The sequence below is a fragment of the Salarias fasciatus genome, chromosome 7, assembly GCF_902148845.1.
Source record: "Salarias fasciatus chromosome 7, fSalaFa1.1, whole genome shotgun sequence".
NCBI classification, from domain to species: domain Eukaryota; kingdom Metazoa; phylum Chordata; class Actinopteri; order Blenniiformes; family Blenniidae; genus Salarias; species Salarias fasciatus.
Window position 1 is genome coordinate 11,845,952 of NC_043751.1, and position 72,089 is coordinate 11,918,040.

General features: G+C 43.2%; 1 protein-coding gene across 2 annotated transcripts; it reads left to right on the forward strand.

Annotated features, from left to right (window-relative positions):
- Positions 1–14,168: 14,168 nt before the first annotated feature.
- wnt7bb (wingless-type MMTV integration site family, member 7Bb) lies at positions 14,169–46,944 on the forward strand. 2 transcript variants are annotated; one of them, XM_030096351.1, is made up of 4 exons: positions 14,169–14,504; positions 21,379–21,605; positions 38,217–38,488; positions 42,607–46,944. In XM_030096351.1, the coding sequence occupies exons 1-4, from the start codon at positions 14,434–14,436 to the stop codon at positions 43,084–43,086; spliced, it is 1,050 nt and encodes a 349-aa protein (XP_029952211.1). In that variant the 5' UTR covers positions 14,169–14,433; the 3' UTR covers positions 43,087–46,944. The 2 variants fall into 2 exon arrangements, with proteins under 2 accessions (XP_029952211.1, XP_029952210.1); XM_030096350.1 differs by lacking the exon at positions 14,169–14,504 and adding an exon at positions 16,680–16,946.
- The last annotated feature ends 25,145 nt before the right edge of the window (positions 46,945–72,089 follow it).

Consider the following 72,089-nt stretch of genomic DNA (forward strand, 5'->3'; position numbering starts at 1 on the left):
AGTGTTTGGACAGTTCACCTGTGATGGAGGTAACACGGGGATAAAACAGGCAAAGGTGAGGAGTGAAGCTGTGGGGCAGAAAAGGATCAGGCGAAAATAGAGCGAACGGGTCAAACCGGGACAAAACCACAGTAAATCTACAGTAGCTAGAACACATTAGATTAACTAACCAGGAATAACGTGGGCCAGCACAGACGCCGAGAGAGCAAATGAGGCATGAGGGAATCAGGTAACTGTGGGATGTTTGAAGAGGCCGGGGTCACTTCAGGACATGAAGTCAGGGGAGGTAATGAAAGACACAAAAGTAGAGAAACAAATGAATTTACTGTGATAGATGATGAAACCAGTGTGACTGGCAGGACTCTGCATCTCCTCATTGTGATTGGTGGGATTCAGAATAACACATTATAAAGCAGCGTATCGCTGTAAAGCCACCGCTTTTGGCAGCAACCGATCACGACTATTAAATTAATCACCCAGTTACAATCACTGCTTCTGTGAGTTCATTACTCATTACCATGTTTATCTCAGCTTTAATTTGCTGCTTCTTGTGGTTGTTATTTATTCATTACTTCTTTTTTAAAAGTGCTTTGTTAAGTTCTGACAGACTGTAGAAAAATGCATCTGGACTGCTGGAGCATGCACAATGGAGAACTTGCAGCTGAATGTAATGACTGATTAACTCAAACACAGCAAAATAGCACGTGTGCACCCACAACTAATTCACCTCATCTGACCAGTGAGGGAGACTTTAAACTGACCCCCAACCCTGCCTGCTTGGATAGTGTGTCACAGCTCCAGGACAAAAATACATTATCAAGTGACTAGTTACTTCTATTATCAGTAACTAGTACGTTTTTTTCACTACTTTTATAAACTAGACTGACTTATTTTTATGTGGGCTTAGGGGTACACACTCCTCAATTCATATTTATGTATTTTTTTAGTTTTTTTTCTCTTAAGTGTTATGAAAAAAAAAAAAGTCAGAATATTTTCTTTCAAGACAAAAAAAAAGTTATTGATGTATTTATTTATTTTTGGGGGGTAGATCTTAATCCTCTTCCTCCGGCACTATAACTTACGAGATCAATGGCAAGAGCTATGAAAATTAAACTGAAACCCAATGCTAAAGACAACTGAAACAGCAAAAATGGCAAAAAATGGCAAATCTTAAAAAAAACAAGCACAAGTATGACAAATAATGCTGTTTATGCACATTTTGCTTCTATTGAAAACTATATATCAGTACCACTGTGTCTGCCAGTTTTCTCAGTGGCACTCAGCCCAGTTGTAATCTTGATATTAAAAATTATCTAAAAAAAATTAATCAGAAATATATTACAATTTTTTTCAGTAAGATCCCCAACAATGTTTAACAAAGCTGAACAAGTATAATTCAAAGAGGACGTGAAGCTCTGAAAGTTCAGTGCATTATAGAGTACATGAACAGTGTGGCTGAAAGTAGCCAGGACACAAGCTACTCACAGCGAGGGAACTTATTTTCATTGAGTGTCAAAATGTGGCTTAATGATGTAATTTTAATTGATTTTTCATTACATTTGAGGTTTGTGGAATGAAAGAGTGATACAGTGCCAATAAGAGAAATACTAGCTCGTGCAGGGTCAGTTCATTGTTGGTTTTGGTCCTTTCATAAGGATAGTAAAGAATGAGAAAATATCACATTTAATATACAGTCACCCGTTTTGTCCATCAGCTGTGGCCGATGAAATATGAACAGGGTCGGTATAACACTCTTTTCTCCGAAGGTTGAAGAGCGCTTAGGCGCAATCCCAATAAATAGTATTTCAGAGGAGACCTGTAGTGATCAACCAGCTGCAGTTGTACCGCAGCACGGCCATAGAAGCCACGCTGCACTGCAAGGTTTTCAAACTTTACTCCATGCAATCACAGACCTGAGTGACACTTCCTCACAGGGGGATAATCACTTCATTGAACACATTTGTGATCACCATGCAGTTTGTGACGCTTGCATATACCAGGTTTTTCATGTCAGTCCACACACGACGACAGGAGACACCTCTGACCATTAATTCTGACCCGGATCTACCACAGATTGCACAATGATATTGAGCATTTACACGTTTAATTTTAAATTGCTTTGAGGCGCATGCTAAAACACAACCCAGCGCCATAATGCACTTTGACTTGAAGCAGTGGGCACAATGTCTATCCTTGATCAAGCTCTTTTGGAGCCTTAATAGGGGTACTGTTACTGTACACCGATACGCCTGGTGGGACTCGGAGTGTGGGGTATCCGAGTCAGACACTGTTTCAATCACACGGCGGGGCTGGAATTGGAGGAGATGTGTTCCTCTGAATCTAGAAAGTGGTATGCAATCAAGAGTGAAGGCCCAACCCCCAACACACACACACACACACACACACACACACACACACACACACACACACACACACACACACACACACACACACACACACACACACACAATCAAGCTGGCAATCTAATCCAGAGTAGTGTTGGCTGTAGTCAGGAAGTGCTAATGAAGTTATTAATGATATTCATGTGTGCAGTGGCGTGCGAGCAGGGACTGGGCCTCCATTAGGCAGCTGGTAGATCTGTCTCAACTTCAGCTCACAGCGATTAATACAGTGGGGAAGAAAAGAGTGAAAGAGAGCTTTACTATGAGCCGTATCAAGTTAAAGTGAGACAAACATAAGATATAGACAAAGAGAGAAAAGCGGTCAGGCGGCTTTAACAATAAAGGGATTTCTGCAGGTGATTAATATATCACTGTTAAATCTGATGGCACTCATGGCTGTTTGGACAGACAGTACATTTATTAGATCATGTTGTTCATCAGTTAAAAACTAACTTGAGTGAGTTTGAACAAAAATGATTAGGACAGACCGACTTTCTAATATACACGAGCGCCTTTTAGCTGACGACACGCCGTTCTCTTTCACTGCGTCAGGAGGGTCGACGAACAGGCCGCTGCGAACACAAAGACGGCCGCAATTAAGATGGCGATCGGATTCAGGGAAAATCAAACCTCTGCTCCATGTGGGCAGGATCCATTGGCTCCCACACTGGGGCTGTTTGAAGTGAAGGCCTCTTTTCTCCTGCTGCCTTAACGCCTGTCCAACACCTCCCTCTGCTGGGTGTCCACACAACTCTGAGCTCAACTCAGCTCAATGTGACCCCAGAAGATAAAGAGCAGACGTCCGTCATCAGTTAGTTCCCTTCCCAACTTCTTTTAATTTAAAATTTCACTTAGAGATTTTACTTGCAAGCTGGAATCATAATTATCTCATTCGCTCAGCGTAAGATGAGGTACGGATTACCTCCTGCAGGTTCTCGCTGCACTTTTAGACAGTGAACTAAAGGAGACTTAAAAAAGACTGACTCCAGTAGGACCAAGCTCATTGTATAAGATCGTGCTGCACACTTTGTCTCCATCTACTGGAAAGACGCAGCTGCCCCCCTTTCCAAGTTTACTTCAGTGTCTTTCAGTTGCAGCCCATCATGGTCACACAGGCATCCAGCTGTAAGAGGACACCAGTTCAAATCTGCTCCCCTTTAGGTTTCCTTGATAAGCTTGGCAACATTTAAGAATGTAGCACTATTCTGCTGTATATTTCTCATCGGGACAGAAAGAGTTCAGGCCGTGTGTGTCTCCGTTAGAAGACGTCTCACAGTTCACCTCACAAAAGCCCTGTTTTGAACAGTCAAGCAGATCACGTATACATTATAATTTCCTGAGCCGATTCTTTGACATATTACTCTAATTTACTGTACCACACACAGATGGGCAGCAATTCCCAAACACATCATCATTCGAATGGCTTCCTGATGACAGCGGTCAAGTCTGAGTTTCATATAGGAGTGCCAGGATCCAACCACCCATTAACCACCAATATATCCCTCAATATAGTTAATCGCTTGGTTATGAATGATTTATCTGTCCGACAGCATGCGGCGCCAGCACCATGCACGTTTGGGAGCCATTATTCTGTTCAAGCTAAATGAAGATAAAGGAAAGACAAATTTATTGTCCCCATGCACCAGTGATGGAATCGCAGAAATTGCATTGTCCGCATTTCGCGTTTTGCCGCTTTCTGTGAGCTTTATGTGCATCTGCCTTTCTGCCAGTGTGAGTTTTCTACAAATTCCACTGGATTCCAGTAAGTGGTGTCAGACAGCTTTCCTGGGCTTAACGGGAAATCTGTCTTTGGGGTGCAAGATTATAACCTCTGCAAACCGCTGGTCAATGGAAACGTTCTAATCCACTCATAGGCCAACCACTCCCGGGTGTAATATTGGCTCCGGGAGATACGGAGGTGGCCGATTTGACCAAAAACAAATAAATTCAGCGAGGAATAAAATAAACGCTCAGAAGCACTGCAGATGGAGAACGGAAGAACATTTCGGTCTCTGTTTTCTCATAGTCACTTCTCATTATGTTGTGACTCAATTCGTAGAGTAAAAAACGCTGCAGCTTCAGATTTTCCTGAAATCTGTTCTGTAGGTTTTGTCATTTTACCTTGATAATTAATAAGAAATTAAAATCGATTTCGTTTAGGAGAAGGAAGGTAAAGGGGGCCTTTACTGATGCCATTTCACAGATCCTGCTGATGATGACTCCTGCTCTGCCACTTGCCTCATTATCAAAAGACAGTCCAAATGAAGGAGAAATTCTTTTATTTCTTAAAGGGAATGCATGCAGTACAAAAGTGCTGCACCACAACAAAGTAAACCCAAGTGGGAGGCTTTTCATGTCCCTACAGCTTTACTTTACAAGCAGGTTGACGCTATGGCTGAAAATATCATTGTCATGCTGATGGGCGCTGAGGTAACTGGCTGCAGCCTTGGTGTGTGGGACAGTGTGTCAGTCGCCGCATTGTTAACACCAGACTGGAGGAAGACGCGAAGATGACGTAAAGAAGACTCACAGAAGAAGAGAGGAGGAAGCCTCAAATCGGCCACAGGCCAAGTCCGATGGAGCTTCGAGGTTGACCTTTGCCCCTCCGCCGTCTGACCACCCCGATTCCTCTCCGTTCCAGCAGAGCTGAGCCCCGTCGACAGGGAGGGAGCTCTGGGTTTGGCAAGACCGACTGTCACTCTTCTGTCTCTGCGGAAACGTCTTCTTCCTCTGTGCACCGAGGGGAAACTTGAGGGCAGACGCGCAGACCAGCAGACAGACAAACCGCAGGCAGCCCGGCTCTCCGGAGTTGAAATAGCAGTCACTTTTTTTTTTTTTTACAGGAAGTCGTTGCTCACTGTGTTGCTTCAGTGCTCAGACACAACAAAGCGGGCTCTTGCAGACACAAACACACAGGAAGAAAAGTGCAGGGTTACCCGGAGGCCAGGAGTACGTCGAGAGTTGAATCAGAGTGTGTGTTGACTGTACATGCAAATTGTGTGGGATTCATGTCCCGAAAGCAACTTGGAAAGGGATGAAACAGGAATAAACAATCTTAAGAGAAAAATGGCCTCAGATAGTGAAGGCATTCATTTCTCCTTTGGAAAAAAATAAGCATGTGGTCTACTTACTCTAAAACATGTGTTGGTATGCAAACTCATAGCTGGTGATCTGACAGCGTTTGGATCCGAGATGTCACCGGGACGACGTCTCTGACGTTCATTGTTCTTGACAATTGAAGCAGTTCCGAGTTTGACCCTCCCGACACAGAATGATCTTACTGTCTCGCTCACATTCCCCCGTCCGCTGGCCGTCTCCTCACTCCACGTCCAGACCCTCAGCAATACAAGAACCTCCCTGACCCAATTTAGATGTCAGATTACTGTTGTGGAGTCAAACAGGCAAACAAGCAGTGTGTGTGGCTGTGTAACGGATCCATCCCAACATTCCTTTGTGTATGTGAGGCCTCTGCAAGGTTGACTGTTCGGCTGACACAACAAAGAGAACCTGTGTCTGACAAGCAGCCCGATGCCAGGCCTGATCCAAGGATGCCAGAGGAGCCCTGGACACTGAACTCCTCTGAGTCTTCAACTTTGTGGGGCCACAAAGCATCCTGTCAATATGAAGAAATGTTTCATGTTAAGGAGTAAGAACTGAATGTTTTTATGTGATGTATATTTTATTAAAAGGTCTTAAATTGATCTATTACAGCTGGAAGGTCCTGTATCTAACATTTACTAATCAGTTAAGGGAAACTCACAGACCCTGTGGCTTCATGCAGCCCCAGTCACAATGATTTCAGACCCAGAGTCACCTCACCTAAATTAGTGAATTATTAGACTCTGGAATTCACAGGTAACAGCAGGATAATCCTCATTCTATGCACATTTTCATTTCTTTTCATTTCAAGGTACCACTATTAGTGAAGTAATATATTTTTGGCTTTGGTCATGAAGTTGCACTGCTGCTGCCTCTCACTGGTGGAGAGCAGCTGTGTTACTATCAGAGGAGAAAAACACTGCAGAAAGCTTCCACAAACTCCTAGAAGATACTCAAGTGCAAGTACAGAGAACTATTCTCAAAGCTACTGAGTTACTCTTCCACCATTGGATGTTATATTGAGTTGTCGATAGCTGATATTGGACTCAGTTGTGTTGTCGTTTTAATTGTTATCCACAAATTTCTATAATGAAATTAATTTTATCCGTTAAAAGAAACATATTGTTGAGAAAAAAAAAAGTAGAAGAAAGGTTTTAAACCTTAACAGATTCAGAGTGCATTAGATGACAGAGTGTAGACGCTACACCTGACAGTAAAGTGAGCATGATACTTTGTTGCTTCCACCCCTGACTGAACACACAACAACACGAACGCTACAAGTATGACAGGTTGGACTCGTATGCAGATTAAACTTCTTTTTTTGCAAAAAAAAACTTTTCACTCCAAGCAAACAGTCTGTTGTATTCATCTGCTGCTTTGATGTCTCTCATTTCATTTTCTTTATCATATAAAAACATTATGCTTACCGGCACCTACTTGAGAAATGTTCATCCATCAAACCCCTTTTGTTGAGAGAGACAGTGAGATACATTTGGAAAAGTTATCTTGTGTTTTGTGTGAAACTACTGAAACAATTGACTTGTTTTTATCTTTTTAAACTGATAAGATGATTATTTGTCTCTGTCTGGTAGCCTTGTCATGCAGTGATCTGCTGTATTTTAATATAACATGGGGCATCATGTTAGCTTGTATAAATCTGTAATATTATTGTGACCTCAGCCCAGATCATCTTGATTTTATTTCTTTTTCCCAATTCTTATTGTTTAATAAATCCGAATGAAATTAAACCCAGAGAAAACCATCCTCAGCTGCACGGTACAACCGAGAAACGTTAAAACAAAATAACAAAACGAACCAGCTATTCCACGTACTTCAAAACTACAGGGAGAAATATAAGCATTGCATAACATGAGATCTTGGCGTGCGGTACGATGCGATTTGAAGGATGATTGGTCAGGCTAATTGCTCCGTTATATCAACAAAACTCCAGCCTGAATATCATTTCGCATCGGCCCTCCTGAAAGAGGCTGTCCTGAAAGGAAACACTTCTGTGACATTTCTTTCTACCACAGTCCATCAGGCCAGCATTATTAGGCCTCATTAAAGCGCTGCCAAGCCATCAGCGAGCAGGAGTAAACACCGCAGATGGCCTTTACATGTTACACACACACACACACACAGTGTTTGGTGTCAGGATGCTATATGAAAAGACACTCGCTGTGCCAAAAACAGGGAAACCACATTTTTCTATCCAAACATATCAGGCCATTGGTATCGAAACCGCAATCTGCCAAATGCGATGCTGAAGATAAACAGCATGGGTGGATTGAGACGAACGGCATATGCAGAGATGGAGTGGCTTGAGAATAGCCAAGCAGTTTTTTTTTTTTTTTTTTAAATGATGTTTAGCCGGTGCACTCAAGCAGAGAGATTTATGCCGGGTTCATCAGTAGGATAATGAAACTTTAAAAACAAGCAGCTCTTTTTGAAGCTAAAGCGAATTCAATATAATTTCATAGTAAAAGCAGTATGTGATGTATTTTGAGACAATATAATAGACTGTTTCTTTTGAGAATGCCTTTTGTTCATTAGAGGAAGACAGTCTGGACTTCATTGTTTGTCCACTTTTTTATTAACCACTTTATAGACAAGCAGAAAGCAAACGTGAAGACTGAGAGCGTCCACAGAGACTTTTTAACGGAGGAGGGGGGCACAGGGTTAGCCAAGGGCACCATAGCAAAAATTACAAAGATGAAAGGTTACACTAATTTCTCACTATAATATTTAGATCAGCAAGAAGGAATACATTTTTCTGTCTTTATCTTGTGGCGCCCGGTACCACCGTGAAGCAGCTCCAGTGAGTTTCAGTGTGCTCTACGAACCTGGCCTTTCAGACGCGAGGTCTGTGTTTGTGGTTGCCATTGTTACAGAGCTGGAATGGAACACAGCTAATATCTCTGTGAACCTGACTATAATGCCAAAACGCTATCGAATGCTGCGGGAGAAAACACACAAGGATCAGGTGCATTTCTGAAATTCTGACCGATTTCTCAATGAACTTGGCCCCCGTGTTCTTTGTGCGAGCGGAGGCCAAGCCTTCCCTGATTCGCGCCGAGTCCTCACAAAGGCGAAGGCTCAGAGTGTGCTTGGATGGCGAGGGGACGGAAATTCACGCTGTTTGAGTTAGGTGCAGTGCAAACACAGACAGTGCACGGGTCATTGTGAGAGACAGAGAGAAGAACGAAAGACCCACACTGCAAACACTCCCAGCTGTTCACGGCCCAGTGTGTGTGTGTGTGTGTACACTTCCACACACACCGTCCATAGTTGTGGTCAGATACAAATATAGCGCCACACCTTAAGTCAATGCGCTGTGTTTAGCTTTCACAGGTATGTAAACTCCAACGCCAAGGCATGCATTTGATGTGTCCGCAAAGTTTACCCAAAAGGGGAGGAAAGTTAATACCTAATGCAGTCGGCAATGTTTCTCATTCATATCCTGGCCCGTTGAGGCAAAACATGTTCACAACAGTTGCTGATGGGGCTCGGTCATAAAGCTACATAGAGTCCTTTTCTGAATAAATTGTGACTTCAACAAAAAAAAAAAAAAAAAAACTAAAATTAGCCAATTACAATGTTGTTTCTGATTATACAGAGCATGTGAAATCAATATTTCAGAAGAAAGCCTGTTGAAAATGCCAGATTGACCGGGACTCGGCCTGTTCTCAGGCCTTTTCTCATATCCCAGGGATTATTACAGGGTAACAGAGAGCATTGCCTGAGTTCGCCTCACTGCACACAACGTCTGGGGTCGTTCCTAAAGGCACAGGCCATATGTCTGTCACATTTTATTGTGAATGTAAATGCTAGGCTTCCATTCTCTGACCAAGGAGACTGAAAGCAATCATGCATTTTCTTCCCCTCACTGTCTTTTTTTTCATCATTTCTCCCAAAGTGCTGAAATGCATTGTTTGTGTATTTTCTGTGATTTGTTTTTTCTGTATTTATTTTTCTGTTGTTGTATTGTTGGTTTTTATTGGGCTGCATTGTAAATTTTTGATGGTGTCATCTTGGCAAGGTCTCATAAAAGAAGATTTCAGTCTCATTTTATCCGAAGCTCAATAAAAACTAAGGAACAAGAGGATTTCTTGTTGAATACAGAACATAAAAGCAGCAGTATTGTACCCTTAACTGACTTCACTGTCTACTGCATGTCCCTGCAGCACAAGACATCCCCCCCACAACCCGTTTTATGGACCACATTCTCATTCCCAATGACAGGCCTGTCTGGAGACGGCGGCACAGAGATGTCCTGTCCATCTGATTCCATTTATTCAAGAATCTAAATGTAAACTGTTTGTTTCAAAGCGATCAAGCCAATCTTTCGAGTTTTAAAAGATGTGCTTTTTAGAGTTGTGTACTTTGAATAATGTATGTTTTACAAATTACTTATTCTTTTTAAGTGAAAGATACATGGTGTGATGAAGGCGAATGACCAGGTAATCAAAAATGTAAACAAATTTGCATTTCATTTGTATTTCACTTGTCAGGGAAGGGAATTATGAGGCATTAGTAACAATGCTAAAGTAAATTCGAGTCATATTACTGAAGAAAGCAACATTTTTTCGAGATTGGAAAGTTAACTGCATATAAACTATTGAATCCTCCAGCTGAAAAAACTATTGCATTATATTACATTCAGCAAACTGCTTCCAAATTTAGTTGGACAGAGTAAAAAAACATGACAAAATCATGCTACCGAAATATTAAAAAAAAAAAAAAATCACTGAAATTGAATTTGTGAGGCAGAAAATAGATGAGATTCAACCCATACGACTCTTACGTCACAATTTCACACATTTCAGAAAAAAATCACTTGAAGAGACGTACTTTTTGAAACTGTGAATTCACTGATAAATAAAGGAGCTCGGCTGAAGAAGACAAGCTTTTCTCATTGATCTTAATTTTGCTTCCTGTTCATAAGTCTAAACAGTAAAAAAAAAAGAAGAAGAGTGAATCGCCAAAAATAAATCTTTAATTTAGTTCTAGCTGAATGCATCCCTGCTGAACTGCCGCACACACTAATCATAAAACATATGTTATATCACTTTTGTGAAAACATGCATGCCCGCAGCTCCAGTCTCTCACAGGCCGGGTCCAGACACATGGCACGGTAGCAGCGAGTCCTAATCTCAGTCATTCTGAAGGCTCCAGCTTGAAACTGGATTCTTTTCTTTCCTCTATGTCATTTCATTCATTTTACTGAGTGTGCTCTTGAAGAGAGACTACAGCTTTGGCGTGTTGTCCCAGACTGTCAGATTGGCGTAAACTGATCCTGCCTCCCTGTTCTGTCTCGGAGTCCCGGCCTGATCAGGAAAACACCCGTGACAGTTTGGCTCCAGGCCTGTTTGAAATCGCAACACTGCAAATTAGTATTTCTAGGTTTTTACAGGAGAAAACTTTTTTTTTTTTACTTTTTCAGCTTTTAGTTCAAACTGTGAGCTCTGCGAGTGGTGTTGAACACTCTACTCAGCGAGCGCTAATCAGCCAGTGAGAGGCAAGCCGGGCCACAAGCACATCCAGACTGTCACATCTGTGTGAAGCCATGCGTGCACACAAACGAGGCGCTGAGGGCCTGATCCATCAGCGAGCGAGGGGAGGAATTAATCAGACCACACCCGGTTTCGCGACACACAGCTGTGACGGAAAGGTCAAACCCATTGGTCCGGGTGGGGGCGGTTGGTGTAGTTGCTTTAACCTTTGACCTCGCAGTTAGACGTGCGAGGGAACATCTGACAGGTCAGTGTCTCTCATAGGTTTTTTTTCCGCTATTTCTCATCATCTGGGGTCCCACGCTTTCCTCGTGTTCTCTCCAGGTAGGATTGCGTCGGGTTAATCGTTGGAAGTGTTTGAATCGAGAGGAACACAGTCAGAGGACAATGTGTGATGGAGATGGAAAGGGGGACTCTGCGAGTGCAATACAGGCATTTCCCCCCTCTTGCCTGGGGCCCAGTGTCGATGCGGTGGACCCAGCCCCAGACGCCACTCCGTGGTTTGGCTCGCTCTGCACTTCAGCCCTCTCACTGTTTCCAGCTGAACCAGCTCCCATGCAAACACACGGGCAACCGGTGGGTTTTCTTATTTAGTTGTTGGTCAAGAGCACTTAATAATATTCAAAAAGACATATCAGCCCCCCCCCCCCTCCCCCAAGTTCTTCTTGAAATTTCCCCCTCTTCTTTCTGGTAACAGTGCAGGCAGATGAAAAGGAACAGATACACAATGGTGTAATCTCGAAAAGGCTTTGGCCAACACTTATTAAAGTAATAGAGCGGGGCTAGAGTGGGGGTGAATACAGAGGAAGGAGGACGGAGATTGGCTTTCAGGAGACGGGAAGTGGAAATATTTCAAATACAATGGCCCGAGATGCGGCCTGAAGCGCCGGCAGTGATGTGGCGTATGACTTACTCAGACTGATATGTCCTCACTGACCCAGATGCTCTCATCCCTGCCTCAGCTTTTTGAAGTTAAATAAACAGTGTGTCACAAGATCCTACACATACCACCCAAGTGCTACACTGTGTGTGAGAGAGTCTCTGTGTGTGTCCGCCGGGCCTGTGTCTACGGTTTGATTTGTGGGCCTGCATGCATGCATGCATGCATACTCACTGTATGTGTGGACACAGGGAGACGGATAGTGTGTGTTAGCGTGCACAGGAATGCTGTTAGCGAGTGTGGATGTGTGGGACACGTCTGTAATGACAATGGCGGGTGACAAATAACGCTGACGCACACTGTCCCCGGTCTTGATCCTGCTTCAATAAAAAACAGAGTTGGTCCTTTGAACATTTTAATTAAACTAAATGGGGCCATCCCCGCCCAGGCCGATGAGTTATGTACATCTGAAGACAAACAAGACCATCTTTTACAGAGCAGACATCAAATACATGTCTTTTTTATGTCACCCTGGGCCTGCATGTTGACTTTCATTATTTCTGAAATCCATCTGGAATTTTGATGGGCATGTTTTGAAGGAAAGGGCCTTGAAACCACAACGCAGCGACGTCTTGAAACAAAAGGTCTCTGCGGTCGAGTCTGTTTCTGGTGGTGAACAACAGGCGTGCAGGCTCCGCTCAGATAGCTCATGTCTGTAATTTTAGTTTATGCCATCATTATTACAACGCGTTAACCGTTTTTCATGTAGTTTTCTTACGATACGCCGAATTGACGGTTCATGCGTTTCAAAAGAAACAGGACAAGTAAATCATAAAATTTAAAGAGAAGAGATTGTTTATATATTTAACTAACAAGGCAGACAATTGATGCACTTTTTTTGCTAGTTGATGTTGTCAATTTTTTATGAACAAGACTCAAAAAAGCATAAAAAGGATCACATGAGGCATGTAGTAGGATTTAGTTTTTACAAAAAAAAAAAAGAAAAAAAGAAAAACAGTTGTGGAATTTGCATTTGAAGAAAAAAAATCCCAAAACTTTGCTAATTCAAACCTCATGAAAGTTGCCTGCTGTTTCATAAATGAAATAAAACTTTTTAAATCAATTTCCAAAACTGAAGAAGCCCATTTAACCAAATCCCACGAGTGTAATCTTCTTCTTACTTGAAGGATTCCACTGGTTGATTTATATTTATGGTTGTTTGTTTAAAAAGCATCTGTGAAAATCTCATATAAAATACTAGTAAAAGTGAAGCAATTCCACAAAATTAACACAAAAAAAAAATTCAACAAATGTCCAAACAGAGCTCTTGTGATGCAGAGCTCTCTCTTCATCTCCCTGTAATCTGCATTTCATTTGAGAAGAAATAGCCTTATTAACTTATGTAATGCAGAAGTTACAGAATGCTGAAGAGGCTTTTATCGCTGTAGTTTACCAATGTCTTTTGCCACCAGAGGGAGTCTTCTTAGTCACAGAATCGCTCTCAAAGGAGTTGACTACATTTTCTAAACATCTGTTCAAAATTCTGTTCACCCAGACTCAAGCCTAAGAAAAGACAATCCTGATGTTTTGTTTATAATGTTTTTCTCATGCACTGCACTGTAAATCAAAGTGACGGACAGAACCTCACAGAGACATATTTATCAAGATGCCACTTCGGTATTATTAGTCATTATTGCTCATGCAGTGCTTTCTTTTTTTTTTTTTTTTTTTTTTCCCCAAACAGCTGGAAAGCCAGTTCTCGTCTGTTTAATGTTTATGGGATTTATTGTTGTGGTGGAGCCCATCGGGGAGCCCTCGCTGGTGGGGCAATGCCCATGCTGCCGATCCTGGTCTCCGGGCCTATAAAAGGCCATTTCTACTTGGTCGCCTTTAGTTTTCTGTGCAACAACTGCAAGTGCCTGAGCTCAGCCTGCAAGCGCGTCCCGTGCACTGCTGCAAACCCAGGCTGCAGGAGGAGGAGGAGGAGGAGGAGGAGGCGCGCGCACCTTTTGTTACCTGTGTCAGACTATACCTGCTTGGGTTGACTTTAAGATGCTTTAGTGGCAGTGGGTTAAGTTCAAAAGCTTGGAACAATAAATAACCTGAAGTGTTGCAGGGCATTGCAGTGATGCTTTTTTTTTTTTTTGTACCTGCAAGGCGCAGCAAATAGGAATCGTTAATTAGGCTCCAGCGTCAAAGTAAGGACGAATAGGAGGTACTTCCTCCAAGAACTCACTCACCTCAGGTCCGACCCTCTCTCGAGTTTCATTTTGGAGTTGTTTCGCCACCTCTCAGGTAGACAAGCAGCATCTCACCTGTGCAAGCGGACCATGGATTTCACACACTCGAAGATTACTGAGGAGCCCCAGCTTGACGACGCGGAAAATAGACTGTGTACGTGCATCTGGAAGGGTTAGGAAACCTGCCAATGTGATCGGAAAAAAAGAAAAAGAAGAAGAAGAAGAAGAAGAAGGAAAAAAAAAAAGCCTGGCCACTTTAATGTTCCAGTGCATGGCCTCTGGACTGAGTGCGATCGATCATGCACAAACCCCTCCGAAAGCGGAGTCTCTACGTGTTCCTGTGTTTCGGCATCATTTACCTCAGACTCGGGTGAGTTTTTTTCACGAGCTCTCGAGCCACACACGCAGTGTTTTTCCTCACCTGCGCGGAGCACGAGTATCGAATTCACCGCGTCTCTCTGACAAATGTACACAACGGAGGGAAACATCGGCTGCCCTCTGACCTCGGAGGGGATATTGTTTGGAAATCGGATTTCCTCCGCTGTGTTTAGAAAAATATATTCGTTACAGCCAAACGCATGTAATTGAGAAAGAGCGGTGCGTAAAAGTTGTGCATCGGGTCCCGCGTCAACAGATCTTTAAGTATCCACTCTGAGATGATTATTTATTCCACCTCATGAGACTCCTTCTGAGATTTTTTTTTTTTTTTACTTCTACTGGATCATTTGAGTTGTTGTCTGTGCTCCAGATCCAGTTCACCTCTGCATACCTTCATTAATAGCGGCAGGCTGAGTTGTATTTCCACATTCCTTCGCCCCAGACGGAGTTTTTTACCTGTTTTGCAATACCTCACCTTGATGCATAAACACAGAAGGACGTCTGCCCCTTCAGTCCGTGCTTCTGTCGCCCGATCGCTATTGAACTTGAAGTTCACAATGCAGATCGGTACAATGACAACAATTTGTGTGCTATTTTGGTCCATGTTACGCAGCGTCGACCGCACGTGTGCATTGCTGTCACGGGCAGTAAGGTGCAAAAGAAAATTATGACTCAACGTAACTTAGATCCATGCATTTTAATTATAGGAATCTGGGGGATTTCCCAGCTGGCCTGATCATTGACAGGGAACTGAACTGATAAGAAACAGTAAAAGTGTTACACAACATGATAATTTCCATATAATAAAGGCGACTTTGATTTAATCCAAGTCCGGTGGGACCTATTTTATTCGCACACATGTCAGAATATGACCCATTGGAATTGAATCCCACTGGACAGTTTCAATTGTGCATCACATTTGCAGAAGTGAATAAAAAATAAAATTAAAGCTCCCACTGTTTGTGCGTGGTCAGCTTTGAAGCAGGCTGATTAAGCCCTCATATATATTTTTTTAAGTCGTTGTGGGTTAATTAGATTGCCCTGTCTGTGGCTCATAGCACACAAAGCCCTCCCCGTGAGAACCCCGTCAAGCAAAGGTATGCTCATATCACATGACAGTAGCTCTATTATGGGGTAAAAGTCAACCATCTTCCAATTTACTAATCCCAAAACAGTTAGCTCATTCCTTCCACCCCTTTTCTTTCTTCCCGTGCCTAAATCTTTCATGGCACCCTCTTCATTCACAATGACTGGAGCCTGCAGGTGTTGAGTGAGAGTCACGATGCTGAGGCGATAGGGAGCCTCCCATGCGCTAAGCTCCTCCAGGGTTTGATTTCTCTGCTCGGATTCTGTCTCCTGCAACAAGAGTGCTATTTTAATGCCCCCGCCTTCACGTCGATTTTATCAGTTAGACCATTTGATTAAACTATTATTCAGTTTGACAGCAGAGACTCTGATTGAACATTTGGATGCTGTAACAGCAGTCAGACAGGGAATGGATCATTATACGCCTAAATAGTAGAAAACAAAATGCTTATAGAGGTTTTACAGTGTCTCCTCAATAAGATCCTTCATATTATTTTGATATCAGATTGTCAACTACAGCTACTAATCAAATTGTAATCTATTCTGTTATGAAAATGTAGTAGCAGGTATTTTCTCCCTCATCTTCAGAAAGAAATGCACCAAGTCCCACATGTCTCACATTATCGAGGATCTTTATTGTAATTTGACAGCTACTTGTTGATTCCAGGTGAAGTCCTGCCAGAGAAACGCACCGTTTTTCAACACATGGAGATGTGATGATGGAGTAGCCAGAGTCTATGTTTGTTTATTTTTGGCTGGGATGGTGGTGGCGGCGCGCGCGCGCGAGTGTATATGTGTGTGTCTGTGTGTGAGAGTGTGTGTTGGAGGGGTGATGATGATGAATGAACCCTCCTGCACGTCCACCCGGGATCGGATCAGTGTCACCCTATTGTCCCGCTGTGGCGAAGTGGGCGGATAGCAGTGTCTCTCCCTGCCCAATGGCAGGCACGACTCTCACGAGAGCGCAGAGAGGCACTTTTCTGCCATGCGAAATCCCTAAAACCATCATCATTCCGGCTCGGGAACCCGCAGTACTGTGCAACAGCCTCCGCCGCTGAGAGATGACAGAGCCAATCTCAGCGCACACACGGCCCTGGGAGCTCGGAGCTGCGTAGAGACGCACGGCGCCACAGACGAGGAGACGCACAGCAAGTTCTCTTTGATTTTTGAGCGAAAGGGACGCAAAGCCGGGAATTAAGGAAAGCTTTTCATCCTGTCGGCGTCGCCCCTCTGAATCCTGCCGTGGCCATTTGCTCAATGTCATCATGATCATCCTCTCGTCGCGCAGTGTACTGCTGTCAGTCTACTATCCGCAGATCTTCCTGATCCTGACGAGCGGCAGCTACCTGTAAGTTTCAGCCAATTACCGGATACTTAATTAACTTCGGGGAGTGCGCGCGCTCATCCTGGGAGACGCGGACTCACGCGTTTGGTTTCACTCCCCCGTGCAGCCTTCTGGGAGTTTGTATTTTGTTCGTCTTAATAATTAGTATATTGGATGATTTGTGAGGCTTTCCCTGTCCAGATGAATGCACTGTTTGGTCACAGGCGCGCACGAGGACCCAACGCACTAAAATCGCGATTGAAGCACAGGCGTTTATTCAACAGTCGCATCTCGCTCTGCTGCCGAGGTTGTACAATATTACAATCCGGTAGAAAACGACTCGTAAGGGGAAACATCACCGGGAAAACGGTCCACGTGGGAACGCACTAATTAGTCGAAACGCTCCCCTCTCCACGCGGATGGACGCGTCCTGCGCGTAAACTGCAGAGGATTTTATTTTTATTTATTTATTTATTTTGTTGAGCTGTGTTATTTATTTTTTTTAAATTTTTAACATTTTGCTTCAACATTAGAAGAATGATAGCTTTGGGAACTGCGACACGGATTCATTTTGGCCACAGAGTGGCAGAGATGTTCAACACAATTGGATGAGGAGATTGCGTCTCTCCCCCCTCAGAGGAGAGCTGAACACAGCAGGCTGTGCAGCTTTTACGCACCCGAACACCGTTAACCTGTCAGAGCGTGTGAAAGATCGCCGTGCATTACCTCACCCCTCCTTAATTCCTGAGATCTCGATATTATCATTTAAACCCACATCTGAAAATATCATCCTGCAACTTGCACGTGATTGACACACTGCGGCTTTGAATTAAACGAGAAATCTCTTGCAGGAGCACACTGGCTTTCTTAAAGTTTCCAAAATAATTACTCACCCATGCTCTCTGGCTCCTGCCTTTTGCTGCCCGAAGACCCCAAACCTGATGCTGAAATAGATGTGGTTTTTGGTTTTCAGTTAAAAGTGGGCCACACTACTAAAGCATAGTGATGGCTTGCACATCAAAGCTACATACCATTGTTTGTTTGGATTATTTAAGTATGTTTTCTGTTGAGCATGAACCACAGAATACGTTATGAGGAGAATATTTAAATATGGGCTTAAGATAATACAATGACCTTCCCTCAAAGCTGCAAATAACAATAATAGTGTTCTATGAAATTGGTGGAGCAGTGTGGCAGATGACCCTTGAACTGTGGCATCTGTTCATGTTGGGCTTTGAGGACACAGCACACCTCACACCTTGTGGAGGAACGTCACACTTTGTGTTCCAGTCGCAATAATCTGACTGCAGATGTAGTTTAAAACATCATTTGGTTTTAAATTAAAAACACTTCAATGCAGTTCAGTTTTTCTCTTTTGCAAAGAGAGGAGTTTTGATTCTCTTGATTTAGTGAAGTTCTGTCACAGGCGTCCCGTTGAGTGCATTATTTGGTAGGAGGTGCATGCCTGGGATCTTAATAGTGTGTCAGATAGCTTCAGAGCATCGCCAGTGATGGAGTATGTGGCTGTAAGCACACCGTATGTCATGACGTGCAGACTATCGCTGTGGTGAGATCTGTAAAGCCCTCACCACGGAGGCTGCAAAGATCCAGATTCTTCTGTAGGAATAAATAGTCCCCACCAACAAAGGCCAGTGATTCTCTGAGCGCTAATGCTGACTGGTTAATGGTTATAGTTTGAGACTAATACGACAGAAGTTTGTGCTTTGTCTGAAAGGCCAAGTTACTAACCATAAAAGCGTGCATCATCTCTGTGTTTGGATGAGAAAGCACAGTTTGTATCAGGCCTTGCGCATAATTAGTAACACACACACACACACACACACGCACACACACACACGCACATAAATCCTCGGACAGTTTAAGGAACTGTGCTCTGCAGTCAAACCAAAAATTTATACCGCCTGCTCTGCAGATAACACAATAAAGCTAACCTTATGCAACAATCCAGAGACAATGTCAAACAAACATTGTGTAACTTGCAGCTGTAGATTTGAGCCTGTTAAGCCACAAAGCATAAAATCATACCTCCTGTGTTCTATAAACTCGACCGTCACGCAGTGACACAGCTCCTTCTACGCAGGCTGAGTGTTTGACACTTGTCGCTGCAGTCTGACTTCCTGTTGACGCTCTATCTGAGAGGAGATCTGTGTGACTGTGGGCGAGCTGTCCCCAAGCCGCTGGCATACACACAGAGGAGAGGCTAAGCAAACAGAATCGCATTTGTGCACTTTGATGATGCAGGGATTTAAAAGCTTAGCTGTGGAATTCTCTGTTTGGTGTTGTCTGATGCTTTGAGTTGCCTGTGCTAGACTGTGTTTCTGTGAATTAGCAGGTGAGGGATGTGAGAAACACCTAAAAAAAAAAAGAGGCGCTTATGAAGGAGTGTGTTTGGGAGGTTCGAGAATGAAACTGGGTTGTTGTATGAAATGTTCAGAAGGGAGGGCAGCGGCTTATCAGCGATACGAACGACTCCCGCGCATTTTTTTTATTAACTTTGGATTTGTATAAACAAAACCGTCCTGTTGAATCGTAACGTTCATTATGCAAGAAGGCGAATCGCTCCGGTTGCACATTACTCGTCTTAATGAGCGTGCCCTTTCGGTTTGCACAGGCTGGATGTCACGGTTGCCATGAACAACCACATATACGGCGGGGGGTCACGGAGGGTCAGGGGAGTTCAAGCCTCTTTAATGGCACATAGAGCAAAGAGGGGCTGAAAGCAGCTGCGGGCTGCAGAGCGTTGACTGTGGATACGGAATGCACCTGATGAATGTTTTGTTTACTGAAGTCAATTTTTCATTGTTGCATTCATAGCTGTTTTATGCTTTAAAATCTGCACCCTTCAGTAGCGAGTCAGTGCCTTGATGGAGTTTTGCAGACCAAAATGCAGTTTTACTTCTGATCCAATCCACAGCTGACATGTATTCTCTTTTAACACATATTTTATTGCATGTCGAAAAAAAAAAAATGTTTGCCATCTTTTGTGGTAGCTATGAGAGCAGGGCTCTCAGTGTCAACAGTAAATACAATGACACTTCCCTTCTGCATGCTTTAATGCTCCCCTGGCTGCACGACCAGGAAACTGTGTCCAGTCTTCGGTTTGTAATTAGTGCTCACATCGCTGCTGTTAGGGATTTATTTGACTTAAGGCATTTGAAATTGAGTGTAATGGCATTCTCTGTTTGTGGAGCAACTGTCAGAGAGAGAACTTGATTGAGTGCTAATCAAAAAAAAAAAAAAAATCATCCTTTTGCCATCAGTCAGAAGCCTCGGAAGACAAGAACGACAGTGTGTTGAACTCCACTCTGTCTCTTTCCAGCCTCTCGTTCTGTTTCTTTTTCTTCGGTGTCTCTGTTCCTCACCCGGACTTCCACTTTACCCTTTATGCGCTGCCGTCACTTTTCGCTGACACAAAACTGGCCTGTGTAGTCTGTCCCGTTTGTGGTCGGGCGTTTGGAGGCCGACGTCATACTTGAAAAGGCGGTGTTTGCCTCCGCGCTCATTTACGGTTCCCCGTCCCTGACATGTTTGAAAAGTACGTATCTACATGGTTTTGGGGGCTATAAACAGAATCTCGGAGAAAGTCGGGGTTTTGTTTGGTGGTGATCTGTTTTGGCTTTCTCGGCGGTTGCAAAGCCATCACAAACACATGGCTTTATATTATCATGTCGAGTGATCACATGTGTTCTCGTCCTCTGAGAATAGCTGAGAGGCAGTCATGTCATTTGCTCTACGGCACATTATTAACCGATGAAGGAAGGCAACCGATGTTGGAAAACTTACAAATTTTCCATACTGAGCAGTTTTCGAGGTGGCAAACACCAAAACAGTCCCCGTGACCCCAAACACACTCCTGCACCGACGATGACATATCAAAATTTTCTGTGACATTTGTTTGAAAAGGGCATGCTGCATCTACAGTATAAAACACTGAGCAAGTGTATGCTCTATTTACATAAGAGTCTGGCTGCTCTTCATGCCGCTATGTTACCTAACAATTAACACAAAAACCTCAACTCATTACTCAGGCTCCCATCATCCAAACCAATGTGGAATCGGGTCGTCAGAAGTCAAATAAGCTTCTTGTTTTCTCTGCCTGGACTCTTTAAGCAAGTTCGTCTGTCTTTTTAGAATGTTTTATGTCAGATGAAATGTTCAGGTTTTCGATTGACCTCTAATCCATTAAATAGCAATACCCTCATGTAGCGCAGCTTTCACTTCACTACGGAATGCGCATCAATCATTGGTTGAATTGAATCCTGCTCTGGAGAGTCTCAAATAAGTGAGTCAGTCTGACCATTATCTGCAAGTTCTAACTGTGTGCATGTGTGTGTGTGTGTGTGTGTGTGTGTGTGTGTGTTTGTGTCTGTGTGTGAATGCATGCGTGTGAATGCATGTCTGCTTGCGTGGCGGTGTGTCTGTCTTCCTCCGGCAGGGCCCTGTCCTCGGTTGTGGCCCTGGGTGCCAACATCATCTGCAACAAAATTCCTGGGCTGGCACCTCGCCAGCGGGCCATCTGCCAGAGCCGCCCGGACGCCATCATTGTTGTGGGCGAAGGCGCCCAGATGGGAATAAATGAGTGTCAATACCAGTTCCGATACGGACGCTGGAACTGCTCGGCGCTGGGGGAGAGGACAGTCTTCGGTCAGGAGCTGCGAGTAGGTCAGTCTGGGTTTCTTTCATGAAGAGTGGTTTGCATCTGCATGTGGGTGCGACTGCGACTGCAAGGTTAACTTCTGCATGAGATACATTTTCACGGTTTTTCTGAGATGAATCCAGCTGTAGCTCGTGTTTTTGAATGTGCGACAGCTGTTCAGAGTCAAAGCTTGTTCACAGGATTGTGTGTAAGAATTGTTCTTTTTTTAGGTTGGTGCATCAGTTTGGAGTTCACCCATAAATAAGTCAGAAATTCCAAATAACGTTTAATATGCAGTGAAATATTGAAAGTCTGTGTAAAGCAGCGATACATCTGTAAGATGATCACGCCACAAAAAATGTTATTGTCATTAAACATCCGTCTTATATCCTGATTAATGCAACGTATTGTTGCTGGGAGATCAGAGTAAATCCCAGAGGACTGTGGGAAAAGACAGAGTTCACCTTGAACTGGTTGCCAGTCCATTACAGGACATAAGGGAATTGAACTGTGACAAAAGTGAAAAAAAGAGAAAAAACCAACTTAATTTTGAGATTAATCTTGAGATTGTCTACTCTGTGCTTTGCTGTCAAAGAGGGAGGGTTTGCATTTTTAAATCTGAGCCATAACTAAAAGGTAAATTGCAGCAAATTGAATAACATGCACATATGTATGTGTGCATTCATGTGAGCCACAATTTTCCCTTGAAGTCTGTCTAGCAGTAATTTGCTAAAAATTCATAAATCCCTGCCTTCTGTGATGGAAGTCAGTGAGATTAAATGTTAGATCACTGTAAATTAACAGGTGTGGCTGCTCATCAATTTGATATCGTGCATACAGTAACTGTAGAGTATAGAGCAGGGTTTAGTATGGCTGAAGGTGCTTAATAGATGATTTAAAGTCTTGTGAAGGTCAGGAGGTTAAAGTCAGGAATGCTGTGTGAGTGATAAAACCATTGTTTATGATTGTGAGGAATTTTACCAGCAGTAGATCTTCATTTATTTGTGTGTAGTACTCTGAGGTTATCATGAATTGAGTTAGTGAACATCGAAAACAGAAGATGGATTACAGCTTGGATGCTGTGTGCATTTATGATGTTATGTAGAGGGACGAGGAGTGTTTGGTACTAATTTGGTAAAATGTGGCTGACAAAGAAAATATAAGAAAAACAGCGAAATATTACATAACTTTTCAAACGATCTTACTGCCTTGGTTTTATTAAATGATACCATAAGGCTATCAGAAAATGTAGTACCAGCCCGAGTCTCTGGACCCGATGAAATACGGCGCTTCACGAGCCAAACCCGAGCTGCACACATCACAAAGTGAAAACTCGAAACAGTTCCGCGGCGTCTCTGTTGTGTAACCGTTCGCTTTGGCATCGCTCAAGAGGACTTCACATGCTGCTGATTCCACTAAGACTTACCCGTCTTCATCTCCATTGACGATGTAATTCTGCCGCAATTTCTGGTTTCGGCTGATGCTGTGCAACAAGCCCGCCGGTGAACGGCCCTGCCGGTTGCTTCGAAAGTTATGGAAAAGCTACCGAAAAAAGCACTCGGAGCTCTAATGAGAAAAATGTATGGTTGAAAAATGATATCGCAAACGAGGAGTCAACTAATGGTGTTATTGCAAAGAATTCATGTCGTACCAAAATAGATGGACACATCTGTTGTCAATCGGGCTAAATTGGTTGTGTCCACGCCTGGCTGCTTCATGAGAGAGTGTGCACATACATGCAGAAAAAGACCCAAAGGCGGGCAAACATTTACATTTACGATGCTTTTGTTTGTCAAAGCTTTGCATTCCGCAAATCTCTCCTTCGCATCGCTTTTTGTTTTACGGGGACTTTTATGTATTCCCTTTCATTTAGAAGATGCTTTTGTTGCCATTACGTTGCGGTCGGGCCGTGCATTTAATTCAGTGGCTCTGTGAGCAATCTCTCTTCTTAAGGAGCAGCTGAATGAGCTCCAGCTCTCTTCACAAAAGCATTTTTTCTTTGTTGCGAATGTGGCGCTTCCCTTTGTAATGGAGCCCATGTTGTTTTCTTCAACACTTAACGCTCCTTTCGGCCTGGTCTTTTATGCCCACTGCGAAAGCGCTCTGAGATCGGGAGATGATATTCAGCAGCGGCTCATCGGAAGCATCTGTCCCGCTCCCTCACATCTGTTTGATGGATGTTAATGCTTCGTGTTTACACTGTTGACCAAAAGTAAAGGGGAGGACGGCGAATGCGCGGACACTCTGTGTGTCTGCCGTGTGTTTGATTGCGAAGTCACATTGAGCTGCATGTGCTGAGTTACGCCGAGGCCGTTCAACCCCATGGGGTCTCTTTCACTTTTTGTTAGCGATGAGACGTCTACATCCCCTTCAGTAATGCCGTCATCCGGATTTCATGCTCGCTTTTGCTCTCATTGTTTGGTTTCCATAGTAGATCTGCACAAATAAATGCCTAATGTGCCCGCGCTGAGCACATCACTGTTGGTGTCCAGTTTTGGTCATAGAGTGATGACTGCAGGCTTTGCTTTGCCGGGATTGTCCAATAATGATGGGACTCGGCGGCCTTCTCAATAAAGTGTACCAGTCATGACGTCTTTCTTCAGACCAGCAGGGAACGTGATTTCATTCACTGTTCTGAAGACAGATTTACAAAGAAGCTTTTTTTTTTTTTTCTTTTTTCCATGAGATTTTTCAGAGTGGAAAAAAATAACTTGTCAGGGGAAGATCATTTGAGGATTTAATCAAAACAAATTGGGAGATTTGTTTTGACTCCACATAAAAGAAATACACAGCAAATAGACACTGAATCATAGAATTCATGTAAATCCCGTTTGATAGGATTATAACTTTGGATGATGGAATCAAAAGGCACATCTGACATTAAAGAAGGACTTGTTGCAATACTTTAAAGTTGCACCTTTCTTGTTTGGCACTAGTTTTTTTTTTTTTTTGTTGTAATTTTCTTGTCTGTGTATCACAGCCATGGTTCTCCTAATTCCCACTGCTGAATCTGCCTCACTCAAAGACAATAACTGCTTTACCTGTTCTTTAAAGTAAGATCCTGACTTTTTTTTTTTAAGGAGGAAAAAAATGGGAATTAATTTAGCTGATTTTTTTACTTGTATAAAATTCTGGCAAATTTTCATGTAGTCCATCAGTCTTTGTTTGAAATGAGCATAAATTAAATGTTGTATCAGTACTGATAGTTGCCATATTGAAGTGAAGATTTCTGTGTAACAGAACAGAGGGGGACTATTAAGAAACATAATGATATAACTTTTTTCACCAGGATATGTGTATCAGTTTCATCTCAGTTTGCCAAATCCTTTCTGAGCTTCCTTGTTGCTCGAGCCTGCACCAGTCTGTTAATGGAGAATGACTTGTGATTCTTGTTTGATCAAACTCATTTAAGGAAGTGAGAATGGATTACTGATTACTCTGAGCTTGACACCAAAACTGACATGCGCTTTGTGTTTGAATAAATATTGAGAAGAAAAAAAAAATAAAGCTTTTGTGACGGCATAAAAATGTCATATTATTATTTGCTTTAAGGAAGTGTCTATTTTCTTGTTGTCATTGTTAAATACAACATTACACACAGTTTTGTTCATGAACCTCTCATGTAATCTGTGATACCACTGCTGTGGCCTCCCATCAGGGCCCCAGCGGAGATCATTGGAGGCCAAAACTCTGCCTGCTCTTAGATTGACACACTAAAAAAAACAGAAACTTTAAGAAACTTTCTTAAAATGAGAGCAGACCTGTGAAACTGTTCATTTCTTTAAAACAAAACGCTCCTGCTTTTGTACGATAGCAAGACTGTAATGCTGTGGCTGATCAGTGATTGGACATGGGGGACTGCAGCCTCTATTAAAGGTTATCTGAAGAGGTTGTGGACCACAGCTGTATTGGAAGAGGACGGGGATAAAGTAGCGATCCCTAGTATTATAGAAAAGTACATTCTCCACCTCCAAATCCCACAAAATAACCGAAGCCACGCTGCAGACATGTTTGAGTGTCAATGTGAATTTGTGCTCAGGCCTTTAAAGGGTGATTATTACACCTTGACGTTCCGAAGGTGAGGTTTTGGAAATGTCAAACTCAGCAAGTAATCCCGACTGCAGGGCTGGCGAATGGGATTTGAATGTCTTGTTGACCTCGCTGTAGCTCCGCAAAGTAAAACGGCGATGTGAGGAGTTGTGCTGGAAGTGCAGACTTCACTCAGCTCCACAGCATGCTGCTGCGTTCCCATGTTTTCATCTTAGCCTCAGATATCAATCACTTGACTCTGATAATAATAATTACATTATTCACATGCCTGCATGCACAGAAAAACATTAGGAAGGAAATGAACATGTTTGCTTTGTTATAATGCATGTTATAAGTTCTATTATTCGAAAGCAGTGAGATGGAGGACCCCTTTGCTGTAGGTGGAAACGGTGTTGAATGTGATGTGAGTGTGGTGGGTCAGTTTAGCCACGTCCCAGTTGGTCATTATTTAGACACTAAGGAGACGTGGGCAGCTGCATTTTCTCCCAACACCTTTGTTTGAAGCTGCACACGACAGTCTCAGCTGCGATCGTTTCCAGCGTTTCTGCTCATGATTGAAGATGTGATCATGTTCTCTAAACCATGTCTGTGTGTATTATGGAATTCTTTAGCATGGCATATGAAATCATGGAATACACCCCTTCAACAAAATGTTCCAATCCCTTCTTCAAATCTGAAAATTCCCACATCATCATAATCAAGTGCAGGGGAAAAGCCGTTCACGTTCCACTCGCATTTAAGTTTTTCATTCAAATCCCTCAAATTATGAACACTAAACCTTTCCCCCAGCTCCGCGATTCACTCTTAGTTTTGGACCGGAGGGAGAAGATGTCGGCATTTTTTCAAAAGCTAAAGATCAGCCAACCGCAAGTCTAATGCATTTTCTCTGTGCTGCCTGCTCTTGGAGGCCGTCCCTCCGCTCTGGAGCCGCTCCATGGTATTACTTTTGCTTTCCAAGACAGCACACATTAATAGTTGGGTTATTGAGCGTTACGGAGCTGGAGATATCTTCATTCAGCAGAGGTGATTCGGTTTCAGACGGAGGTCATTTGATATTTATTTAACTTTTTTTCCTCTGTAAACAGAGACGTATCCTCCGTTTGGGAGACGGCTTCTGCTGGCGGCTCGTCTGCTCCCTGACGTGACTGAACACGAGACTCGAGGCTGGACGTACTGATGTCAAAATTAAAGCATTCCCCCTTTTTTTTTTTTTTTTTTTTTTGTTTTTTACCACTTCATTCCTCATCAGTCTCCCTGTTTTGCAAAGAGCGCTGGCTTTCTTGTTATCCTTAAACTGACAAATTGGAGAACAACACCATAAATTTGAAACTGGCAGCGCGAGCGTGTTTCTGTTTCCTCTGCAAAAAAAGCAGATTTAGCATTCTTCCCCTCGTGCCCTGCTATGTTGCTGGCACGAGTTGGTATCTCCGGTCTGTGAAAATATGGAATGAATTATCCCGTGCTAACAGAAATGGCTGTTATTGAGAGACTGGCTGCAGTCTATTAAGAAGTAATAATAAAACGAGCGACAGATCAGTGAGTCACGATAAGATGGGCAGACGTGGTCCACCCTTCAATCATAATCCTCGGCCCGCTTTCTGGATGAATCATCCTGTTTGAAATCCCGCTGCCGGGAGCGGTCCCACGGCTGTAATTTGTTGATGCTGTTTTATTGTGCATATTTAAGTGTGGTCGTCCAGGCGTGAAGCGCACGGTGAGCCCCGTGCGGATTCTGTCACACAAATTAGATTGTTTTCCCACAAGCGATCGCTGCCCCAAACTTCCACTTTTTACGCACAAATGTTGGCAATCAGTACCAAGATTACGTTACATATGCATGCTGACTTGCGTTGGCTCTGGACCCCCTCATCCTGGGTCGTATCGGACATTCCTTCGGCTGAGCGCCTGTAACAGAGATGCTCTTCACTTAAAAGCCCTGCCCATGAACACCTTACGGCTCTGTTAAGACCGCTGTGCACTTCAAGTCAGTGATTAGAGCTGGAAAATGGACACCTTTCAACGGCTACACTCAGCATCAAAGGCCAACACTGGCCCCCTTGTCATAAAAATGCCCCGCTCTGGTTACTCCTCTGTTTGACTTTCCAGCCAGTTTGTCACCGTCCTGATTCAAGCTTTTCATCTGAAAGAGGTTTCTTGTTGTGTTGGCAGTGAAATATTACAAAGGTTCAATCACTTATGCAGGTGAGGCTTTTTGCTGCAAAAGGGGACACGGACCGCGTTTTTTTCCACGATTGTCCTGAAAAGATTTGAATCCATCTGTTGTTTGAAGAGGACCACTTCAGCTCGCCAAGCGAGACTTGTGGGTAGTTGCTTATTAATGTTGCTGTTCAACAAGAAGCAAGGAGGTCTGTTTTCCCGTGGGCTGCACCTTCTTCGCTTTCTCTTCCCCTCGATTCTGTCACATCGACGTTGAGCTGTTGCCTGAAGCTGTGGGTTAGCAGAGAGCTAATGGCGTTATAATAACACACGGAGGCACAGGCTGAAGAGAGGTCAGAGAATGGAGGGTGTGTTTATGTCTGTGTTTTTCCCCGTCCGCCTTTCCAGAATCAAGTTTCATCTGTTCTCTCTTCTCTCTCGCTCTCATTCGAAAAGAGTTTGGTGGAGAAGAAGCCAGTGGATGATCCACCTGCCAGGATGGACTTAGAGGGCCAAATTCAGAATGTAGTCATATTTAATGGGTGTGTCAGTCAGCAGGTTCAGCGAAAACCACTTGTGTGGAAAGGACTCCCGGACAGGCTCACGCCGGACTGGGAGCTGGAGGTGGAGGCCTCCTTCGAGCGGAGGGGAAAGGTCGCGGCCGATAGATAGCGCCAGACGTAGCTCAGCACTGAGGTTGGGTTTTGAATGCCCGGTTTAAACAGTGAAGCGAGAGCAGAGAGGATGTGGCTGATCGAACTCTGTAGATTTTGGCTTTGGGTTCTGTCTCTTCATAAGACTGTTGTATGTTGCAGAAACAACCAATTCGATGGACTTAATGTTTTGCGTCGTTTTCTTTGTCTGAAGAGACCAATCGTTCCAGAAAATGTGTTATTTTCGTTTGATTTTTTTAGGATATTGCATATATCTACCAACTAAGTGTAGGTCAGCTTCAGGTCAACACTGAAGGATTCAGTTCATCTTGTGGTTGAGGGTTTAGAGCCGCAATGACAAAAATGAATAATGCAGGATACATATAGTATATATTTTATTATTACACATTTTTTAGGCACTTAATGTACTTTTAGCATGTTCTTTACCTTTGGTATCATTTCTTGAAGCTTAAGAAAGTTTCTCAATGTCCACAATCAATTTGAAGGGAAAAAATTAGGTGCAGTGATGATTAATAATGATTAATCCCGCATTGAATTCCAGCCTTTAATTATTTAATTCCACACACAGCCATTGTTTCCTCCTTCCCAGTACTCCTCTACAAGCCTAACCAGAACAATACCGGCAGATTATAAATGTGCTGGCAGAGCTCCTTTCTCTTCTCGGAATCAGTTGATGGTCATTTGTGGTGAAATCGTATCCCGGCAGAATGTAAGTACGACAGTCCAACCTGGGGCTAATAATGAACGGATGCGGACATTTATCCGGACGGCCGTGCGGTTGCCTTCGTGCTTTGTTTTCCTCGTTTTGACAAAGTAAAAAGAAATGCAAGCTGAAATATTAATTATGACCAGCTGAGCTTTTTTTTTTTTTTTTTAAAAAGTCTCCTTATGAATCATGCGGCGACGCTGTAATAAAAAAAATTTCAGCGTTCAAGTTAAATATCATCTAGAGGACAAACATTCACTTCATGGAAGAAAATAAATCAGTCACAAGGTTTAATTTTAGCCATCTGCATTGTCTACTGAGTAATTATTCACAGGTTAAAAGAGAAATATCTTGGCATCGCATGAAAGTACAAATGCGATCATTGTCTAGAAGTGAAGCCTCACAGTTTAATCAGCCCGTTGAAAAAAAGGACAAAGTTACCCTGTTTGACATATGAGCAGTTGGCATTTGCCCACGTTTAGGTTAATATCGTCCGTCGAAAACTCATTCTTCAAAACCCGGGGCTTTCTCAAGAGCACACAAGTGTATACTTTAACACCGCTGAACTCTCGCAAAACGCCATCAATCACCTCACTGCCGCCAAGGGTTTCTTCGCCGTTGTGGGATGGCTTCTTGTTGGTCGTCTGTGGTCATCAGGATATGTAATCACTCACCCAGATCTGCTGTTCTTATGGATTCTTAAAAAAAAAAAAAAAAAATGCTATTGGAAATGAAAGAAGTATGTTAATGTTGGAATAACAAATAGAAGGAATATCTGCGATGCATCGCGATCTACCCGGCAAAAGTGCAGCTTCACTCCCAGGCAGTGGAGGGTTTGACACCGTGTGGATAACAGCGTGGAAATGACGCGTGCATTGTGTTATGGTGGAACGGTGTTGGATAAAAGGCCCATTTTTCAGCCCATCGTCATGTGGGTAGCCGTAATCCTCTCTGCCCTCCTCCATGTGAATCCAGAGAAAACACAGCGTCCGTTTGCACTCTGTGTGTGTGTGTGTGTGTGTGTGTGTGTGTGTGTAGGATCTTTCTCTCGAACTTTATCAGATAGGGGAGTCTGACGCTTTGTTGTTCTACGGAGTGTGGGCCGTGGTCATCATGGCTCAGTAAAGGTCATCTCTTACTCTTTTTCTTCCCAGTGCTTCGCCTCACATCCTCTGCCCACAGCATGTGTCAGTATCTGGGTGGAGTCTCCCGTCTCCCTACACAGCAGCACTATCGCTGCCAGGTCCACGTTTTGCTTGTTCATTCATCAGTCCTGTCTCCGTCTTCGGCTGTGTGGGTGTCTTGGGAGCTGGTGGGGCCCATTTCTCTCTCTCTCTCTCTCTCTTGCTCTCTCTCTCTCTCACCCACCGTCTGTCTGCTGACTTGGCCCGGGGTCGCCCCGGCCCCCTCGGGCCCTCGCGGGTGTGTACGTACGTGTTGTTTGCCCCTCCCCTCCGCGCGGCGCAGCGTTATCGGTGGGATCTGCGTCTGTCTGTGTCTGCCAGTGCCGCTAGACGCAGGAGGAAACAGGATGCGAGAGGATCAACTGTAATCTCACGGCGCGCTTTGTTCCGCACAATCCCAGGCCGATCACTGTATTCTCTACATGCAGGACCGCCACTGGACATTTACATGTGCCAACAATCACACCGCTACTGGCCCACTTAGGTGAGAGTGCGGCGGGAGGGAGCGCCGGCGGTGGGTTCCAGGCACTTGTAGGATATGGAGAATGTGAGCAGACCTGGCGTTTTATGTGAGAATACCAGGAAATATGGAAATGTCAAGTCTGGAGGATTCTTTTGTGATGAGAAAGGAAACATGTCATCAGTGGCGTATTTGACTCTCTGATTATAGTAATGACGATAATGATATCTTCAATGATATGCCGCGGGATTGATATAGATCCCAGTAAATATGTTTCATTGAAGATGAAACAAAACAAAATGGGATTGAAATTGAGGAAAATCCTCAACCCTATCCTCACATGAACTCAATGACTACCTGCTGCTCCGCGTGCAGGCCGGCGTTTCTAGATCTGAGCAGGTGAGGTCTTGATTCGGCCTCATTATTAGGATGAAAGGGTGGGAAGAAGGATTTGTGCTTGTTTTAGCAAGTCTCGGTATTCAGTCAGAAAGCTTTATCTGCACCTCGGGGAGATCAGAGGAGAGAAAGGATGCTTTTGAAATGTTTTCTCGCCAGCCCAATTTTCTATGCCTGGGAGGCAGCTTACTTAAATTCTCAGCGTTTAATACTGCACTGGCAACTTTAAATACTCTCATAATTGTTTTAGCTTTACTGTTCAAAGCCCTCCTTATTATATGAATCAAGCTTGGGACCCTCCAGCGGGGCTCTGTGCCAAAGCGTGTCACTTCCCCGGCTGGGCCATGAGAATGTGGAGCCCAGTTCTGGTAAAACAATATTATTTTATTGTACAGGAACATGGCTGCGCTAATTCCTCAAGCTGCAAACCTCACGGACCACAACTTTGTCTATAATTTGCTGGGAGCATATGTTCATAGCAACGGTACATAAAGCGGAACGGAAAACAGTAGTAGAGAGTGCATTAGTCAGTTCAGTGATTGGTATACAAAGCTCGGGGTTTTCCTCCAACTTTCTTCCCCTTCCATGGGGCCCTGGAGACACAGCTCCAGCGCCAGTGAAGACTTGGCTATTATATACTTTCCCTGCTCTCTGTGGCATACCTTTATCACATACTGTATCTCCACTGTGAAAATGTAGTCTTTAAAATGCAATCGTGAACTTCAGCTCACAATCACTGACTGATAAATAAGCCACATTTCAATTGTAATTCAATATTTAGGGGAGGAGTGCTTCAAATTTTGAATGTGGTGCATAACGTTTGGGTTTTTGATTTTTTTTAGAAATGAAAACTGAGGACTTAATTACACTCGTGTCGTCGGTGACGATGCAGCAAGGCAAACTGAAAACAGAGGTAATCCCCGCAGGTCTCTGTTTGTGGGTAAACATGTGGCTCCAGATAGAGTTAACTCCATTGTCCCTCGAATAACACGATCATGATGCTTCCCCTCACCTCAAAGTGAAAGTCTTGTTTGGGGATTTTCACCCAATGTGCTCTAGAAAGAGAGAAAAAAAAGTGTGTCATGTTATGAATGCAATAAACTCCCAGTCAGCTTCACCACAAGTGTAAACACTCCTGGCCACCAGCAGGTGACACTTTTCCCTTTGTTCACTAAGGTGGCGTTTTGCTGCGACATGATGTTGTTTTGTTCAGTGGACATGAAGCTTAAAGCTCCGGAGTCCCGACGTGTTTTTCAAATGTGATTTCTTATGCAATCCAACTCATGTCCGCGGGGTGCGAGTGAGTGCATGTCTGGGATGAGGGGACTTTCAAAAGCTTTCCCCTTCACTGCTCCACCACCAGCAGGCCGTGCCTGTGAGGGGAGGCGATTCAGCCGCACGGCGGGACTCTGCCGCTCTGTGTGTTGGTGCATGTGTGTGTTTTCCTGCTGTCCTGCAAGACCCCCATCTCTACTCCAACCTTAAGTACTTGTCTTCAGCCACTTTTTATTCCTCTGAGAGTCTTTGCTTTGTCCTCTTATTGCATCTGGTAACTAGTAATTGTGTGCTATCTGTCATGTTTCACTTCATCTCAAAGATCAGAATAGAATAGACCTTATCAATATTTTTTGAAACAAGAGAAAATGTTTTGCAGCAAAAATTGAGTATTTTCTTGTTGTGTGTGTTCTGAGGTTTCTGGTTGTTGGCAGCGGCCCGCAAACACCAACGTAGCAAAGTTTAAATAAGAACAATACATGCATCATCTACGCTGTGAAAGTGAGGTCAGTCTTTAAACTGAGCAATAAATGTGAGATATGGTATTTCTAAAGTGAAGTGTCAAATGTAATATTGTTTTGGTTCGAGTGTAAAAATAGATTTCTTTTCGTATATTTCAGCTCTTTATGTCATAGTTGGAGGGACACGCGGCTGAAACTAAGCTAGTGTTTGGACTGAGCAATATCCTCCACAGCCAGTCCCTTATCCAAGTCCCTTTAGTATATCTTTTTCCTTTCCTCCCCTGTCAGCAGCACGGCCTGACCATGGCCTGCTTTTGGTGAAAAAAAAAGAAAGAAAAAAAAAAAGAAGCGAGGGCTGCCCTGTTGAGGTCAGCGGCATTATTACTACATCAGCTCGCTTATACTACAGCGGCGCTGCCCGTACGGTAATGTGGGCTGTAAATCTCCCGCGCTGTGTCACATGAGTTTTGGCCGGCGGTGCGCTCGCCTCTATCTCTAAACACAGATCGCTGTTTTCGCGGCGAGCCGCGACATCGGCAGACTTCTTTTTGTGTCCCGGTTTCGACATAAGGTCAGGAGACACGCCGTTGTCCAGAGCGGTGTGGTCGGCTCATGTGAAGGCCAGAGCATACTGAGTCAGTAGTTTTCAATACGTTTCTGTTTTTAGCTCCGGGTGCATTGGCACAACGGGACGTTTGGACGGCTTTTCACGAGCTCCTGTACCTGCTCTCAGTGAAGCGGAGCTGATCTTCCTCTTGCCTACTCGCTTGGCTGGCGGAGCAGACACTTGCCACTAAACTCCATTAGACATCTGGTTTAATATTCCCTCCATTCTTCTCCCCTGGATGTTTCCAAGTTCAATGAGGTTTTTCTGGTCACTCCAATTTTCCACTGGCAGCTTGCGAGGCTATCCCAGGGTGGTTCCTCCTGGAGGGCTGTCAGGACTCTGGGGCCAGCCTCTTCAGGGCTTCTTGCTGCTGTGCACGGGCGCTTTCCCTCCTCCAAATTTCACTGAATTCACAGCAATCAAGCAAAGCAGGGAATTTTTCTCTCCAGGGCATGAGAGTGAAGTGATGTTGAGCGTACTGTACAAGATCTGCACAGTGTCGCTGCTGAAATGAAGGTTTTTCTCAGCTTGTGGTGTGAATCGAACAGTTTAACACAGATGTTGGCATTTATATTAATATAGTTTTTACATTTTTTTTAATCTGCAACACATTTGTAATAAAACAAAGAAAATAATATATGATTATTTGTTACTTTTAAAAAACGCTAACAAGAACTCAGACATACATAAAAGATACAGAGGAATACAAACAAATAATACAAGACATATCAAGTAGGAATATCAACATTTGAGCATGTATGATACAGTTTACATAGCCTAATAGTATATTATTTATGTGTGTGTCAAACAATTTAAGCGTTCATTTGAAGTGAATGGATTAAAGTTAAACTAAATATTCCGTATAAACTAATATTCCTGTGGTAAAAAAGTTATTTCCAATTTTGTAGGGAAAAGAAGGGGCTGTGTAAAATGTTTTGGCTTTTATTATGTCCAGACAGAAGTTGGACAATGCCAGAACCATCGGGGAGGTGGGGGTTGGGTGAGGGGGTAACCGGTACATGCACCCTCTTCATCATCATCACCCTCCTCATCATCATCATCCTCCTCATCATCATTTTCCTCAAGTCAGTGGGCTCAGAAACGGGCCTGTGTCCCGTATCTACGGCCCGGGGAACCACCCTTTCTCTGGAAACTGCCCTTATCCTGTTTTAGGCATTACAGCGACGCTCTGTTTGTGCGTCTCCGCGCAAATGTGTTTTTAACGGTGCCGTTTGAGTGTGTAATGTATTTTTACTCGCTGAGTGTTTTGCATGCATGTGTGCGCACGTATGTCACAGCTGCGCGCCTGCATTTGCGCATGTGTGTGAGGTGGGGGCAGCAGAATGTTACCACAAGCTGGTGGGGCGCAGCTCTGCTGCTAACCAAAGGAGCAAGTGGTTGTGAGTCAGTCCCCATCGGCGAACCTGTGGCTGTGGTATTAGCTCCACAGTACCGGTGCCAGGATAGGAAATTAACAGTGGCTTTGGGTGAAAACATCTCTGGGAGTTCAGAAAATACCCCCGGGACAAGAATAAGAGGTGTAAAAAGTCCCTCTGCAGAAGGAAGAGGAAATGAAATGGAAAACAGCTGTAATGACTGCATATACTGTGTTACTGTGTACATTTTATATATATATATATATATATATATATATATATATATATATATATATATATATATATATATATACATATATATATATGTGAAACCAAACATAAAGCAAATTACTTTCAAAGTCAAAAAGTATGTTTTACTATTCTGTTTATGATCAGCAGTATAAATTATATTACTTTACAAAACGGTCAAATAGAGCTGAAAAAAAAATGTGGGTATTTGCCTTTTTCTATCTCGACCTATTTGCTCATTTCAGAATATTTTATTGCTTTTAGTTGAAAGCGGAAGTTGCTGTGAGTCTAGTGCCATGTGGACCAGGCCCTGGCTTGTTTGAGGCCTCTAAAGGTATTAAAGATGTGTTTACTGATGTATCACCAATCAAGGAAAGTAGATAAAAACGTGTTTCAAAATAAAAAGTATTTCAAAATAAAAACTGTCATTTTTACCTCAGCGTTCTTCTTTTTTTTTTTCTACTAACCGAATACAGAACAAAAACCGTGATCTAATCATTTTACACATTAGAAGAATGAACGATTTTGTGCTTTCTCATTGTAGGAAAGTCAAACGACACCAATCTTTCACAAAAAATGTGAAAAGGCAATTGAACCGGCAAAATTGGCTGTTGCTTACTTTTACTTCCTGTTTCCTGTTCTCGCGTGAACCCATGTGATCTTGACATGCTTTGTCTATTTCAACACTTTAATTCCATAGATATCATTCACCGATGAAAACTGAATCTGAAAAACATGACAGACTGATGCGTGCAGCATTTGACTCTTTGCACCTTAATTTTTAGCTGTTTATTTACTTCATTCTTTTTTTTTTTTGAGGGGGGGGGGGGGGGTTGAGGATCTGAAACAATGCAATCATACTTATTTTCAAACTGATCTTAAACCCTTTCCCTTAAAAACCATTTAGAAAATCACTGAGAAGCTTTTTTTTCTTCTTTTTAGTCTAAAGCACAAGAAAAGGCATCTTACCTAGAGAGATTCCAATAATTGTGACTGAGTATATTACACAACACACATCAGAAAGCTTACAAAACATTCCTCTCCAAAGGCCGAGCGGCTCCTTGAAGCACTCTGTGGTTAGCCTCGTTTCAGATGCTCGGCCCCTTCCAGATTACTTCCACTTGAAGGGAGACCAAGGTTGGAATAACCCACAGCCTTCCTCAGACCAGGGGATGCCTTTTAAGTCTTCTATGGCCTTTAGGAGAATGGCTGCGGACTCGGAGAGTTTTGGCTAGTGAATTGAATTGTGCGACATGGTCATTGTCATCATCCTTTGGGCTGAATGTAGTTTCCCATTCGCAATGAAATAATCACTGTTATTTGTTATGTAATTTTACCGTTTTTTAAGGCAGACAACTATACATACTCATAGTCACTTCTTTAGGAAATCTAGGGTAACTGGTTGACGTCACATGCACGTTTTTGAACCGTCGCTGAGGAAGTCTAGCCAGAGAAGACTCAGGTATACATGGGGAAACATGCAAACTCCACACAGAAAAACCTGAGTCCATGGCTTTCTCACTCTGAGGCAGGAGTGCTGACTACTGCAATAATGTAAACCATCAATTTGAAGAGGTGGAATTAAAAATAGTACATGATTATTCCTCATTTAGGCTCCTGGCCCATTGGAATGCCACAAATTGTGGAAAGAGTTCATGAAATGGTTCAAAAATATCTCAAAACCTTCAGAGTTCACAAAACTTTTGTCTTGGGAAAGTATTCTAAGCTGGGATGGACTCCAGTGTTTCGTGATCCTTGGTTGGATAAAGTGGTTAAGAAGACGGATGGATGGAGTCTTGTTATTATCATCGATGTCTTCAAGCCATCCCGTACCCTTCTCAGTTTAGTTTCCAGGAGTCAGAAAGTGTGAAAATAAGGAAATAAACCTTCAGCATGTCAGTCTGGTCTTCATCTGTCCATGTGTCCTCGTCTGGGGGCTGCTGCTTTGCTTCTATCCATCCTGCTTGATTTCTGATGACAAAATGATTGCTGGACTGAGGAGAGACCCGTATTTATATGGTCGAGAAAAATTGTGTTGTGTAAGTGTCATGTGACTCTTACCCAACATTTGTACAGCCATTGCAATACAGTTACAAGCGCAGAAAATGTGTGATTTAATCAGGAAAAGGGTTTGAAGTTTGGACGTGAAATGTGTTGGTGTCTCCAACTCGTCTTGGTTTGTGAAATAGGAAGTTAAAGTGCGTAAGTTTACCACACTGCACAGGTGAAATAGACCCGACTTCAGAAGTGAAGTCGAGGATTGAGGAACAACACAGAACATGTGTGAGCATAAAGTCCACAAACAAAAGAGCTAAAAGTTAAGCTGATTGTCTCCTTTTCAAACTGGTCAAAAACAGACACGTTCAGGAACAACACAAACCTTTCCAGGCATTACATTGTACATTCATTAATTAGCATTAATTCTTCTTTACAGTATTTTATGGGAATTGGGTTACAAACCCGATCTTCCATGAATGGAAACTAGATGTGCTTGTTTATCAAACACAGCTCTGATCACATCATGTACTCGTCCATCCGTGGAAACCTTCAGAGGTTCATGCCCCGTGCGCTCAGCTGCTGAGCTGACCGTGTTCAGTACCTGCTGCCGTCTGGACTGGGCACCGCCAGGTCTTCCCTTTCTTCTCGGTGGCACAGTGAGACCTGCAGACCCCATGTGTGTGCAGCGTGGGCAGCAGCACAAGGTGCTCCTGCTCAGGATTTCAGCACTTTGGACAGCACCTAGACCAGCTCTCCCCACACTGTAATTCCAACTCCGCACTCTGGCAGGCTGGTTCCAAGGACTTTGCGGTCAGACATGCGATAACATTTCAACCAAGGTGCAGGAGGGAAGAAAAACGTCTGGCTTATCAAGACGACGGACCATCGGAACCGATTGAAGGAAGGAAGCTGGATGTCTTTGTGGATGTGATTCGTTATTCCCGGTGTGGCATGTTGATCATCTGGATTTATCGGAGCTGTAGATTTAAGAAGTTGACAGATGACAAGTTTTCGTTTTCCAACAGTATCCGTTTTCTCCCTCAGGCAGTCGGGAAGCAGCATTCACCTACGCCATCACAGCGGCGGGAGTGGCCCACGCCATCACGGCGGCGTGCAGCCAGGGCAACCTGAGCCACTGCGGCTGCGACCGCGAGAAGCAGGGGTATTACAATCAGGAAGAAGGCTGGAAGTGGGGAGGCTGCTCGGCGGACATCAAGTATGGGATCGAGTTCTCTCGCCGCTTTGTGGATGCCCGAGAGATTAAAAAGACTCCTCGTCGCCTGATGAACTTGCACAACAACGAGGCAGGAAGAAAGGTAACGAGAGAGGACGGAGGCTGGGATGGGATTATTGATGCAATAAACCTTATTATTATTATTATTATTATCATTATTATTATTATTATTATTATTATTATTATGCAAATTCCTTCAAAGCAACTTGAGTCTGATATTATATTGAAGCTATTCATTGCGAAAGGTCACAGATATATATGTACAAACTATGATGTATATTTTTAATCTTAAGATATTGGGCATTTATTTGGACATTTCTGTTAAATGTTCCAACAGAAGAAAAACCTCTGGTGTCACTGGTGTCCAGGTTGTGGGTCGGAGCTGTTACAGGGGTCTGTAAGGCATGAGACAGTTCAGAGCTGAAGCGATGCGGCTGTGAAGTGTCCCACTGCTGTTCTAGTGAGAATCAGCACTTGTTAAAGCTCTGTAGGCCAGTCAACTTCTTCTATGTGGAAATTCCCTGTTGTATAAGTAGTTGAAAATGTGGACACAATGGTGAGTGTCGTTATCATTCTGAGATGAATATATAGATAGAAACTTGAAGATCTATTGTAGTTTATAGCTCCACTTCAAGAGAAAATGTAAATCCACGGTGCTTTCTTCAGACGTTCATGTGGTTTTGGAGTTCATTTTCAACCTCTTAAAGTCAACACTTTGTTAATCACAGATTTTGTTGTTGAAAGTTGCTTCACTTCAGGTATCGCCTGCATCTGCGTTAGCACAGATATCAGCTCAGTATATTTCAGCGGACCCAAATGATGGAGATTGACTATTATTTTTGAAAATAAAAGACAGATACGTTGAGATGAGATTCGTAGAAATACGTAGAGTATTTGCTGCGTCTGTGCATTTTTGTGACAAGAAAGTTCTTAAAGAATGATCTGTAATTTAACTTTTCCACAGCTTGTTTTGCTTCAGACAATCATTGACTTTCCAGTGGGGAGTCCCTTATTCCAGATCTCGTCAATATGGATATGCTTATTTTTTATTAGCCATCAGGGAAGAGTCATGGGAAAAAGATGGATCGAGAGGGAGTGTGAGCGGTAAATAAAAGAGAAGACATAATGTTACGTTGACAAATGGATCTGATGAATAACTCAGGCTTTATCGTGTCCACTTGGAAAAAGCGAGCCTGTCCAGCGGCTGCCAGATGGAAAACTGCCATAACTTCTTTCCAGATCCTTTCATGGGATTACAATGTGTAAAGTCAGCAACAAGATAATATGGCTGTTTTCTGCACATTGTTCCAGAACGTGTTGCTGCTGTTTGTCTGCTCAGGGTGTGGATGCTGCTGTGAATGCAGTAGCTTGATAAGAGTCCTCCCTCGAACACGCCAGTGTGCTGGCATGTTTGACTGTCAGGGCTGGCGTTGGCAGAGTCGCTCTTCTCAGCCTGGAGCTCAGAAAGTCAGAAATCTGCTGAGACTGAAGGAAAACCGGAGTGTTTCACTGACTGTTTGGACGTATTAAAGCAGCAGAGCTCTAAACCTCCTCCGAGTGTCTTCCACGTTGTTCGGCATTGCACACACAGACAGTAAATTAGTAGTTTAATTTATTAGTATGCCACCTACACTGGATGTAGGCTGATTTAGTCAGACGGTGTGCAGGGTTTTCTTCAGCACTTCAAATATGCTGAGGTATCTTAATTTTAATCTCAAACAGAGTGTGTAAAAGCATCTGATCAGTGTGTTTTGGGAGCTCACAGTGGGAATATGCTGAAGGTCAGGGGGGAGGCCTTTTCCCGCTGTGAAAGTTAATTAAGAGAGTAAATTCAGTACAAACTACTACAAGTAGCGCAAGAAAAAGTATTCCTTTTAAAGGCTTCTGCAGATATTAACAATAGTTTCTTATGATGGGGAAAATTGTTAATTGGCATTGGAAAAAGAAAATAGTTGAAGAAATACAGTATTTGGTTCTGTGATGAGACCCCTTCTTCCAAACTCCAAAACTTAAAAATAAAAAAAAAAAACCTTGTTTGTCTGTGTGCATGCTGCAGTAAATACACATGGCTAAGAGTAAACAAAATTAAATGCTGGGGCAACTGTTTTAAATAGGATTTTTTTTTCATTTTTTGCTGTATTAAACAAACCTTAAAGGGGCATGTACATGCTCAATTGATCGAAAAATATACACATTACCACTCAGAAGGTCCATGTCCATATTTCTGGGGCATATCTCCATAAAATCAGTTTTTTCAAAAAATACTACCAGCCCCTATGAAGAACGGTGTTTTTAGGTGAAGTAGAAAGCTGTGGGTCTACCTATCAATGTTTTTAATAACCTGAAGCTGAAAATTTGTTTTCAATAATTTGAAATTAGTCCTTCATGGGGAAAAAGGCTTCAAAAATCTATCCATCCGGAATAATTTTATTCATCTTTTATTCGGTTTGGGTTTGAGAGGGAACTTCAGGTGATCCCAGTCCCCTGTTTTAATCAGAAGCACAACAAACACAGAAACAGACTCAATACAGACACAGTTACATTTTTCCATCAAATTCAGATGCATGTTTTGGAACTGTAGGAATACAATCAAAAATCAAAAATACCTGAAAAAAGTCAACACGTCAAGAGAACTTGCAAATTCCATACAGAAATAACCCCGGATTCAAACCGGGGAAACTCACTGTGAGCTGAGAGTGCTAACCACTGCCCCATCGTGCCGCCCCAGCACAAACACATAAATACAAAAGCAAATTATCTGATACGGTTAATCCTGTAGGCTTGAAGGAATGAATGATCTTCAGTGGTATCCAGCTGAGAATTTGTTTTCTAATCAATGACAGGAGCTTTCATTAAAACAGAGGACTGTAATTACGAGATTAGATTCTGTGACTGCTCCGAATGTAAAAGAACACCCAGCGAAGCACCACATCACTGAGAGCTCGCGTCGGGGAGGGAGGGTAATGTTTGACAGCCGATCTTCGGACGGGAATCTGGTCGTATTGGAGTAATCAGGAACAGATCAAAGGCTTTGATGGACACGGTTTAAGTAAATGTTTCCATGCATCTGTCAGAGTCCTTATGCCAGGCATTCCTTGTGGTTTTGCGCTGTGCATTTTTGGAAATCCTCTTTCTGAATCAACATTCGGTGAAAGATTGACAGCTGACCCCGGCTTTTATGCAGACGGGGGGGAACTCATGTTTTTCCAATCAGATATCTTCATGCTGAGAAACTGTGGCGGCGTGAGCGCTCAGACGCAACAAAGGGAGATATTAAACATCACTCGCGTGTGTTTCACGAGCGTCTGATAAAAGGGATGCCTTGTTCTGCTCGCTGGGATTCAAACTACAGCCGGTCTTCCCGCTGATGCTCAAGAGGGGACCGAGTGTTTTCTTAGCTTCCTAGTCTCAAGAGGCAAAGGTTTGACACTTAAACACTGATGACAATGCCCAATATTTCCCATATGTCTCGGCATTAGAGAGTAAAGAGAACGCTCTCGGCCCTGTGTTCCATATGTCGAAGATAACCCTGAAAAAAAAAGAAGAGGAAGGGAGTAACCTAAAAAATGCATGTTATCATATTGACACATATGTGATGGAACTATTTTAACCCTGAACATATGGCAGCATGTCTGCCTTTTATTCTTCACTATATTGTTTAAGAAGTCACATAAACCTCGAGTGTCTCTCTCCAGCTGTAAACAATTTATCGAGTTTGTCTTTGTTCTAAAGAGCATGCGAAGCACGTTTAACGATACGATAATCCAGATTCGTATTTCCAAGATGACTGACTGCTGCTTGAGAGCCATGTTTATCTGACTGCACTGCCGCTGTGGTTTAGAGAAGGTAAGGCAAAGCTACAGGATGGGATGTGACCAGTCAGTAGACGCTTCCCTCCCTCGGGACACGCAACTGCACGTCATCCATGACTGAACACTCAGATGTGTTTGGATCTGTCAACTTCCCAGAGATCAGCACATGGCCAAACTGGTGACTGGCAGGAGTGAGTGCCTTTGGCCACGAGTCATCTTTGCAACACGTATAAAAACTATTAGTGGAAAACCTTAAACTGCCCCGTTCCCGTCTCAGTTGTGAGCTGCAAGACAGAGAATGAAGTCCAGTCTACTCTGTAAAGAATCTAATGTTGGGTAATCTGCTTCCGTCTGCTTCAGCTGTTCTGTCGTGTTTTTCTCTCCGCAGGTTTTAGAAGAAAGGATGAAGCTGGAGTGCAAGTGTCACGGCGTCTCGGGCTCCTGCACCACCAAGACCTGCTGGACGACGCTCCCCAAGTTCCGCGAGATCGGCTACGTGCTCAAGGACAAGTACAACGAAGCCGTGCACGTGGAGGTGGTCCGGGCCAGCAGGCTGCGCCAGCCCACGCACCTCAAGGTGAAGCAGACTCAGGGCTACCGCAAGCCCATGGAGACGGACCTGGTTTACATTGAGAGGTCGCCCAACTACTGCGAGGAGGACGCCTCCACGGGGAGCGTGGGCACCCAGGGGCGCCTGTGCAACCGCACCTCGCCGCACACGGACGGCTGCGACCTCATGTGCTGCGGCCGGGGTTACAACACGCACCAGTACACCAAAGTGTGGCAGTGCAACTGTAAGTTCCAGTGGTGCTGCTTCGTCAAATGCAACACGTGCAGCGAGAGGACGGAGGTGTTTACCTGCAAGTAGGGACGAACCGCGGACTAGCTGATTGAAGAAGACCTGAGAGAGCCACGTGGAAGTGTGTCTTAGACCAATGACAGAACTTTAAAAAAAAAAAAAAAATGGAATTTAACAGCTCTTCATGGCATCGTTTTGCACAGCAGAATCTTATCTAATTGCTTTTCAGAAAGTAAATGCTAAATATCAGTAGGTAAAGCCCCAGAACCTTACTGTCACATAGAGATTGTGCTCATGTACTGATTTACCCACGGTGGAGTTGGGACTACGGACAGAGACTGAGGCCGTGCAGTGCACTCTGGGATTTGTAATCTGGAGAATTGCGTGGAAAGGAGCTCGCAGTAACATGTGAGCGGATCACAGCGACAGCGGCCGATGAGAGGAGATGCGATTCACAACTGTTCGTGGCTTTTGTCCTATTTTCACTCCAGGGGAGCATAAGTGAATCTTGACATGACCGACCCCCCCTCCTCCTCCCTCCTCCCCGCTCCCTCGACCGGCCGGGGCTTGTGTCGGAGGTCTGTAGAAATGAAGAACATTTTGTAAGCGTGGCGTGTTTGGGTGCGCCAGAATCTGAGTGGAGAACTCTGTTAAACCCTCTGCTGCCAACTGGAATACGGTGGAGTATGTTAGTTTTCCAGTCACACTGGAACTGTCTGTTCTGAACACTGAAAATAAATTGTCTATTTATGTTATAGTATCTTAAAACAAAGCACTAACGGGTAGAGATGTCTTTTTTTTTTTTTTTTTTTGTACTAAGTGTAAAGAAAAATACGTTAGAGTAACTTTGACTGAAGATGTGTTTCTATTAGAAAATGACCCCCTCATTCCTAAAACGCCTAACTTTTCCTTTAAAAAAGAGAGAGAAAGGTTTCGTCGCTACTATCATGTTGACAGCAGAAGATATCCTGGCAGCGTGTTTCACTTTCAAACACTTTGGCTCTATTTGACGGTAGCGTAGAGTTTGTTTGCAAGATCGTCTTCCCCGGCTTCATTACAGACACGGTAGCAAAGAAACACGTTTAACTGCAGAGATCCTTCCTCGGTTCATTAAACATGAACATTAAAACTGTGCCACATGTGTTGTCGTTTGCTACACGTTATATATTTCCTATTGGAGCACAACGCGTGGGAACTTCATACACGAAATACATTCCTGGTGACATTACAGCAGGTACAGTACTGTGTGTTAGTTTGTTAACTGCAGATTTACAGACTGTCGATGTTTTATATTCTAGAGAATTTCAACAGAATCTGGAAATCTCAGCATGTCTTTTTCAAACTTTGCAAAAACTGTCTCATAAATATGTAATATATAAGCTTTACAAGTGAATTTCTATCACTACACTAAAAAAAAATACAGGAAATGTAATCTAAATCTAAAATAATCAAGACAAAACTCTATAAGACGAGTGTGCTCAGATGTTTTCATAGAATATAACAGAGTTGACAGTTGTTACTGTTTTGTAACAAAGAAATGAAGACACAAGTCAACACTTTGGTGCAAATTAGAACAAGACGCACATTCTCACACGTACTGACAAGATGTGTAACTCTGGGTAACACCATGAATTATTGCTTGAACGACTGACACACACATCTGGCAGAAGGGATGCACTGTGTTCACCTCTAAGGCGTGAAGCCTCCTGGCTGCGGCTCCACATGGATCTGGGAGTGGCGTCGTTCTCTGCATCCAATTGTCACCAACGAGGCAAAACTGTGACGATAGACACGATGTCAGGCAACTTCCTGAAACTCTGGAGAGTCAAAGCTTTCCAGTTCAGTATCTGCTGAGAATGTCCAGAACTTTCTGGCATTTTAGGCTAAAACGACTTATGTTCATGTCTATTCAGCTTTAATCTACCACATTTTAAATTATTTTTGGTCCACAACAAGACTGTCATATAAATATTTCTGCATATTTTACTCAGTTAAGTAACTTATTGCTATAACATCTAACATGTACTGTAATTCTGACATTGATTCCCCACTGACTGGTAAAAATACATTGATTGAAATAATACCAACTTGAAGCATATTAAAGATCATGTTTTCTTTGATACTGGATGCAAATATGAAGTTGATGTAACTTTCATTTCAGTTCGAGTAGTGTTATGAAACATGCACAAAGTTTATCCGTAAACCTCAATTAAGGAATCTACATTCTTCGTTTTATTGCTCAGTGCATGTTGGTACAAGAAGGTTCCTGCTCGGTAGCTTATTGCAGCAAATCCAGCCAACATCCAAAGCTGTTATTTTCAGAGACTTTCTCCCTTTGAGGAGAAACACACATATTAAATCCATATATTGTGTGTGTTGAGGTTAGAAGCTAAGTTTTATATATAAGTCTGTTTCTTAAATATTCCAACCACACATAATAAAGTGAACTGCAAATGGATCAGGACCCATAAATTATTAAAAATCCAGAAAGAAATAAATCAAGCCATGTGCTGATTTCGACGTTACTCTGTACACAGCACATGTCGGCGATGTGCTGTGGTCTTTTTGTCTTTATGGAACAGAGATCAGTTATCTCTCCCAGCAGGGAAAGGAGCTTCTTCTGTCTGTGTTCGTGTTGAGATGTGATCAGAAACACAAAAAGAGGAGGAAAAAAAACCAAGGCAGTGTGGAAAACCATTGAAAATTAGGAACGCACACACAGACACATGGACACAAATCCCTAGTAACCCTGTAAAATGTGATTATTCATCCAATCAGAATTGGCTTTTGTTTGAGGTTGAAAAGCTCTTCTTTCCACATTAATTGAAGCTGTCTGACTCGGGCGGTCAGAGCCACTTGTGACACCTACAAAACTCTTTTCTTCAGTCCTTTTTTGGTTGATTTTTTTGATTTTCTTTCCTGGTGCGAAGTGCAGATCGTATGAAGACGCTGTTCACAAAGCACAATATGGTGCATTTCACATTACGGCTAAACCAACTGAGGACTTTAGGATGCAGGCTGAGAAGAATATCTGGCTCAACGCTCCCGCCTCTCATGCCGTCTGTGTTGGCAGCGCTGCCCAGAGTCACTAAATGAGAAGAGGACCTTCATGCAAATGGCCCGATGTGAATAGGAAGTGGCTCAGTGTGTCTCTTGTTTTTGGACACACAAACAGGAGTGTAGTTCTTTTGTGAGGGTGTTTTTGAGATGGATGGGATGGCTCGATGAAAAGGGGTGCATGTGTAGCCGGAAACCGCGAGTGAAAAGAGTGGTTATTTAGAAGAGGAGCTAATTGAGAGCGGGATTGGAACAGGAGTGGGTTCGCTATACGAGGAGGAGCAGCTGCCCAGGCAAGTCGGGGCCTGTGGGCAAAGTGTAGTAACAAAGATTAGTGTTTAGCTAAACAAAGGAGAGATTTATTGTAGGACTGTTTTGACAGCGGACTTGTCGTTCTCCCTCCTGTGATGCACTCTGTCTGTCGTGCTCCCCGATTTTTAACGGACGATGTTGATCCTTCTGATTTTTTAACAAAGAGGAAAAAGCTTTGAGTCTATTAGAGCAGTCCGAACAAGAAGAAACAAAAAAAGACAACTTCACTTGCACCGTTTATAAAGTACCTTTTCGGACATTGTTAATGTCATTGTTTTGAACTGACTCTTTCTATGAAGTGCTTCTTTGAAAGCGGGCCCTGCTACTTCATCCAGTTGCTGGTCACATTCGTCCTCCTGTATGTGAGAAGCATTGTAGGCGAGCAGCAGAGCAGAAGTAAGATGTGTTTTGTTAGTCGTCTGAAGCCCAGGGGACCGGAACCACATAAGCTCCCCATATTATGCCCTGGATTGAGAAAAATAAATCCGTTTGTTTCTGACAAACATTTTGTCATTAAAAATATGAGATAGAAAAACAGAGTCTGCTGTGTGTGCCTTCTTCTAAAGCAGCTATTGTTTGGGTGTCAGGATCATTAGTTCATTGAGATTTATTCTGCAAGCTAATGCTTCTGGTCTAATTCACACTGTGTGCGATTCACCCACCTTTCTGATGCAACGCCCAGTTCGTAATGATACTTTGCCACTAAAAATGATGGGAGTCTGCATAGTCATGCATTAACCTAATGCAAATTCCTTCGTGCTACTCTCTGAGTGGAAATCTTAAATGTAAAGAAAATTAGTAAAGAAGAAGACATCTTCCACCTTGAGGTTTTTCTTGCATTTAACCCCTTCCATTAGCTAAATTCAGCTGCAAGGAGTGAGGATCAGGAGGGTGAAGGGTCTTGCTTCGGGGCCACAGTGGTAACCTGTCAATATCAGGACTGGAGCCTGCAACCCTCCAAACATGAGCTCGTTTCTCTAACCTCTAGAACGTCACTGCAAATAGAGGAAGTGCTCTTTTAAGCACCATGACAGGGATGTGCTGATAATTAGTCATTCAGTTTAGCTTTGCTATTTGGCCGGCAGCAATGAAAATTAAAAAAAAAAAAAAAGCAGATGTATGTATTTAATCTTTTTTTTTGTCTCCACCCATTCAAATTGTGCCGCCAGTAATCCACTAAGTGCTTTCTCCTCAATGTTTCTGCTCTGCTGTAGGTTCCTCTGCCTTAAATCGTGAACTTTTATCTGTATCATCACACTATTTTGTCTGTTTGCAAAAATGTAGAGAGCCAGATGTGAGTATTATTGGCGTCATTAATAACCTTAGGATTATAATCAGTTCTGTTACGCTGAATATCAAGACGGACTTTCCCTACTGGGAACTCACACAGGAAGGAAGGTCTCAGTTTCCATGAAAATGAGCAGATACATGACAAATAATTTCATCACCCATATAATCTAAACAATGGATGGAATATAAAATGCTTGTGAATTTAATGTTATTGATATTAAATGTTATAAGATATTGTTAGTGATCTATTTATAGGACGCTAGAACTGCATTAAGCTCAATTTTACTCACAATTCATCATTGGCAAATGTTTTTTTCACATGTAGATGAACAAATGCCTTTTTGTTGAGTGGCAGTGCCCTGAAAACATTCCACTTTCACAGTAGATAAATGTGAAGACTCAAATGTATAATGGATTTCTTTTTTTTCCCCCCACAAAGAAGTGGGATCTTTGGCCACAACTAATTGTTGATGTGACTGCAGACCTTAAAAAACTCAAGAAAAAGGCACACAAAAGCAATATTTTGCATGAGTTTAATCAAACGCAGCACTATAATGTACGGAAACTGATGGCACTTTGTGTGTTTAGTAAACAAAGTCATTTTTCTCTGGTCTTTCTTCCGTCTTGTTTGAAGTGACAACAGCTCAAGGAGATTCCTTTGAATTATCTCAAAGCTCTGCCTCCGTTTGTAATTTGTAACTTTGGCAAGAACAGTGGAATCAGAAGCTTGGTAGAGATAAGACACATCTGTGAATGGGAGGAAGAGAGAGAAGAAAGGGCAAAAAAAAAAATGTAGGGATGAAATTAAAAATCGGGTAAGTCAAAGGTCCACTAAGCAGATTCTTGAGATTAGCCAGACACCGAATGAAAAGGATTGTTGTCGAGCAGACACTGCACTTCAATTACAGACTTCTCTTCAGCTGAGGAAGGGAATGTTTAGCAGCTTCATGGATGATGGATTATTCTGGAGGCAATCCTTTAAGTCTTGTGTGTTTTTCCAGGACGTGAATGATTTGGATAAGTTAATAGAAAATCGCAGAAGCACTCCTGTGCTGAAAACATCTCTCAGCAGCCATTGTTGACACAAACCGAAGCCATGAAGGTGCAGTTCACAATGAAATTTCCAACAAAGCAGAAGATCGTACAATGGAGTTTGCCGCTGCCCACAGAACAGCCTGCAGCAATTAAGATCGCATAGTCTTTCTTTTTTTGTCATGTGATCGCTCGCAGTGGTGTTTTTCTGTGTTCCTGTAACTTTGTTTTGACTGCTTGTCTTAGCGAAAGACCATCATTTGGAGGTTTTTCTCATCATCTGTTTGATATTAGTGGTGAGGAACACATGGCCATTCAAAGGCAAAAAAACCCGGCGTGACATCATAGACCACAAGGCAAAGCGGGGATCGTCAGACCCCAGACCGAGGACTCCCGACGCTACCTGACTGCAACTGGATTATCCAAACAATGGACCGGCAGTGGAGCTCCGCTTCTTTGTTCTTTTCGCATGACAGCAGATATCATTTAAAAAATATCAGAGTCCTATCAAAACAGCGTGAAGTGCTCAATAAATTGAAATTAAACCTCAGTACTTAGGAGAGATGAAGACAAGCTGCTACACAGACCCGACTCCACAGAATTTCTGGCAGAGAACAATTAAACATGCAAATAACATTAAACTCAGAGATAAAGTGAAAGGCTTTAACTATATATATATATATATATATATATATATATATATATATATATACCTATAAGCAGACAAGACATTTGTCTGGGGAGTAATGACGCCCAATTTGGCGTGCACACCTGTTTATGTTGGACCGGGGCAGAAAGCGGTGCTTGTAAAATATGAGTGAGGTTAATACTTGCGCGGTGACGCCCTCGGGCCTCACAGCTCCGGTCAGGACAGCATCAGCAAGTCTGAGACGACGGGATGGGTCTGAGTCTGTGTGAGAAGACAGACACGTCCCGATGGGAAGTGGGTTTCTACACGGACACTTTTGGTGAAGTGAGTTCGAGGACGGCCCACACGCGCTTTTGTGCTGCTCAGTGTCGAGCGGTTGGCGAAGCCGCGGCTTCTCCTTGAGGTTATTTTTCTCCTCATATTTTGTTTTCACAAAGTGAGGTCGGGGTTCTAAAAGCAGACTCCACCTCAAGGGAAACTACACAACCCTCGATAGCCGTTTTCCTCGGCGCTCCGGCCCCTCACCCTCTGCGAGACGAGGCAGAGGGCAAACGTTCTGGGAAGACCGAGTTACAAATTTCACAAAGATGATGAAATGAAAAATTACATGTTGGTGATATGTTTTCCATGGCTTGTTGCGTTCACATAGTCTGAGGAATCTGGCTTCCAGGGACACAGCATGAATTTTACCAACTAATTGCTCAGCTATTCATTTTTCAAAACCAAGATTAATGTTTTGTATAATTTTAATGCTGCAAATGATAAACAAATGAAGTTAGTCCGGTCCATAGAAAGTCGGGACTCCAAGTGCTGCACTCTAAATGGTCCGTTCTGATGAAACAACACCAAAATGCTGCACAGCTGAGACCACAGAACTCAACACTCCACAGCTGCCTTTTCAGTTTTTGTCAAACGTACACGGCACCAAACGCTGTCAACAACCACACAAAAATGCTTGAAGCAACTCTTCGAACAGCTTCATCTCCGAACTAAAGGCACGGGGAGCGTTAGTTCCCTACTGTGCATCAACAAATGGTAGCACCAGCAGCAGGTCCGTTACTCTTTTTCTCCATTAAACAGCAGCGCTTTTGAATCGGATCCAGAGGATAATTCAGGAATAGCCAACCCCAGACCAGAGCCAGTGCCAGTGAGATTCGGTGCCAGTGTATCATCCGTCCCTGTCTCGCCTGTGGAAAGAGCAGTGGAGGAGGTGAAGAGGTTCCATGATGTGGGTCACATACATGGAAAGTTCTGCCGAATCCGTTGCTTTTCCATGCGGATGGAAGGTCGCAGGAACAAACTCGCAAACGGCTCCAAGCTCAACGTGAAGCTGAGAGCGCCGCAAAGAAACACAGGGGCCTGTTGTTCAAACAAATGATCTTACTATGCTGAAATCCTTTTTTTTTTTTTTTCGAGTGTGTCAAATCCAAAAAGTACTGAAGTCGTTAAATGGTTCTGGCACATAATGATGAGCAACATGTTGACAAAGTTTGCTTAACACAAGTGAACTTGTCCATCTGCTGTTCAGAGAGTTGATGGCTAACTCGGTCTGTCAGCGGAGCGTACCACAGGCAAGGCAACATCAGAGAAACTGACTGCCCAGCGCTTGTGTATTTCTATCTCCATCTGTGTCACAGGCTGGAAGTGGGCTCATGTACATGCCTTTGAATATGTAGGGCATTGGACACCAGCTCCATGTGGTTTGGGAGAAGTTAAAGGCTGCTTGGGGCTTTAATCCAGCAGCCCTCCTCCCAGTTTTTCCTCTCCTTTTCTTGTCTCTGTGGGTCTTGTTCCCCCCCACCCGTTCCCCGGCTTCCACGCTGGCCCATCAGCACCCCTGCTCTCCCCCTCCGCTGCCTCCACACCAACTGGGCCTTGCCTCGCCACAGTCCTGACGTCCTAATGGCTGATGGATGCACCGAGGTCACATTGATGATCTGGAGAAGTCCTCTGGTCCATCATTGAGTCTTTGATCAACATACTTAACCCTTTCTTCCAAAGAACCCCCCTCAGTGGATGAGAATGTGGGGAGATTGAGTTACACAGTGCTGGGTAGCAGGCAGGCTGACATCTCTTTGGTAACACATGTCTTTGTTTAAGGAAAGGCCCTGGCACTGACAGTCCTCCTCCAAACTCCTCTGCTTCTTTAATATCCAACCAAAGAAAGCAGGGAGCCGATTCGAGGAGACAGAGTGTGTGTGAACCCTGGATATAATTAAATATTAGAAAATTAACCATCATTTCACTCAAGGGCCAAACTGTCACAACTGTAAAGTTAAAGTACCCATCAGCCAGTCAACCAGTTAAAACATCAACAGTAGAAGAGAAACTTCAAGCGTAAACTGATTTGATTTATTGGTGATTTTCCACTATTTACAGGATTATCTTGACTTCAGTTTGTGTCGATTAAGCGCTACAGAGTCAGAAACACATTGCTACTGAAGGATATCAACTTCCCACCTCAGCTAAGTAAATTACCCTCCCTTTTCCCACCCATCTTCAATACAGTTTATCCAGCTGAAGGTTGCCAGGTGGTGGAAATCCCAGCTCACAATGACAGAAGTCAGGGTTTACCACAGTGTACTGCCACAAACTATGGGCAATACATGGTCTCAAACGCATGTTTCAGGACAGTGCAGTCTCAAATCTGTGTATACACAGGAAGAACATGCCAACTCCACTCAGAAATGGCCTCCAGTCTGGTCTCCAACTGGAAATATTCTCAATGTGATTAAGAGAGTTTTAATCACCACACCACAGTGCAGCCCCCCTCCTTCCCTATAATGTTTAATAAACCCACATTTGACCTCATATCATTGACTTTTACATGTTATTCAACATTAGAAAGCTTTTTCAGCTACTATACATACATAACTGTGGTCTCCATAACAAATAATTGAATGCACAATAATGGGCCCATTGGATGAGATTATTTTTGGAAGTGCGCTTCATGAGGCAGTTTCAGTCACTGATGCCAGTAATAATTTCATATTTGCAGTGCAGGTGTCAACTTGTTCTGCACTAACCACACTGGCACCGGCACAACGTAGGTTTTTTGGATGCAGAAAGCTGCGTGTTACCACAAAGTGTTCTCATTCAAAGAGGCTTCCTAGAAATAGGCCAGGAGGTTTTTTTTCTTTCTTTTTTCGAAAAACCACAGCTCGGCTGTGTTTTTAATATTTATTTGTTGCTCATCTAAGTGATTTTTCTAACCATTCTAGAGTTTCATTTTTTTTTCTTAATTTATTGATTGATCAAACTAGCAAATTAAAAGTATGTTCCAACATAATGAAGAACAATGATGATTTGAGTTTTTATTTAATTGGAGTGAATGATAAGCAAAATAAGTTCCTCACTTACAAATTGGCTCCGTGATGATTTTAATCAGACATTCATAACCTGTGGAATGAAATGTGGTTTGAAAGAGAAGCTGCTCAGTGCTTTCATTTCGGGATCACCTTACCAGTTTTCGGATATGTTCTATCAATTAGTAGAGCTGGACGGAAAGCAGAGGAAAAATTAATGTTTCTAATTCTGAGTATTATGGTTTCAGCATATGGACTGGTATAGCGTCCTTCCAAAGAAAACTTCAAACCTTGTATTTTTCTCTTTTATTGAGCTGAATTGCAGTAAAATACGATCCACAAATACATAAACGCATTAGATCTCACCGGGAAGGGCTGTTTGGTCTTGGAACGGGACTGAAATCCGTTCTCAATTCCTGCCAGCTTTGCACCTCTTCCAAGGTGCAAAGGACGCTCTTTAAAGGACGCTGAACGTTCGGACGTGATTGGGCACACGGACGCTCAGGCCGCTCCTGTCTTGTCATGTCCCGGCTGTCTGCTTGGCTCTCGCCGGACTTTTCCCATACGCACAGGTTGTTGAGGCAGCAGCAGCTGTCAGACGGTGGTTGTTGGCAGGGCGTGGTGCTGGACCGGCGGGTCCGACCAGACACTTGTGCCGCCGCGCTGAGCCCACGGCCAGTCGATTGACCCCAAAGCCTGCCTCAGACTACAGGGTGACGTCCTGTGGTTGTGAGGATCCATGTCGGCTCTGGCGGAGCGCGGCCAAACGGATGACCTGGAGTTCCTGTGTGTGCGTGGTCACATCAGGGTTGACTAATTCTGACATAAGATGCCCTGGGCCTCTTTTACATCTGTTTATCTTTCTTTGATTAATCTTTTATAAGCTGGCTAAGTGACTTCACAGCTAAACAAACTGTGATTTGTGACCACAGTAATCCCCTGGTTGGGTCATATCCCTTCTTTTCCCTTTCCTAAAATATGCCACTTGATGTTCCCTCAGTCAGATCCTCAGATCTGGCAGAAGAATAGTGAACGCAGCTTGAAGCGGAGTGGGTTTGAGTGATGACTGTCGCCATGGCAACGCTCTCGTGTTTTCAGTTTGAAGCTGCCATCTCAGTGGGTCCTGTTGTGAGCTGATATGTGGGGGTGGTAAATGTTATAAATGCAAGAGGTGAATTATTAGGAAGTTTTTCGGGGTTTGTTTTTAGCTCCAGGGTGGGGCGAGGTATAGAGTAAATCTTGAAAATTAAAGGCTGGACGTATGAGGAGAAGTATCTGCAAACTCAACATTTGGGGCTTTCGGAGCGCCGTGACAGCAGAGGTGGACAGCTGTAATGTAAGACACAGCAGAGAAGATTTACTTATCGAAGCCAAACAGAGTCTGGATGAAATGGAGCCTCATGAGCATCGATTCATAAAATACATATCGAGGCGGCCTGAGGCAGTGAAGTAATCAGTGCACTTCATTTGCTGTGTTTACTAGTGCCACATGCTGCGTAACCTCAGTCTTTACTGACTGAGTCAGTAATCAAGAGCCGATGTTCAACAGAGTAACTCATTATCTGCACTCGTTGGTCCACTACCTGCAATCAAACATTATTCTTCTGCTTTTGCTGCAAAGAATTGTCATGTAATATTAAAGATTGATTTCAGAACATACAAACAGAATGTGAATTTCCTTCAACTCATGTTTTGTAATTATGCACCAAGCTGTGAAAAAAACTTGAGTCCATGTTGACCTAACATTTTATGGTCAATGCAAACGGCTCCAGCTCTTTGCATACTGTATGTTGGATGCCGTCTATCATTTTGACTCAAGTGTAATTACATTTTCACGTTATCAAGGTTGTCTTAGTCTGCTAATCGTGTCTTCCACTGGTACACCTTAATTTATAAAGAAATTATTTGGTTTCTTCCATCTTGTCTCTGTTGACACTTCACGTTACGTAGGATCAAGTCCAACATACGGTTTGAGCTCTTTGGACATCCTATCTGTCTCTATTCCCATAATATGGACTGAGTTTAGGAAGAGATTTTTCATGTATTGTTTTTTTTTTGTTGGTCATTTATTATATGTTACAATCTTGTCTGCTTTATCATGATTCTTTCCCTCTCCTTCCCCTTACACTCCCTTATCTCTCACCAGACTATGTAACATCAGCGATCTACAGGTTGCAGGGACTTTCTCTTTTTGTTTATTCATAATTTATTCTCGGTGTGTGTGCCCGTTTGTACCTGTCACTTATTTTAAATGCTGTTGTTTTTGCTTGTCATAGAGATCATTTCATTTTTCCCTGAATTTATGAGTATTATACATAATTTTGATTATTATTTTTGATAATATAAGAGGTTACTTATGTATCAAATTCTGGGTCAAATGATTCAAAAAAGAGTTAAAAAAAAAAAAAGAAAAGGTCCACATACAAACACAAACATTCCTCCTGGGTGAGAGCAGGATAGCCTGGGTAATGAGAGCGGGTCAGGAGGGAGACAGGTCTAAAGGTTGGTGCATTCATGCACAATGGGCCATGAGAGGCTCCATTCTCCCCTGTGGCAGACCCTTTCACGGGTTCCTCCTCCCTGGCCCCGAAAAGGACCCCACATGAGTCCTCAGTGCCCCGTCAGTCCACTCTCTTTTCCCATCATTTGCCAACAGCTGTTTCTGGGTGGTGTTGTGTCATTATTTGGACTCATTTGCAGCCCCCTGCCTGTGAAGAGCTCGGTTTTGTGAGGGTTGTTGTGGTAGCTCGCTCACATTTGGTTTCAAATATGTTGTATGTCAGTTATTTGATGGTTTGGCTGTTCAGAAGAGTTGGTTAAAGTAATTTGGGTGCTCAAGGGGGGAAAAAGGCCTCCAACGAGACTGTAGAGTTGAGTACATTTTTCAAAAGTGATGTATTTTTTGCTGCACTGCTGTTTCAACATTGCATGAATGGTTTCCTTCAACCATAATATAATGTTGCTGGCACAAAACGTTCAAAAGAGATATTTCCTAATTATGACTGGGGGAACATAATCTGTGATCAGATATCAAATGAAACCAACATGGCGTGTTTTCGTGTAGAGACCAAAAACTCCGCTCTGCAATTTTGGCGAAGCAATGAGATGTCTCAGACAGTCGCTGACACTCGCTCTGACTCGAAAAGACAAGGAGCCATCTACCACAGTAGCTCTGACATTTTCTGGGCTTTGGATAAACAGGTGCACCACCGCGACCCGCATGGAAAGAGTCTCGTGTTGAGGACTAACTGGCTATCACTCCCAATCCACAGAAAGACCCTGTGGAGAGCACAGGAGGACAGTTGTGGATATTTCACTTGAAAAAGTGATACAGCAAACTGTTATGGTTTTGTGTCAGAGGAGCTATAGGAAAGCAACATGTGGTCAGTGTGGTGAGGGGAGGCTTTCCCGTACTGGCACGCTATACCGCCAGATGCTTCTACCACCGTCTTTGTTGTGGGAAATTGCACATTTAGGGATCTACCTGTATATGAACCAGATTGCATGTGATTTATAGCTAAGCACTGCAATGATTGATTTGGTTGAATGTGCAATAATGTAACTAAGGACAGATCTCTGTTGTCGACAGTATGCACAAATATGACAGTTGAACTCTTCAGTTCTAGGTTTTTTGTTTATTTTCTACATTTGGACCCTGTTTGCAGCTCCTGGAATGCTTTTAGTGACTGATATAATTAGCCTCTGTATAAACATGTGAAATTTGTTTTACAGCTTGAGTACGCTATAATCTATTTCATCCTGTATTTTGTATGTTTCCTTGCTTTGTTGTTGACCTTGTTTCAAGCCGTTTTGAGACTGAAAGCTTGGCAAAGGCCCCCTCATGCAATTTGCGATCTTAATATTTTGTGACCTACAAGTGCTTTTTCACACCGTGGTTAATGAGATGTAGAATTGCAGAAAACAATTTTTAGAATGTTGTATCTGAAAAATGTGACTGTGACAACTCAGAGAAAGAACTTCTAAGTGTTGTTTGTATGATCTTAACAGAAAAGTCAGCCCTGATGGTGGATCCGGGCCCCTCGGAGTCCCCTGCCTTGTGGCCACACAGGTCACAAGGCCCGAGTCATAGCAGCCATTCTCATCGGCGGTCGCCATGGTCCAGTTGTTAATGAGTGTGTTCCTTGTGCTGACACTAAGTGGTGAGTCAGGTCAAACAGCCATTCAGAGGAATTCCATCTTGGACATTCCAGTGCCGCCGTCCCCTCAGGTTCACATCACGGTGGGCGCGAGGGAAAAAAGGTCGAACAATGTGATCTGGAATCTGGGAGGGAGTCCGCCGCCACTTGTTCACGGCTCCTGAGATATGAGTTAAACATGCGGAATGTTAATCTGTCAATGTGTGGTCATGGTGCGTTTTTGTAAGCGGCTGCAATTTGAATCACGAGGCCCTGTGGTTGTGCCCGGGCTCTTTCTGCCTATCAGGGGCGATTAGAGGTAACTGGTTCTGACACCCTGATGGCCATGAGAGACATCCCTCGCCCGCCAACAAAGCCACATGTCACACACGGCCATCTTGTTTTCTCTGGAATGTAGTTCATCCCCTGGGTTTCCTCAATAAGTCCATTCTACAAATTCAGGGTGAGAGGCTATTGAATCTTAACCCTTCACGGAGATAGATGCAAAGTAGCTCTCAGCATGTGAAACTATGTAGAACGAATGCTTTTCAGCGCCCTTTATCTGCGCCTCAATGGACTGCCATCACTGACACTGCCTCGCCGAAACCTGTCTCACTGAACGTGTTTCCAAAATGAAACTGTGAGACAACATAAGAGATCATCAGCTCAGACTCCAGCAGCGCGAACAAAAACACTCCTGCACTGGAAAATCAGGATTTAGCAAAGAACAGCCAGCGTGTTTTAAAAATTGTTTGAATGGATCTCAGACCCCAAACCCGGAGTGTACCAGTCATAACCTCCTTTTGGTTTCTCATTTGAAGGAAGTGAAAAATGCATTTTTTTTTTTTTTTTTTTTTAATCTCAGTATGCAGGGATAGATCCATGCCATGTTGGAAAAACATTTGCACCACAGTTCTGGTTTGTGGCTGGCTATTGTACAGGGAGTGGTATTTCACTTATGAAGTGATTCCGTTACAGCTGTCCCCTCAACCATCCCCCCTCCGCATGCACTCACTCCCAGTCAACCACACGCACACACACACACACTCGCGCGCGCGCGCACACACACACATACACATACACACAGGCCGAACTATTTAAACACAGTTCTCCATAAACACGTACAAATCAGTGTTCCAACGGGCGCTTTTAGCAAAAAAACTCAGACATGGACCCAGACCCACAACACTCCAAAACAGGTTATTTTAGATTTGACATAATATGCCAAGTTGCACATCTGCAGCACGGTCCTGCCAAACTGCCATGTGAAACACAATCCAAGGCCGGTCTGCTTGATTCCAATGAATGACATCCTTACAGTCCTATCTGCTGAATAATGCATATCACTCAAGTCCTCATATAGCTGAGCTCTCTGGCTACTTGGAAGGAAAGTAATCTTGAAAAGATTATTGTATTTACTTTCTTTGGCAGTGCTTTGAATTGGTATGGGGGGGGTAGTTGTGGCTTTTGCGGTCACATGTTTATTGTTTATGCTTTGTATTTATCCCTAATTAATGCTGTGCTGATGAGTGCTGTCACAGACACCAGCGAACAACAGTCTGGTCTCACGCAATGTGCGGATGATTTCCTCCCCACATTCGAGGCCTTGGAAAGGAGCGAAACGCTTCCTCCGGCTTGTCTCTTTGAGCCGGAGCAGGAAGACAGATGCTCTAGAAAAACACACACAAAACCCAAGACTGTCAATCTGCGTTCCCACCACTCCTCAAACGCACATCTTTTTTTGGAAGCACTCCTCTTTTTTTCTCAGAGTGTGCTTCAGAGCAAGGATCACTTCAAAGACCTGTTACTCATAATCACAGTTGTTACACATGTTTCCCCCAGACGAAGCCTCGGGATCCACATGCAGATCAGTCCTGAGGGTCACGGGAGGGTCTCGGTGACCCGCTCCATTGTGGCTGCTCCAGCCAACAAATCCATGTCGCAGAGTTATTGTTTTCAAATGATCTGCTCTCTGACAAATGATGTGTGACCAATTTAAAAATAATGCAACTTGTCTTCACTGAAAAATGGAGTCTTTAGACTTTCTACAGTGGGAAGTTGACTCAACATGCTGCGTGGAAAAGAAAGTAAGTAATATTGATTGATTTTCCCACACATACTCTGATATTTTCCCCTTATTTAGCTCCGTTGGGATTTAGTACATTGCCTGAAAGTTTTATTTGTGCTTCAAGATATAAAGATTTCATTTGCATCTTGATCAACGTTAAGTTGATTAAGAGAGGCGACGTCCATGTGCTTTCTCCTATATAGCTGTTAGCTCCAGTTCTCTGTGATCCTGAACTGCAGCAGTAAACTATCCAGGGTGCACCTATGTACTCTTTAAATGTAGTTGAGAAGCTTTAAGACTGGGTCGTCCAAGGGTACCAGTGTAAATGTCGCCAGGTAAATTACTGAAAAGCTCTGTACACAGTCAGATGTAATCCTCATTTAAACTCGGATTTGTTTTGTCTTCATAGTGTGGAGGAGTAGTTCCTCTTTTCTCTTAAACTCAGCTGGAATCAACTCATAGTTGATTGAAAGCTGTGGGACTACTTTCTGTTAGCTAAGGCTTTAATACAGTTTTTTTTTTAAGTATTTAAATTGATCTTTTGTTCATGGGTCGTGTTGCTACCTGTGATTAAAGCTCATGCAGATTCTTGGCTTAATTCTCACTCTCCGGTGCATTTGTCCAGGGAGGGTCCTCTGTCTGTCATAAATTTGCTGAAATGTGCTGCCAAGTTATTTATGTTGTTGCTGTGGAAATGCACAACCGTGTATTTGTGCGGGTGCAGTTTGTGATGGTGCACCGAAGTCGGCGCAGTATTTGTTTGACTGCTGAGTTCAAATATTGACGCTTCTTCTCCACAATCGCAGACTCAACCTTTAAAGAGTGGTGTGGTTTACTAAGTCAAGCATGGGGCACTGTTTTCTGGACATGTTGACTTACCCTAAATATACTTTTCTCTATTTAAGTTGAAGCATTTAACATGTCACGGTTGCTCTCCCCTATGGAGGAAAACACCGCCGTGCTTCTTTTTGCCTGGGGTTAGGATCTCCCCGAGGGAGAGAGCGAAAGGCTTTCTCAAGCCGCCGTATCAGCAGGGTCCTCCCGACATGTATAATCTGTAACGCAGAGCTGCTTTTTACTCCACGCTGCTGTTCTACCGCCGAGGCCTGACGGTGCCAAGGCCTGTGGTGGCCGGGGCGTTGCAGGCCTCAGAAGTTTGTTTTTGCCTTGTGCACGGGCACCAAAATCATATCTTACCACCTGAGGACACAGCCACTTAGCGCCATGATTCATGAGCATGATAGGAGGGTTGGGGAAAGAGGAAATGTTTCTTTACTTTAAGTTATCGTGTGAGGATATGGAGAGCTAGAAGCTGCATTCCAGAAAAGAAAAAAACCCCATCATGTCTCAGTGATGTCGGGAGGAAGCATTTCCATCGCCGCTGCTTCTCTGTAATGTTCATGGAGCCGTTAGCTTCATGCTTTAGCTTTACTCCAAGCATTGCTGTTTCCAATGAAGAGCAGCTGTGATAAGTAAAACTTCTGCAGAGATTTTGTACACAAGTACAACTTCTGTGACACTACTTTAACCGACTTTATTACAAGTTAAAAAACAAACTACTTTTAACTATTGGGTATTGAACAACTTGATAAAGGTCTGTTTACTTGTCTATTTCAAGATGAATAGATGAAGACATGAGTCCATCCGTCATCATGCAATGAGATGACAGCTCAGCTAATGCATCTCAACCACAGGATATTATATTTGTACTATTGTGAACTAATTTTGGCACTATTTTCATGAGTGATTAGTCCCTCATTATTTCCAGAAGCTTCAAAAGAAACTCCACTATTTTTTACTCCCATGGTAAAGAAACATAAATCCAAACCCTGTCACACATTTTGTCAGTCTGCATTCTCCGGTATCTTATTTCACACCTGAAATGATTCTGTTGTTGCTCATCTTTCTCTAAAGTCTGAACAAAATGAGCCCCAAGAATACATGAAGATCAAGCTAATAAATTTGAGTATCTAAAAAAGAATACTACTTTTTTTTTTTCATAAAGTCTCCGTTAGGAATAAACTGGACCTCTGTTGGGGAATGATGCCAGGCTGATCCTCTCTGACATGTGGTGTGGCACAAAACCTGGATCAGTTCTACTCAGACCAGATCATCAACTCCATCTAAACTGCCCAGGGCTTGATTCAATCTAGAGGAAAAAAAACAAAAAAACAAAAACAAAACAAGCATAAGCTTGCATTGCCAAGCCTAATAGTATGCTTCCAGACGTGCGTTTATCAAATCGAACCGTCTCTCCTCCAGAAGAGCCGTGCACGTGTTTACGCAGACTGCTTACTTGGAGAAACGAACATAATCATAGGATCCAGTGAAGCTAAATAGCTGCAGCATGTTGACAACACAATAAACCCGTTTTTATTTGCATGAAGAGGAAAGTGCATCTTTCATCACTTCTTCCACAGCGCCCAAGGCAGCTTCCTTCTCCGCAGTGCGGCCAGCACCCATCAAGCCACACAGGAAGTATCTTCCACTGCTTCCCCTCGCCTCCCCCTCTCTCCCTCCTTTTCCTCTCGGTCGCCTCCTCGCTCGCTCAGGGTGGAAACTATTAACAGGGCAGGGCTTCATGGAGCAGTGTGGCGAGGTTATCGTTCACACAGCTTTCCCCGCGTCGTTCTCTTTCGCTCCCGGTACAGTAATCCCCGACACTCAGCCCAATATAGAGGACGTTGTCCTCTGTTTTTAAACCTCCACGCCACAGGGTAACGATTTTTCCTGATCCACGCGTGGTGAAAATGCGTAAGAGTTGACCTTTTTGTTGTGTTCCTTTCTTTCTTGGGGATTGATGTGTCACAGGCAGGGGTGACATGGGAAGGAAAATGTGATGGGCAGCCCACTCGCAAACTGTTTTGCAAGTGTCAACAAAAGAGCAACATATATTTAAATGTCTTTGTGGCGGAGGAGAGTTCAGAGTTGAGTCGACTGACCAAACGTCCTCTTTTGTCCACTTTTCATGTCCCGTGCTGGACAGGCTGTCCTGGCTGGTTATATAAATTCAGAATATAATAATTAGTATAATATATAATTTCATATTTCATTCTTGAAAGATTATCTAAAGCAGAATTAAGCATGCTGAATAACTGTTGACAATCCTCTGAAGTTGTTGGTACATAATTTTCTACTCATACATTTCAATATGAAGCACCTTTAAAAAAGCTTTAAATGTTACTGAAGTATCTTGAGACGAGGCAATCAAAATATGATCCCAGCCACACTGTGTGATTTACACTGATTTACTTTCCAAGAAATGTGCTGCATGGTTTTTGATGATTTTTATGTACTAATTTATTTGTCAATTCACATAATTTAAGCTTTTCTATCTCTGAAACAATACTATCAATGTTGGGAACAGTATGTTACTGCAACACCACTATTTTTGACAGTAAAGCACTGACAGTTCATTCCCATCATGGTAATTTCAATGTTTCATGGAGAAATGCTTCAGTCGTCTTGAACTAAGTAAATCATCCTGGTAACATCAAGCAATGCATTTCATGTATTCTTCCAAGTACCTTAAATAAAAGTTAGTTGTTTTAGTAAATGGCTGTCTGGTGAATCCACATCTAGGTACATAAGGTCAGCTAATTTGTTGTGTTCTGAAAATGCCAGACTGAAAACCTCAAAGTGACCAAAATAATATGTGTTCAGCATTATTTGCCTTACGGTTCAGCTGAAACTCCATCTTTTGGAACTCCATTTTAATATCCAGCAGAAAATCGAGTGTTTTCAGAGAATTTCCCAGCGTTGACTGTAGGGTACCTGCTGCACCGTAGGGCGGTCTGTCCTCTCATTCTCGAGTCTCTCGGCCAGCCTCATCATCCAGCTTTCCTCCTCCCTCTCGTCTCCTCCAGGCTGCTGAAAAGCTGTCATTGATGAGAACGCTGCGAGGGGGTGAGAGGTGCTCGGGCCCCATGGGCTCGTGTAGCAGATCCACTGAAAGAATCCCATTTAAACACACACACCTGTTAACAAACAGCAACAATGGGCTGCATGGCTGCCAGTTCAGTGAGCTCCATGCTCTGACCCCACTCCCACCCTCTCTCATCCCCCTGGCGGATATTAAAGAAGCTCTATTTATCCATACTGGCACACAGCATGCAGGCCCCACAGAGGCTGGCCTGCTCAGGGTGTCCTCAATCCACTATTGTCCCGTGATGGAGAACGAGGCGGACGGATGGCGAGGAATGCTGCGGTAAAACAAAGTGCTGGATGGGCGCTCTCTTCAAGGTTTGTCTGAAATGTGAGCATGAAAGATTGCACATTTTGTCCTCAGTGGTTGCATCGTGTGGGATGGAGTTTGTGTCACTTTTACAACTTTCTGGTTGAAACAATGTTTCTGTGTGTTCCACACTATGCTTTCACGATCAGTTAAATGTGCTTGTTCTCACTTGGGTTGGTAGTTCGGCTCCCCCCCCCCAGAAAATTGTGAGAATTTTGAGAGCAGCAGGTCCAGGACGACAAACTGCAGGATTTAGGGCTGTGCTGCTTGTTAACTGGTTCTTGGTTGTGTATTCCTCCTGGACAACCACCCAGTGGAGGAGCTTCAGTGAGAGGTGGAGAACCGGGAGCTGCTGTAGGTTAGAAAAGGGCTGGCTGGCATCATCCGCTGGAAAGCAACTTCATAACACCAGAACCGGGTCAGAACAAAGGACCTGCAGGAGTCTGCCTCAGAAACCTATTTGGAACTTTCTCACATTTTATTGTAATACATTTATAATAGATTTTGTTTATGCCTGATCTAAACGAACCTACAGCCTCGGAGAGTCAGAGGGCTCTATAATACCCTAGATGGCATTGCTGGTCTTTTAACCATTTTAACCTTTTTGACTTCACTTTTAGACTGCTTTTAATTTCTATTGTTATTAAGGAGCCAATCTGCTGATCAGATTGTCTCCAAGCTGCCGGGCAAAGCAGCTCATGCTCACACAACATGGAGCAAAAATAACTTAAAAAAAAAAGTAACATTGCACAAGGAATCAGTGCTGATGGCTGGTTTAGAAAAAAAAAAAAACAACCCAAATGTTATCAAAGTAAAAACTGTATGCTTTCCCCCCACTAATAAATTAGTTACTGCCTTTACAATAAATTCATTTAAAAGTGGGTAATACTTTAAAAAAAACAAGAAAAAACACTTTTTATACAATGCACTGTTTTCATCATGTATTCAAAGAAAAAAAAAAAATCATTCCCCGAAAAGAAATCCTCCTTACCCAGAGATTTTTCCTGCTGCGTTCTCTCTGAGGCTCCTCCCCAAAGGAAGTCTGCCCCACTCTCTGACAGCCACTACTATAAGACTGTAAAAAGTAGACGAGTCCATCGTCTGTGCTGCTTTATCCTGTGCTGGATCGCTGTTGGGCGCTGGAGCCAATCCCAGCTAACTAGGGGTGAGGGTACAGCACACACTGGACGTTTCACCTGTCCATCACACGGCAAAGACAGAGCGACAGACAACCTCACACAGTCATCCCTATAGGGGAAATCAAGGGTCAGCAATTAACTTCACATGCATGTGTTTTCATGTATCCAGAAGAAACCAAGGCCCGCATAGGGAGAACATGAGTAGATGAGTCATCGACTTTATTTTACCAACACAGTCTGACCTGCCGTCCAAAACAAAGACATTTGCGCCGCAATCGCATAATACTTATTATACATGTGGATAGATTATGTGGTGATGTCGAATTAGACCAAATGTTTTCAGCTCTTGGCGATCAGTGGACCCCGTCATTGAGACCAGTGTTTTTGCTGTGTAAAGCTCTTTGGGAGTAAAGTTGGTAGGAAGCAGCCACTGATGATTGCCACCATTCTTGAGATGAGGCCGCTCTCCAGTCTGTCTCTGACCACTCCTTTTGTGTTTGTCGAGGAGGGAGGCTGAGGGGGGATCAGCCATTCAATCCTATGGGATGGATAATAGCCTGGCTGGCCTGCTCACTCTCCACTTCCCACAACTGCTCCATCCTCCCATAAAATTCCACACTATAATTGCGCTCCCTGGAAGCTGATAGGAGAAGAGAAGGAAAACATGGAGGGAGGAGGGAAAAGAAAGACCTCTATAGTGGGGAGCCCGTATTCATCCTGGTCCTATGCACGGCAAACAACAAACTGCAAACCAGTCGAGGAAGAAAGAGCCACAACGGTCAAAAGCGGTGAAGGACTGGCCCACCAGTCTCCAATTCAGCAGAGCCTGGCTTCTTTAATAACTGATTGAGCCCACAATTAAACCCTGCTTGCTGGTAATACAAGTCTTCTTAGAGGCTCAATTGCCATTGGTGGGAGACAGGGCTACTGTTGTGTCCTGGGGATTAAAGCAAGCAGGGGGAATCAAAAGCCATTTTACAATACAGTAATCAGCATGTTTTCCCTCTGAAAGGCCCTCCGCTCTCCCATTTAGAAAACACTGAGCATTACCGCCTTTCTGCTCCCCACAAAACCCATTCAGGCAGCTTTATTATATGGATTAATCCTATGTGTTGTTTGGGGTTCCTCCAGGGTTCGGTGAAGCAGGAGGGTGGAGGTGAAGAAGTGTCCACTCCAGACAGGTTGGCGGAGTCCAGGAAACCTGCGCCCTGGTCAGGACACGTTGTCTCAACCCCTCAGTACCAGAGCTGTGGTTTTAGATGGAGGAGAAACAGTGACGATGAAGTGAAGAGTTGTCACGGCTGGATGTGTGGTTTTGGGCGACACTGTAAAATTCTTTGTTGTTCGAGAATGGAGATAAAGACAGTCCCAACATTGTGTCTGGAAGTCTACAAATCACTTTAGCACAATATAAATAAGTTAATATAAAATCTGATGCTGTCCAAAATAACAGAAACATCAATACAGGAAGAATTTATAATGATCACCCATTGCATGATGTGAAACCTAATGTTGAAAAACCAAAGAGTATTTTCTAAGGTGAAAAATTTCGAGTGATGAAGAAACTCAGTGCAATTCAAAACAAGAACCAAGTGGAAGAGAGCCATAGTAAACAGATGTGTGACAGCAGTGAAACAACTGTTATTAATACTATCAAAGGATCTATGAAATGGCTTTTTTCCTGCATTGTGTCTGGGCATGATTGCATCTGTGTCAGAACAGGCCAGATCTATGTATTACAATGGATAGGGGAAGTATTCTATGTCGCTCTGTCTCCGTATCCTGATCAAAACCACACACATGTGATTCTGGTTATCCCGCATCGTTCACAACCAGACGTTCCATTGATCTCCCTGAAAAGGAAACAGGAGAAAATATGGTGCTTGTCATGGAGTTTGAAATCTTGACTTCTATGCAAATCCAGAAACACAAGCACCCACAATTGTTAGAGACGGGCTGTTTGCAAGTGCACAATAAGGATGGAAAAGCCTGAAAGTGGCCAGTTGGCTTACATCTGTAATCTGACACTCTGTGGTTCCCATTCGCCAAAGTCGCACTGCGGCATTGACCCTTTCGTTTGTTAGCTCTGTCAATGAGTTGCATCGGGTGGAAAGCATCACATGAGTGACAGTTACTGGTCTTGACTTGCACCAAGGACTGATGTGGCTGCTGCGAATGCAAAATAAATGCATTTTCAAAGAACTCGGTCACATTTACAAATTATGATTCTACCAGGAGTATGGACTTCATCTTAAAGTTTCACCAATGCAAGGGCAAGTGTCATGGCTTCACATCAGTCGGATGGGGTAGCATTTAACTGAATGGCCATCGCTGCTGGTCAGAAAATTATTTGTGAGGTGTTACTGGAAGGGGCAAAATGTTTGCACCCTGTTTTCATGAATGGGGTCTTATGCAAGCTTGTAATATAATCTGGACACAAGTTTCCGGCCATCAAGGATAAACCCTCACCCTCTTTGCCTCCCTCCTTGCAATTGATGCTACTTCTGAAGCTAATGAGACCATATCAATTAAAAAAAAAGTGCTTTTTATTGTCAAATAAAGCAGAGTTCATTCCAACACGTTGCACATGTGCTGATCTTCCTGTATTTTTAGGCTAGGTATGTCCTGAAGCCATGCAACTCCCAGACACTAATTGTTTTGTTCTTTAACTTACAAACTGTAATGTGCTATATGTATAACCGCCATCCCAGCATTTGCACTATGACAAGGAGCAAGCCTTAACTGCTTTCAAAAGAATGGGAGCAGATACTGTGGTCTATTTCATGTTTGAGTTAAAACACACTAATGAGTGAATAATAAGAAGAATCATTTAAGTGTGTTTCAGACCATTTTCTTTTCAGTCAGACGGTCCATGTCAAACTAACATTCCAATAAAATCGCATTAGTCAAAGAACAACTGGAAGCTTTACGGGGCCTGTGCAAGACAAACGGCTCCACAGCTTAATCCAACATTTCATTTTGAGGTGTTTTAATTCAATTTCTGCTTTTGGCAGAAGATTACAAAGTAACGCTGGCTACGTAAACCAACAATAAAATGCTAACGATGCAACCGATGCTAAATAAGCCTTAAAGCCCGCACAACAAAGTTTCAGTGATTTGCAATTAACTGGTAAATTGGTTGTTTGTTTTACAATAACAAAGCATTAACACCACATCTGTTGATGAAAGTTTTATTGTTTCAAGAAAATATCTATTGCCATTGTGACTTCAATGGAAGAAACACAAAGAATGAAAAAAAAATTTCGGCATAAACGTTAATAAAAAGCCATCAGAGATCTGCAAATTATTGCATGCAGGAATTGTTTTTTCAACAGAATTATGAGCAAAAACCTTCAGCAGGATTTCTCAACATATAACTGCCATGCAGATTTTATTACACAATCTGCTGATGCTTTAGCTCCACTCTGCACCTTTGGAAGGTATTATTTTTAAATTTAATTTAATTTATTTTCAACTTTAAAGAGCCCCCCACCGAAATTCCTGCCATCCCCACTCTCACCACTTTCATTCATACACCTCCTTCACACACGCACACACACACCCTCTTCTTGTTGCTTTCTGTGCATGTCTGTTGCAATAACCTCACAAACAAAGCTCCACAGAAGTTATGTTGAAGTGCTTTTAGGCAAAGGGAAGGATGATAGAAGATGACAGTGTGTGTGTGTGTGTGTGTGTGTGTGTGTGTGTGTGTGTGTGTGTGTGTGTGTGTGTGTGTGTGTGGTCCAACATGGATCATGACGGATTGCTATTTGAAAGACGTCTCATATCTCCTTTTCTCTGCATTCGGTTGTGTATGTGTTCCATAAGTAAGGTAATGGTGAGTTGTTGGAGGGGGTTGGGGCTGAGGGTTTAAGAGCATTCACTGCTGGAAAGACAGAGAGGGATAGAAGGAAGGAAGGAAGGAAGGAAGGTCAGAGCAGAGAGGGGAACAGGCAAAAAAAAAATGGGGGGAGGGATGGGGAGAGCATGGAAGGAAAGACGAAAAAGATCTTCAGTGAACTTGGCAGCTCTCCATAAAAACCATTAGGTATGATGTGCCTGGCCTCGTCTGTGTGTGTGTGTGTGTGTGTGTGTGTGTGTGTGTGTGTGTGTGTGTGCATGCATCTCTGTGATTGCAGGTGCATTTGTATGTTTTTGTGTGCCGCGCTCTTCCTTCTCCCAGGTAACCACTCAGTCCACCTGACTGGAAGAGACACATGCCCGGGGTGAGTTTGTCCAGCTGCGTACCTGGAGATGTCGGCCCTGACGTCCACATCAGCTCTCAGCGGTGACGCAACGGCTCCGATGCCCCTCTGCGCTTTTTAGCCGAGAGTCGTAATGATGTAATCCACCTACATCACGGAAGAATGCACAAAGTAGTTTTTCATAAACATCCATGTGACACCTTGCCAGAGGACGACGGGTCTTAACAGGGAAACAGCTTGGTTTGTCCCCATAATCAATCATTCTGTTTGAGTGATCTGTTTAAAGACAGTGTGCAGCAATTTACACAATGTTTCCCCCTAACTTTATCAACTTTCTGATGACTTCATTCAATACAACTACTGATGTCTCAGTGGGTTTGTTTCTGTTAGCTTTGTCAATGCAAACTGTTGTAGAGCTGCAGAGCTGCTGTCTCTCTGCTCTTTGACAGAGAGGTTCAATATCAAAAGTTACTTTTTCTACTGAACAGCAGCTCTGTAACCATTTTTTCTTTCCTCTTTCATGAGTGAATCATCTTAACCACATAATATTGACAGCTCAGCAATGTGTGCGTATTTCCACTATACATATATTAAAAGAGAGATAGTTAAAAAATGCCACTACTTTTTAAAGAATTAATAACTGTATTTAAGTATGTGCTTTTAATAATTTGCACAACAGTGCTGCAGATAAATAATATAATGCCTAATCAAAGTAGACTTGTAACTAGTTACCTTCATTTGCTGCAACTAGTAATATAACTACATTTTAGATAATTAAATGATAATAAAAATCCACTTTTCTGTGGTTAATACGTTAATGCTGCAGTGAGTATTTCATAAATATGCCTTCAGCAACAGTTTTAAAGCCCTTGAGCTGAAATGTGTGGTATTCTGGTCTCCAGTGACTGAAACCTGCATTGAGTTTACCGTTTTACTGCAGTGTGGAAAACTGCAAGGAGTTTGTATTCCTCTATGTTTACATTAATGTAAACAAAACATTTGCTCTCAAAATGGATCCTCTGACCCTGGGGGATTTCCAGGGAGCTTTTTTTGTTGGCTCAGCCGCTGCCACTTTCACCGAAAGTTCCTATTTTCTTAAAGCTCTGCAAATGCTATGAGGAGGAGCAGCAGTGGATGAAAATATGGAGCCAAGCTATCGATGTTGAAACTTCCACTGAAGAAGGAAAAAAAAAACAGACAAGAAAATGATTACAGGATAGCACTGGTCAGCTTGAAAACAGGCAAACTGGTGAAAAGAGTTAAAGTAGCAGTTTGTGTGTTGTTGCAGGACGGACGTGTCAGGAATGCTGATACGCTCCTCAGCCAAGGCACCGCTGAAACTAAGAAGTCTGATTAATATTCCGCGGCTGCACTTGTTAGCATGCATCTTGTAGTCCTTGCTCACTTACAAATACACACTCACAATGAACAACCCACACACACACTCTCCTCACTCAAGTGCTGAAGGGAGATTAGATTCAGGGAGAGGTAATGCTCCCCATTACTCCCTTGTTTGGTGGCCCGAAAGCAAAATGAAAAATAGCCCTGTGGTCCTAATCCTGAAGACACTCAACACACTCCTATTGTCCTCCCAGGCTGCACTTCTTCTGGCTTCCAGCGCTGCCATGGTGACGAGCGGCTGTAAAGCCATTAGTGGCTTTGTTATGAGGGCAGTATGGATGCACGCATCCCAAATACAGTGCAAGCAGTTCATAACCGCATCTACACCGGCATGTGGTTGGTCTTCCCCTGAACTCGTTCTGTGTTTTACAGTGATTACGGCGATCGCTCATCTTCTTGCATGTGCTGTCACGACGAAAACATATGAGTTTAGAGCGAGAGCAACGCGGCGAGGCGAAGTGAAAATCCCCTCGATATGGGATCCCAATGATGAGTGGAGCCGGACGCCCGGCTCGCTGCCAAGAAACCATTACTAATCCCTCAGGGCTGTTAGAGTGAGAAGTGTGTGCGTGTGTGTGTGTGTGTGTGTGTGTGTGTGTTAAACAAGTGCGAGTATCATCCAGCGTGCATGTAACTTGTCAGTGTGTGTCTGCGTGTGAGCTTGTTGTGCCTGAGACCTCCGAACACCTGGCAGGGTGGGACACACACCATGTACACTGACAGCATTTCCACAGATATCAAATGTGTGTTTGTGTGTATAAATCCTAGTAGAAGGCTTGATTTACATTAGGGGAAAAAATCAGAAAGAAAAAATTCTAAAAGAAAGCTTATTTGCAGCATGAGTAACTAATCAAAATTGTTTATGCATAGTTAATATCATTTACGAGCTCCTTTGCAGCCGCTGGCACATTCATAGCGAGTGTAGAATCTGCTGCGACAGCTAATGCGCGAATAAATACATATCTCTCCGTCTCTTTCTCCTTACTTCCCCCTGTGACGGCCGTAAAAACTGTTTTTGAAAACAAGCTTGTGTTTACCAATTAAATTCTGGCTGCAGGTCCACGAACTCTTCGCTGCAGCTCAGCCGTGACCCCGCGGTGCCATGAGGAAAAACGCACACGAGGCCACGACAAACCCTTCCCATGCATGTCTGCATGACAGCCTCCAACATCCTCACAGCAACCACAGGAAGATGAATGAACACCCACCCACACACACACACACACACACACACACACACACACACAGGCAGAGTGCAGAAGAAAAGGGAGTGCCAGCACCGAGCTGGTTGGTGCAGTGGAGTTCAGAGGTCAGCCCTGCACTGCCTTGTGGTTCATTTTGGCATCCAGGCACTAATTCACAACATACTGGGTTGTTACAGTTGAAAGGCTTCAGTGGGTCTTAAAGAAGTACATAAGTCCATTTTAAGTTCAAGCTTTTTAACAAAACGCAGATTTGCACATTAGGGTCATCTGCCTCTGATTAGCCAACCCTGTTTTAATCATATTCCAGTAAAATTAAGAACAGGTTGTTTGGTCGTCGTTCGTCATTTTATTTCCTGAAATTCACCCGTTCGCCACATATTTTTATTCCCCTTCTGAAATGAATAAGTCAGCCCTCTCAGAAAGAAAAATATTGCCTTTTTGATTGCCAAGAGCACCATATTTGCTTATTTTCTAATCATATGTTCAAAACAAAACAGGGAGTTGCTCACTGAGCTCACAAGCCTGACCGCAGGCATGACAAAGACATTAATTCACCCAGCATCATAAAAAAGAACCGCACAAGAAGCCAAAGGAAAGGCACAAATAAAATGGCGTGCAAGTCGTTTCGTGGCGGGAACCCGATGCTCTGAACATGAACCCTCTGATAAAACATCCTCAGAGTTAAAACATTATGGAGCAAAATTACAAGCACACCTCTTGTATCTATCAGGCTTTTAATGAAGATATTTTTGAGATCTGATGCAGCAGGACCTAATAAGCCTTGGCTAATTCACTCATTTATGATCATAAATCCATAGATTCATATTTCACACACACGTACACACACTGACATGTAACAACCTCCAAACTTGTAGCACATTATCTCTTATCTCTCCTACTTAGTATACACTTGACCGTCTGAAACCTTTTAGATCTGCCTATTTGTCAGAAAGTGCAGGCAATGCCAAGTTATTAATGAAGGTAGGCAGACAGGTTAAACAGACCTGGGTGGTCCAGTGCTTTAGCGTGTGGGACCTCA

What these genes read in the sequence shown, in the direction of transcription:
- wnt7bb (XM_030096350.1), top strand. Translation starts at nt 16,864, where the DNA reads ATGATCATCCTCTCGTCGCGCAGTGTACTGCTGTCAGTCTACTATCCG. An exon ending in CGGTCAGGAGCTGCGAGTAG is followed by an intron (nt 21,606 to 38,216) that starts GTCAGTCTGGGT and finishes TTTCTCCCTCAG; the next exon opens with GCAGTCGGGAAGCAGCATTC. An exon ending in ACAACGAGGCAGGAAGAAAG is followed by an intron (nt 38,489 to 42,606) that starts GTAACGAGAGAG and finishes TTCTCTCCGCAG; the next exon opens with GTTTTAGAAGAAAGGATGAA.